Source organism: Elephas maximus, chromosome Y (assembly GCF_024166365.1).
Source record: "Elephas maximus indicus isolate mEleMax1 chromosome Y, mEleMax1 primary haplotype, whole genome shotgun sequence".
NCBI classification, from domain to species: domain Eukaryota; kingdom Metazoa; phylum Chordata; class Mammalia; order Proboscidea; family Elephantidae; genus Elephas; species Elephas maximus.
Window position 1 is genome coordinate 3,884,819 of NC_064847.1, and position 72,089 is coordinate 3,956,907.

The following is a 72,089-nucleotide window of genomic DNA, read 5'->3' on the forward strand; positions in this document are numbered from 1 at the left end:
TACTGTCACCAGGCCTTCCTTCCGAGCTACCTCTGGGTACAGGCACCAGCCATTGCTTCCGAAGTAACTCTGGGTACAGTCACCAGGCCTTGTATCCAAGGTAACTCTGGGTACAGTCAGCGGTACTTCCTTCCGAGGTACTTCTTGGTATAGTCAGTAGGCCTGCCTTCTGAGGTACCTCTGGGTAATGTCTCCTGGGCTTCCTTCTCCAGTACCTTTGGGTACAGTCACCAGGCCTTCATTCTCAGGTACCTCGGGGTACAGTCACCAGGCCTTCGTTCTGAGGTACCTCTGAGTAGAGTCAGCAGGCGTGCCTTCTCAGATGACTCTGGGTACTATCACCAGGCCTTTCTTCCGAGGTAACTCTGGGTACGGATAATCAGACCTTTCTTCTGAGATACCTCTTGGTAGAGTGACCAGGCCTTCCTTCCGAGGTACCTCTGGGTACAGTCAGTCGGCCTTCCTTCTGAGGTACATCTGGGTGATGTCACCAGGCCTTCCTTCCGAGGTACCTCTGGGTACACTTACCAGGTCTTCATTCCCAAGCACCTCTGGGTACAGTCACCAGGCCTTCCTTCTCAGGTACTGTGGGCACAGTCAGCAGGCCTTCCTTCCGAGGTACCTCTGGGTATAGTTACCAGGCCTTCCTTCTCAGGTATATCTGCGTACAGTCAGCAGACCTTCCTTCCGAGTTACCTCTGGATACTGTCACCAGGCCTTCCTTTGGAGGCACCTCTGGGTACAGTCACCAGGCCTTCCCTTCACGGTTACTCTGGCTACACTCACAAGGCCTTCCTTCCGAGGTACCCCAGGGTACAGACACCAAACGTTTCTTCCATGGTAACTCTGGGTACAGTCACCAGACCTGCCTTCTGAGGTACCTCTGTTTACTGTCACCTGTCCTTCCTTCCGAGGTAAGTCTAGGTACAGTCACCAGGATTTCCTTCCGAGGTACCTCTGGGTTAGTCACCAGGCCTTCCTTCCGAGGTACGTCTGGGTACAGTCACCAGGCCTTCCTACTGAGGTACCTCTGGTACAGTCACCAGGCCTTCCTTCTGAGATACCAGTGGATACAGTCACCAGACCCTCCTTCTCAGGTTCCTTTGGCTGCAGTCACCAGGCCTTTTTTCCGAGTACCTCTGAGCACAGTCATCAGCCCTTTCTCCCGAAGTACCTCTGAAAATAGTCACCAGGCCTTCCTTCTGAGGTACCTCTGGGTACAGTCAGCAGGCCTTCCTTCTCAGATACCTCTGGGTACAGTCACCAGGCCTTCTGTCTGAGGTACCTCTGGGTACAGTTACCAGGCCTTCCTTCCAAGGTAAATTTGGGTACAGTCACCAAGCCTTCCTTCCGAGGTACCTCTGGGTATAGACACCAAGCCTTCCTTCTGAGGTACCTCTGGGTACAGTCTCTAAGCCTTCCTTCCAAGGTTTGTCTGGGTACAGTTTCCAGGCCTTCCTTCCGAGGTACCTCTGGGTACAGTCACCAGGCCTTTCTTCTTACGTACCTCTGGGTATAGTTACCAGGCCTTCCTTCTCACGTACGCCTGGGTACTGTCACCAGGCCTCCCTTCCGAAGTATCTCTGGGTACTGTCACCAGGCCTTCCTTCCGAGGTACCTCTGGGTACAGGCACCAGGCTTTGCTTCCGAGGTACCTCTGGGTACAGTTACCAGGCCTTCCTTCTCAGGCACCTCTGGGTACAGTCACCAGGCCTTCCTTCTGTGGTAGCTCTGGGTACAGTCACCAAGCCTTCCTTCCCAGTTACGACTGGGTACTGTCACCAGGCCTACCTTCCGAGGTACCTCAGGGTACAGGCACCAGGCCTCGTATCCAAGGTACCTCTGGGTACAGTCAGCAGGACTTCCTTCCGAGGTACCTCTTGGTATAGTCAGTAGGCCTGCGTTCTGAGGTACCTCTGGGTAATGTCTCCTGGACTTCCTTCTCCAGTACCTCTGGGTACAGTCACCAGGCCTTCATTCTCAGGTACCTCGGGGTACAGTCACCAGGCTTTCATTCTCACGTACCTCTGGGTACAGTCACCAGGCCTTCGTTCTGAGGTACCTCTGAGTAGAGTCAGGAGGCCTGCCTTCTCAGATACCTCTGGGTACAGTCACCAGGCTTTCCTTCTGACGTATTTCTGGGTACGGTCACCAGGCCTTCGTTCCGAGGTACCTCTGGGTATAGTCAGTAGGCCTTCCTTCCGAGGTCCCTCTGGGTATTGTCTCCAGGCCTTCCGTCTGAGGTAACTCTGGGTACAGTTACTGGACCTTTCTTCCGAGGTACCTCTGGGTACTGTCACCAGGCCTTCCTTCCGAGGTAACTCTGGGTACAGGCACCAGGCTTTGCTTCCGAGGTACTCTGTGTACAGTTACCAGGCCTTCCTTCTCAGGCACCTCTAGGTACAGTCACCAGGCCTTCTTTCTGAGGTAGCTCTGGGTACAGTCACCAAGCCTTCCTTCCCAGTTACGACTGGGTACTGTCACCAGGCCTACCTTCCGAGGTACCTCAGGGTACAGGCACCAGGCCTCGTATCCAAGGTACCTCTGGGTACAGTCACCAGGCCTTCCTTCCGAGGTACCTCTGGGTACAGTTACCAGGCCTTCATTCTCAGGCACCTCTGGGTACAGTCACCAGGCCTTCCTTCTGAGGTAGCTCTGGGTACAGTCACCAAGCCTTCCTTCCCAGTTACGACTGGGTACTGTCACCAGGCCTACCTTCCGAGGTACCTCAGGGTACAGGCACCAGGCCTCGTATCCAAGGTACCTCTGGGTACAGTCAGCAGAACTTCCTTCCGAGGTACCTCTTGGTATAGTCAGTAGGCCTGCCTTCTGAAGTACCTCTGGGTAATGTCTCCTGGACTTCCTTCTCCAGTACCTCTGGGTACAGTCACCAGGCCTTCATTCTCAGGTACCTCTGGGTACAGTCACCAGGCCTTCGTTCTGAGGTACCTCTGAGTAGAGTCAGCAGGCCTGCCTTCTCAGATACCTCTGGGTACAGTCACCAGGCTTTCCTTCTGACGTATTTCTGGGTACAGTGACCAGGCCTTCCTTCCGAGGTAACTCTGGGTACAGATAATCAGACCTTTCTTCCGAGATACCTCTTGGTAGAGTGACCAGGCCTTCCTTCCGAGGTACCTCTGGGTACAGTCAGTAGGCCTTCCTTCTGAGGTACATCTGGATAATGTCACGAGGCCTTCCCTCCGAGGTACCTCTGGGAACAGTTACCAGGCCTTCATTCTCAGGCACGTCTGGGTACAGCCACGAGGACTTCCTTCCGAGGCACCTCTGGTTACAGTCATCAGGCCTTCCTTCTGAGGTATGTATGGGTGCAGTCACGAGGCCTTTCTTCCGAGGTACCTCTGGGTACAGTCACCAAGCCTTCCTTCTCAGGTACGCCTGGGTACTGTCACCAGGCCTTCCTTCCGAGGTATCTCTGGGTACTGTCACCAGGCCTTCCTTCCGAGGTTCCTCAGGGTACAGGCACCAGGCATTGCTTTCGAAGTACCTCTGGGTACGGTCACCAGGCTTCGTATCCAAGGTACTTCCGGGTACAGTCACCAGGACATCCTTCCGTGGTACCTCTTGGTATAGTCAGTAGGCCTGCCTTCTGAGGTACCTCTGGGTAATGTCTCCTGGGCTTCCTTCTCCAGTACCTCTGGGTACAGTCACCAGGCCTTCATTCTCAGGTATCTCGGGGTACAGTCACCAGGCTTTCATTCTCAGGTACCTCTGGGTACAGTCACCAGGCCTTCCTTCTGAGGTACCTCTGAGTAGAGTCAGCAGGCCTGCCTCTCAGATACCTCTGGGTACAGTCATCAGGCTTTCCTTCTGACGTAGTTCTGGGTACAGTCACCAGACCTTCCTTCTGAGGTATCTCTGGGTACAGTCACCCAGCCTTCCTTCTGAGGTACCTGTGTGTATGTCACCAGGTCTTCCTTCCGATTCACCTCTGGGTACAGTCACCAGGTCTTCCTTCCGAGGTACCTCTGGGTACAGCCAGCAGCTTTTCTGTCTGAGGTACCTCAGGGTACAGTAATCAGGCCTTCCTGCCAAGGCATCTCTGGGTACAGTCACCATGTCTTCCTTCTGAAGTACATCTGAGTACAGTCACCAGGCCTTCGTTCCGAGGTACCTCTGGGAACAGTCAGTAGGCCTTCCTTCCGAGGTCCCTCTGGGTACTGTCACCAGGCCTTCCTTCTGAGGTAACTCTGGGTACAGTCACCAGGCCTTCCTTCCGAGGTATGTCTGGGTACAGTTACCAGGCCTTCCTTCTCAGGTTCCTCTGGGTACAGTCACCAGGCCTTCCTTCCGAGCTACCTCTGGGTACTGTCACCAGGCCTTCCTTCGGAGATATCTCTGGGTACAGTCACCAGGCCTTCCCTCCAGGGTTACTCTGGGTACAGTCACAAGACCTTCCTTCCGATGTACCCCTGGGTACAGACGCCAGACGTTTATTCCGAGGTAACTCTGTGTACAGTCACCAGGCCTTCCTTCTGAGGTACCTCTGGGTACAGTCACCAGTCCTTCCTTCTGAGGTACCTCTGTGTACAGTCACCAGGCGTTCCTTTTGAGGTACCTCTGGGTACAGTCATCAGGCCTTTCTTCTTAGATACCTGTGGTTACAGTCATCAGGCCTTCCTTCTCAGGAACCTATGAGTACACTCACCAGGTCTTTTTTCCGAGTACCTCTGAGCACAGTCATCAGGCCTTTCTCCTGAAGTACCTCTGGGTACAGTCACCAGGCCATCCTTCTGAGGTACGTGTGGGTACAGTCACCAGGCCTTCCTTCCGAGGTACCTCTGGGTACTGTCACCAGGTCTTACTTCCGAGGTACCTCTGGGTACAGGTACCAGCCATTGCTTCCGAAGTACCTCTGCGTACAGTCACCAGGCCTTGCATCCAAGGTAACTCTGGGTACAGTCAGCAGGATTTCCTTCCGAGGTACTTCTTGGTATAGTCAGTAGGCCTGCCTTCTGAGGTACCTCTGGGTAATGTCTCCTGAGCTTCCTTCTCCAGTACCTCTGGGTACAGTCACCAGGCCTTCATTCTCAAGGTACCTCGGGGTACTGTCACCAGGCCTTCGTTCTGAGGTACCTCTGAGTAGAGTCAGCAGGCGTGCCTTCTCAGATGCCTCTGGGTACTATCACCAGGCCTTCCTTCCGAGGGAACTCTGGGTACAGATAATCAGACCTTTCTTCCGAGATACCTCTCGGTAGAGTGATCAGGCCTTCCTTCCGAGGTACCTCTGGGTACAGTCAGTAGGCCTTCCTTCTGAGGTACATCTGGGGAATGTCACCAGGCCTTCCTTCCGAGGTACCTCTGGGTAAAGTTACCAGGCCTTCATTCTCAGTTACTGTGGGTACAGTCCGCAGGCTTTCCTTCCGAGGTACCTCAGGGTACAGTTACCAGGCCTTCCTTCTCAGGTACATCTGGGTACAGTCAGCACGCCTTCCTTCCGAGTTACCTCTGGGTACTGTCACCAGGCCTTCCTTCGGAGGCACCTCTGGGTACAGTCACCAGGTCTTCCGTTCACGGTTACTCTGAGTACACTCACAAGGCCTTCCTTCCAAGGTACCCCAGGGTACAAACACCAAACGTTTCTTTCATGGTAACTCTGGGTACAGTCACCAGACCTGCCTTCCGAGGTACCTCTGTTTACTGTCACCAGTCCTTCCTGCCGAGGTAACTCTGGGTACAGTCACCAGGATTTCCTTCCTAGGTACCTCTGGGTTAGTCACCAAGCCTTCCTTCCGAGGTACGTCTGGCTACAGTCTCCAGGCCTTTATTCTGAGGTACCTCTGGGTACAGTCACCAGGCCTTCCTTCTGAGGTACCTCTGTGTACAGTCACCAGGCCTTCCTTCTGAGGTACCTCTGGGTACAGTCACCAGGCCTTCCTTCTGAGATACCTGTGGTTACAGTCACCAGACCTTCCTTCTCAGGTTCCTCTGGGTGCAGTCACCAGGCCTTTTTTCCGAGTACCTCTGAGCACAGTCATCAGCCCTTTCTCCCGAAGTACCTCTGGGTACAGTCACCATGCCCTCCTTCCGAGGTACCGCTGCGTTCAGTCACCAGTCCTTCCTTCCGAGGAACCTCTGGGTACAGGCACCAGGCCTTCTTTCCGAAGTACCTCTGGGAATAGTCACCAGGCTTTCCTTCTGAGGTACCTCTGGGTACTGTCACCAGGCCTTCCTTCTGAGGTAAGTCTGGGTACAGTCAGTAGGCCTTCCTTCTGAGGTACCTCTGGGTATAGTCTCAAGGCCTTCCTTCTCAGATACCTGTGGGTACAGTCACAAGGCCTTCTTTCCGAGGTACCTCTTGGTAGAGTCACTAGGCCTTCCTTCCGATATACCTCTGGGTACCATCACTAGGCCTTCCTTCCAGGTACCTCTGGGTACAGTCACCAGGCTTTCCTTCTGAGGTACCTCTGAGTACAGTCAGCAGGCCTGCGTTCTCAGATACCTCTGGGTACTGTCACCAGACCTTCCTTCTGAGGTAGCTCTGGGTACAGACACCAAGGCTCCTTCGAAGGTACCTGTGGGTACAGTCATCAGGGCTTCCTTCCGAGGTATTTATGGGTACAGTCACCAGGCCTTTCTTCTTAGGTACCTCTCGGTATAGTTTCCAGGCCTTCCTTCTCACGTACGCCTGGGTACTGTCACCAGGGCTCCCTTCCGAGTTATCTCTGGGTACTGTCACCAGGCCTTCCTTCCGAGGTAACTCTGGGTACAGGCACCAGGCTTTGCTTCCGAGATACCTCTGGGTACAGTTACCAGGCCTTCCTTCTGAGGAAGCTCTGGGTACAGTCACCAAGCCTTCCTTCCCAGTTACGACTGGGTACTGTCACCAGGCCTTCCTTCCGAGGTACCTCAGGGTACAGGCACCAGGCCTCGTATCCAAGGTACCTCTGGGTACAGTCACCAGGCCTTCCTTCCGAGGCACCTCTGGGTACAGTTACCAGGCCTTCATTCTCAGGCACGTCTGGGTACAGTCACCAGGCCTGCCTTTTGAGGTAGGTCTGGGTACAGTCACCAAGCCTTCCTTCCCAGTTACGACTGGGTACTGTCACCAGGCCTACCTTCCGAGCTACCTCAGGGTACAGGCACCAGGTCTCGTATCCAAGGTACCTCTGGGTACAGTCACCAGGACTTCCTTCCGAGGTACCTCTTGGTATAGTCAGTAGGCCTGCCTGCTGAGGTACCTCTGGGTAATGTCTCCTGGACTTCCTTCTCCAGTACCTCTGGGTACAGTCAGCAGGCCTTCATTCTCAGGTACCTCGGGGTATAGTCACCAGGCTTTCATTCTCAGGTACCTCTGGGTACAGTCACCAGGCCTTCGTTCTGAGGTACCTCTGAGTAGAGTCAGCAGGCCTGCCTTCTCAGATACCTCTGGGTACAGTCACCAGGCTTTCCTTCTGACGTATTTCTGGGTACAGTCACCAGGACATCCTTCCGTGGTACCTCTTGGTATAGTCAGTAGGCCTGCCTTCTGAGGTACGTCTGGGTAATGTCTCCTGGGCTTCCTTCTCCAGTACCTCTGGGTACAGTCACCAGGCCTTCATTCTCAGGTATCTCGGGGTACAGTCACCAGGCTTTCATTCTCAGGTACCTCTGGGTACAGTCACCAGGCCTTCCTTCTGAGGTACCTCTGAGTAGAGTCAGCAGGCCTGCCTCTCAGATACCTCTGGGTACAGTCATCAGGCTTTCCTTCTGACGTAGTTCTGGGTACAGTCACCAGACCTTCCTTCTGAGGTATCTCTGGGTACAGTCACCCAGCCTTCCTTCTGAGGTACCTGTGTGTATGTCACCAGGTCTTCCTTCCGATTCACCTCTGGGTACAGTCACCAGGTCTTCCTTCCGAGGTACCTCTGGGTACAGCCAGCAGCTTTTCTGTCTGAGGTACCTCAGGGTACAGTAATCAGGCCTTCCTGCCAAGGCATCTCTGGGTACAGTCACCATGTCTTCCTTCTGAAGTACATCTGAGTACAGTCACCAGGCCTTCGTTCCGAGGTACCTCTGGGAACAGTCAGTAGGCCTTCCTTCCGAGGTCCCTCTGGGTACTGTCACCAGGCCTTCCTTCTGAGGTAACTCTGGGTACAGTCACCAGGCCTTCCTTCCGAGGTACGTCTGGGTACAGTTACCAGGCCTTCCTTCTCAGGTTCCTCTGGGTACAGTCACCAGGCCTTCCTTCCGAGCTACCTCTGGGTACTGTCACCAGGCCTTCCTTCGGAGATATCTCTGGGTACAGTCACCAGGCCTTCCCTCCAGGGTTACTCTGGGTACAGTCACAAGACCTTCCTTCCGATGTACCCCTGGGTACAGACGCCAGACGTTTATTCCGAGGTAACTCTGTGTACAGTCACCAGGCCTTCCTTCTGAGGTACCTCTGGGTACAGTCACCAGTCCTTCCTTCTGAGGTACCTCTGTGTACAGTCACCAGGCGTTCCTTTTGAGGTACCTCTGGGTACAGTCATCAGGCCTTTCTTCTTAGATACCTGTGGTTACAGTCATCAGGCCTTCCTTCTCAGGAACCTATGAGTACACTCACCAGGTCTTTTTTCCGAGTACCTCTGAGCACAGTCATCAGGCCTTTCTCCTGAAGTACCTCTGGGTACAGTCACCAGGCCATCCTTCTGAGGTACGTGTGGGTACAGTCACCAGGCCTTCCTTCCGAGGTACCTCTGGGTACTGTCACCAGGCCTTACTTCCGAGGTACCTCTGGGTACAGGTACCAGCCATTGCTTCCGAAGTACCTCTGCGTACAGTCACCAGGCCTTGCATCCAAGGTAACTCTGGGTACAGTCAGCAGGATTTCCTTCCGAGGTACTTCTTGGTATAGTCAGTAGGCCTGCCTTCTGAGGTACCTCTGGGTAATGTCTCCTGAGCTTCCTTCTCCAGTACCTCTGGGTACAGTCACCAGGCCTTCATTCTCAAGGTACCTCGGGGTACTGTCACCAGGCCTTCGTTCTGAGGTACCTCTGAGTAGAGTCAGCAGGCGTGCCTTCTCAGATGCCTCTGGGTACTATCACCAGGCCTTCCTTCCGAGGGAACTCTGGGTACAGATAATCAGACCTTTCTTCCGAGATACCTCTCGGTAGAGTGATCAGGCCTTCCTTCCGAGGTACCTCTGGGTACAGTCAGTAGGCCTTCCTTCTGAGGTACATCTGGGGAATGTCACCAGGCCTTCCTTCCGAGGTACCTCTGGGTAAAGTTACCAGGCCTTCATTCTCAGTTACTGTGGGTACAGTCCGCAGGCTTTCCTTCCGAGGTACCTCAGGGTACAGTTACCAGGCCTTCCTTCTCAGGTACATCTGGGTACAGTCAGCACGCCTTCCTTCCGAGTTACCTCTGGGTACTGTCACCAGGCCTTCCTTCGGAGGCACCTCTGGGTACAGTCACCAGGTCTTCCGTTCACGGTTACTCTGAGTACACTCACAAGGCCTTCCTTCCAAGGTACCCCAGGGTACAAACACCAAACGTTTCTTTCATGGTAACTCTGGGTACAGTCACCAGACCTGCCTTCCGAGGTACCTCTGTTTACTGTCACCAGTCCTTCCTGCCGAGGTAACTCTGGGTACAGTCACCAGGATTTCCTTCCTAGGTACCTCTGGGTTAGTCACCAAGCCTTCCTTCCGAGGTACGTCTGGCTACAGTCTCCAGGCCTTTATTCTGAGGTACCTCTGGGTACAGTCACCAGGCCTTCCTTCTGAGGTACCTCTGTGTACAGTCACCAGGCCTTCCTTCTGAGGTACCTCTGGGTACAGTCACCAGGCCTTCCTTCTGAGATACCTGTGGTTACAGTCACCAGACCTTCCTTCTCAGGTTCCTCTGGGTGCAGTCACCAGGCCTTTTTTCCGAGTACCTCTGAGCACAGTCATCAGCCCTTTCTCCCGAAGTACCTCTGGGTACAGTCACCATGCCCTCCTTCCGAGGTACCGCTGCGTTCAGTCACCAGTCCTTCCTTCCGAGGAACCTCTGGGTACAGGCACCAGGCCTTCTTTCCGAAGTACCTCTGGGAATAGTCACCAGGCTTTCCTTCTGAGGTACCTCTGGGTACTGTCACCAGGCCTTCCTTCTGAGGTAAGTCTGGGTACAGTCAGTAGGCCTTCCTTCTGAGGTACCTCTGGGTATAGTCTCAAGGCCTTCCTTCTCAGATACCTGTGGGTACAGTCACAAGGCCTTCTTTCCGAGGTACCTCTTGGTAGAGTCACTAGGCCTTCCTTCCGATATACCTCTGGGTACCATCACTAGGCCTTCCTTCCAGGTACCTCTGGGTACAGTCACCAGGCTTTCCTTCTGAGGTACCTCTGAGTACAGTCAGCAGGCCTGCGTTCTCAGATACCTCTGGGTACTGTCACCAGACCTTCCTTCTGAGGTAGCTCTGGGTACAGACACCAAGGCTCCTTCGAAGGTACCTGTGGGTACAGTCATCAGGGCTTCCTTCCGAGGTATTTATGGGTACAGTCACCAGGCCTTTCTTCTTAGGTACCTCTCGGTATAGTTTCCAGGCCTTCCTTCTCACGTACGCCTGGGTACTGTCACCAGGGCTCCCTTCCGAGTTATCTCTGGGTACTGTCACCAGGCCTTCCTTCCGAGGTAACTCTGGGTACAGGCACCAGGCTTTGCTTCCGAGATACCTCTGGGTACAGTTACCAGGCCTTCCTTCTGAGGAAGCTCTGGGTACAGTCACCAAGCCTTCCTTCCCAGTTACGACTGGGTACTGTCACCAGGCCTTCCTTCCGAGGTACCTCAGGGTACAGGCACCAGGCCTCGTATCCAAGGTACCTCTGGGTACAGTCACCAGGCCTTCCTTCCGAGGCACCTCTGGGTACAGTTACCAGGCCTTCATTCTCAGGCACGTCTGGGTACAGTCACCAGGCCTGCCTTTTGAGGTAGGTCTGGGTACAGTCACCAAGCCTTCCTTCCCAGTTACGACTGGGTACTGTCACCAGGCCTACCTTCCGAGCTACCTCAGGGTACAGGCACCAGGTCTCGTATCCAAGGTACCTCTGGGTACAGTCACCAGGACTTCCTTCCGAGGTACCTCTTGGTATAGTCAGTAGGCCTGCCTGCTGAGGTACCTCTGGGTAATGTCTCCTGGACTTCCTTCTCCAGTACCTCTGGGTACAGTCAGCAGGCCTTCATTCTCAGGTACCTCGGGGTATAGTCACCAGGCTTTCATTCTCAGGTACCTCTGGGTACAGTCACCAGGCCTTCGTTCTGAGGTACCTCTGAGTAGAGTCAGCAGGCCTGCCTTCTCAGATACCTCTGGGTACAGTCACCAGGCTTTCCTTCTGACGTATTTCTGGGTACAGTGACCAGGCCTTCGTTCCGAGGTACCTCTGGGTACAGTCAGTAGGCCTTCCTTCCGAGGTCCCTCTGGGTACTGTAACCAGGCCTTTCTTCTGAGGTACCTCTGGGTACAGTGAGGAGGCCTGCCTTCTCAGATACCTGTGGGTACAGTGACCAGGCCTTCTGTCTGAGGTAACTCTGGGTACAGTCACCAGGGCTTCCTTCCGAGGTACCTCTGGGTACAGTCATCAGGCTTTCCTTCCAAGGTATGTATGGGTACAGTCACCAGGACTTCCTTCCGAGGTATCTCTGGGTTAATCACCAGGCTTTCCTTCCGAGGTACCTGTGGGTACAGTCACCAGGCCCTTATTGTGAGGTACCTCTGGGTACAGTCACCAGGCCTTCCTTCTGAGGTATGTCTGTGTACAGTCACCAGGCGTTCCTTTTGAGGTACCTCTGGGTACAGTCACCAGGATTTCCTTTCGTGGTATCTCTGGGTACAGTCACCAGGCCTTTCTTCTTAGATACCTGTGGTTACAGTTACCAGGCCTTCCTTCTCAGGTTCCTGTGTTTACAGTCACCAGGCCGTTTTTCCGAGTACCTCTGAGCACAGTCATGAGGCCTTTCTCCCGAAGTACCTCTGGATACTGTCACCAGGCCATCCTTCAGAGGTACGTGTGGGTACAGTCACCACGCCTTCCTTCCGAGGTAGCTCTGTGTACAGTCACCAGGCCTTCCTTCCGAGGTACGTCCGGGTACAGTCATCAGGCTTTCGTTCTGAGGTACCTCTGGGTACACTCACCAGGCCTTCCTTCCGAGGCACCTGTAGGTACAGTCTCTAGGCCTTCCTTCCGAGGTATGTCTGGGTACTGTCATCAGGCCTTCGTTCCAAGGTATCTCTAGGTACAGTCACCAGGCCTTCTTTCCGAGGTATGTCTGGGTACAGGCACCAGGCCTTCCTTCTGAGGTACCATTGGGAACAGTCATCAGGGATTCCTTCTTAGGTATCTCTGGGTTTAGTCACCAGGCCGTCCTTCCAAGGTACATCTGGGTAATGTCACCAGGCCTTCCTTCGGAGGAACCTCTGGGTACAGTCACCAGGGCTTCCTTCTGATGTACCTCTGGGTATAGTCACCAGGCCTTCCTTTTGAGGTACCTCTGGGTACAGTGAGCAGGCCTGCCTTCTCAGATACCTCTGGGTACAATCACCAGGCCTTCTGTCTTAGGTGACTCTGGGTAAAGTCACCAGGGCTTCCTTCCGAGGTACCTCTGGGTACAGTTACCAGGCCTTCCTTCCAAGGTACCTCAGGGTACAGTCATCAGGCCTTCCTCCAAGGTACCTCTGGGTACAGTCACCAGGCCTTCCTTCCGAGGTAAATTTGGGTACCGTCACCAGGCCTTCCTTCCGAGGTACCTCTGGGTACCGTCACCAGGCCTTCCTTCCGAGGTAAATTTGGGTACAGTCACCAAGCCTTCCTTCCGAGGTACCTCTTGGTATAGACACCAAGCCTTCCTTCTGAGGTACCTCTGGGTACAGTCTCTAAGCCTTCCTTCCAAGGTTTGTCTGGGTACAGTTTCCAGGCCTTCCTTCTGAGGTACCTCTGGGTACAGTCACCACGCCTTCCTTCTTAGGTACCTCTGGGTATAGTTACCAGGCCTTCCTTCTCACGTACGCCTGGGTACTGTCACCAGGCCTCCATTCCGAGATACCTCTGGGTACTGTCACCAGGCCTTCCTTCCGAGCTACCTCTGGGTACAGGCACCAGCCATTGCTTCCGAAGTACCTCTGGGTAGGGTCACCAGGCCTTGTATCCAAGGTAACTCTGGGTACAGTCAGCGGGACTTCCTTCCGAGGTACTTCTTGGTATAGTCAGTAGGCCTGCCTTCTGAGGTACCTCTGGGTAATGTCTCCTGGGCTTCCTTCTCCAGTACCTTTGGGTACAGTCACCAGGCCTTCCTTCTCAGTTACCTTTGGGTACACTTACCAGGTCTTCCTTCTGAGGTACCTCAGTGGACTGTCACCAGGCCTTCCTTGCAAGCTACCTCTGGGTATAGTCACCAGTCCTTCCTTCCGAGGTAACTCTGGGTACAGTCATCAGACCTTTTTTCCGAGGTAACTGTGGGTACAATCATCAGACCTTTCTTCCGAGATACCTCTGGGTAGATTGACCAGGCCTTCCTTCCGAGGTACCTCTGGGTACAGTCAGTCGGCCTTCCTTCTGAGGTACATCTGGGTGATGTCACCAGGCCTTCCTTCCGAGGTACCTCTGGGTACAGTCAGTCGGCCTTCCTTCTGAGGTACATCTGGGTGATGTCACCAGGCCTTCCTTCCGAGGTACCTCTGGGTACAGTTACCAGGTCTTCATTCCCAAGCACCTCTGGGTACAGTCACCAGGCCTTCCTTCTCAGGTACTGTGGGCACAGTCAGCAGGCCTTCCTTCCGAGGTACCTCTGGGTATAGTTACCAGGCCTTCCTTCTCAGGTATATCTGCGTACAGTCAGCAGACCTTCCTTCCGAGTTACCTCTGGATACTGTCACCAGGCCTTCCTTTGGAGGCACCTCTGGGTACAGTCACCAGGCCTTCCCTTCACGGTTACTCTGGCTACACTCACAAGGCCTTCCTTCCGAGGTACCCCAGGGTACAGACACCAAACGTTTCTTCCATGGTAACTCTGGGTACAGTCACCAGACCTGCCTTCTGAGGAACCTCTGTTTACTGTCACCTGACCTTCCTTCCGAGGTAAGTCTGGGTACAGTCACCAGGATTTCCTTCCGAGGTACCTCTGGGTTAGTCACCAGGCCTTCGTTCCGAGGTACGTCTGGGTACAGTCACCAGGCCTTTATTCTGAGGTACCTCTGGGTACAGTCACCAGGCCTTCCTTCTGAGGTACCTCTGGTACAGTCACCAGGCCTTCCTACTGAGGTACCTCTGGTACAGTCACCAGGCCTTCCTTCTGAGATACCAGTGGATACAGTCACCAGACCCTCCTTCTCAGGTTCCTTTGGCTGCAGTCACCAGGCCTTTTTTCCGAGTACCTCTGAGCACAGTCATCAGCCCTTTCTCCTGAAGTACCTCTGGGAATAGTCACCAGGCCTTCCTTCTGAGGTACCTCTGGGTACAGTCAGCAGGCCTTCCTTCTCAGATACCTCTGGGTACAGTCACCAGGCCTTCTGTCTGAGGTAACTCTGGGTAAAGTCACCAGGGCTTCCTTCCGAGGTACCTCTGGGTACAGTTACCAGGCCTTCCTTCCAAGGTAAATTTGGGTACAGTCACCAAGCCTTCCTTCCGAGGTACCTCTTGGTATAGACACCAAGCCTTCCTTCTGAGGTACCTCTGGGTACAGTCTCTAAGCCTTCCTTCCAAGGTTTGTCTGGGTACAGTTTCCAGGCCTTCCTTCTGAGGTACCTCTGGGTACAGTCACCACGCCTTCCTTCTTAGGTACCTCTGGGTATAGTTCCCAGGCCTTCCTTCTCACGTACGCCTGGGTACTGTCACCAGGCCTCCCTTCCGAGGTACCTCTGGGTACTGTCACCAGGCCTTCCTTCCGAGCTACCTCTGGGTACAGGCACCAGCCATTGCTTCCGAAGTACCTCTGGGTACAGTCACCAGGCCTTGTATCCAAGGTAACTCTGGGTACAGTCAGCGGTACTTCCTTCCGAGGTACTTCTTGGTATAGTCAGTAGGCCTGCCTTCTGAGGTACCTCTGGGTAATGTCTCCTGGGCTTCCTTCTCCAGTACCTTTGGGTACAGTCACCAGGCCTTCATTCTCAGGTACCTCGGGGTACAGTCACCAGGCCTTCGTTCTGAGGTACCTCTGAGTAGAGTCAGCAGGCGTGCCTTCTCAGATGACTCTGGGTACTATCACCAGGCCTTTCTTCCGAGGTAACTCTGGGTACGGATAATCAGACCTTTCTTCTGAGATACCTCTTGGTAGAGTGACCAGGCCTTCCTTCCGAGGTACCTCTGGGTACAGTCAGTCGGCCTTCCTTCTGAGGTACATCTGGGTGATGTCACCAGGCCTTCCTTCCGAGGTACCTCTGGGTACACTTACCAGGTCTTCATTCCCAAGCACCTCTGGGTACAGTCACCAGGCCTTCCTTCTCAGGTACTGTGGGCACAGTCAGCAGGCCTTCCTTCCGAGGTACCTCTGGGTATAGTTACCAGGCCTTCCTTCTCAGGTATATCTGCGTACAGTCAGCAGACCTTCCTTCCGAGTTACCTCTGGATACTGTCACCAGGCCTTCCTTTGGAGGCACCTCTGGGTACAGTCACCAGGCCTTCCCTTCACGGTTACTCTGGCTACACTCACAAGGCCTTCCTTCCGAGGTACCCCAGGGTACAGACACCAAACGTTTCTTCCATGGTAACTCTGGGTACAGTCACCAGACCTGCCTTCTGAGGTACCTCTGTTTACTGTCACCTGTCCTTACTTCCGAGGTAAGTCTAGGTACAGTCACCAGGATTTCCTTCCGAGGTACCTCTGGGTTAGTCACCAGGCCTTCCTTCCGAGGTACGTCTGGGTACAGTCACCAGGCCTTTATTCTGAGGTACCTCTGGGTACATTCACCAGGCCTTCCTTCTGAGGTACCTCTGGTACAGTCACCAGGCCTTCCTACTGAGGTACCTCTGGTACAGTCACCAGGCCTTCCTTCTGAGATACCAGTGGATACAGTCACCAGACCCTCCTTCTCAGGTTCCTTTGGCTGCAGTCACCAGGCCTTTTTTCCGAGTACCTCTGAGCACAGTCATCAGCCCTTTCTCCCGAAGTACCTCTGGGAATAGTCACCAGGCCTTCCTTCTGAGGTACCTCTGGGTACAGTCAGCAGGCCTTCCTTCTCAGATACCTCTGGGTACAGTCACCAGGCCTTCTGTCTGAGGTACCTCTGGGTACAGTTACCAGGCCTTCCTTCCCAGTTACGACTGGGTACTGTCACCAGGCCTACCTTCCGAGGTACCTCAGGGTACAGGCACCAGGCCTCGTATCCAAGGTACCTCTGGGTACAGTCAGCAGGACTTCCTTCCGAGGTACCTCTTGGTATAGTCAGTAGGCCTGCGTTCTGAGGTACCTCTGGGTAATGTCTCCTGGACTTCCTTCTCCAGTACCTCTGGGTACAGTCACCAGGCCTTCATTCTCAGGTACCTCGGGGTACAGTCACCAGGCTTTCATTCTCACGTACCTCTGGGTACAGTCACCAGGCCTTCGTTCTGAGGTACCTCTGAGTAGAGTCAGGAGGCCTGCCTTCTCAGATACCTCTGGGTACAGTCACCAGGCTTTCCTTCTGACGTATTTCTGGGTACGGTCACCAGGCCTTCGTTCCGAGGTACCTCTGGGTATAGTCAGTAGGCCTTCCTTCCGAGGTCCCTCTGGGTATTGTCTCCAGGCCTTCCGTCTGAGGTAACTCTGGGTACAGTCACTGGACCTTTCTTCCGAGGTACCTCTGGGTACTGTCACCAGGCCTTCCTTCCGAGGTAACTCTGGGTACAGGCACCAGGCTTTGCTTCCGAGGTACCTCTGTGTACAGTTACCAGGCCTTCCTTCTCAGGCACCTCTAGGTACAGTCACCAGGCCTTCTTTCTGAGGTAGCTCTGGGTACAGTCACCAAGCCTTCCTTCCCAGTTACGACTGGGTACTGTCACCAGGCCTACCTTCCGAGGTACCTCAGGGTACAGGCACCAGGCCTCGTATCCAAGGTACCTCTGGGTACAGTCACCAGGCCTTCCTTCCGAGGTACCTCTGGGTACAGTTACCAGGCCTTCATTCTCAGGCACCTCTGGGTACAGTCACCAGGCCTTCCTTCTGAGGTAGCTCTGGGTACAGTCACCAAGCCTTCCTTCCCAGTTACGACTGGGTACTGTCACCAGGCCTACCTTCCGAGGTACCTCAGGGTACAGGCACCAGGCCTCGTATCCAAGGTACCTCTGGGTACAGTCAGCAGAACTTCCTTCCGAGGTACCTCTTGGTATAGTCAGTAGGCCTGCCTTCTGAAGTACCTCTGGGTAATGTCTCCTGGACTTCCTTCTCCAGTACCTCTGGGTACAGTCACCAGGCCTTCATTCTCAGGTACCTCTGGGTACAGTCACCAGGCCTTCGTTCTGAGGTACCTCTGAGTAGAGTCAGCAGGCCTGCCTTCTCAGATACCTCTGGGTACAGTCACCAGGCTTTCCTTCTGACGTATTTCTGGGTACAGTGACCAGGCCTTCCTTCCGAGGTAACTCTGGGTACAGATAATCAGACCTTTCTTCCGAGATACCTCTTGGTAGAGTGACCAGGCCTTCCTTCCGAGGTACCTCTGGGTACAGTCAGTAGGCCTTCCTTCTGAGGTACATCTGGATAATGTCACGAGGCCTTCCCTCCGAGGTACCTCTGGGAACAGTTACCAGGCCTTCATTCTCAGGCACGTCTGGGTACAGCCACGAGGACTTCCTTCCGAGGCACCTCTGGTTACAGTCATCAGGCCTTCCTTCTGAGGTATGTATGGGTGCAGTCACGAGGCCTTTCTTCCGAGGTACCTCTGGGTACAGTCACCAAGCCTTCCTTCTCAGGTACGCCTGGGTACTGTCACCAGGCCTTCCTTCCGAGGTATCTCTGGGTACTGTCACCAGGCCTTCCTTCCGAGGTTCCTCAGGGTACAGGCACCAGGCATTGCTTTCGAAGTACCTCTGGGTACGGTCACCAGGCTTCGTATCCAAGGTACTTCCGGGTACAGTCACCAGGACATCCTTCCGTGGTACCTCTTGGTATAGTCAGTAGGCCTGCCTTCTGAGGTACGTCTGGGTAATGTCTCCTGGGCTTCCTTCTCCAGTACCTCTGGGTACAGTCACCAGGCCTTCATTCTCAGGTATCTCGGGGTACAGTCACCAGGCTTTCATTCTCAGGTACCTCTGGGTACAGTCACCAGGCCTTCCTTCTGAGGTACCTCTGAGTAGAGTCAGCAGGCCTGCCTCTCAGATACCTCTGGGTACAGTCATCAGGCTTTCCTTCTGACGTAGTTCTGGGTACAGTCACCAGACCTTCCTTCTGAGGTATCTCTGGGTACAGTCACCCAGCCTTCCTTCTGAGGTACCTGTGTGTATGTCACCAGGTCTTCCTTCCGATTCACCTCTGGGTACAGTCACCAGGTCTTCCTTCCGAGGTACCTCTGGGTACAGCCAGGAGCTTTTCTGTCTGAGGTACCTCAGGGTACAGTAATCAGGCCTTCCTGCCAAGGCATCTCTGGGTACAGTCACCATGTCTTCCTTCTGAAGTACATCTGAGTACAGTCACCAGGCCTTCGTTCCGAGGTACCTCTGGGAACAGTCAGTAGGCCTTCCTTCCGAGGTCCCTCTGGGTACTGTCACCAGGCCTTCCTTCTGAGGTAACTCTGGGTACAGTCACCAGGCCTTCCTTCCGAGGTACGTCTGGGTACAGTTACCAGGCCTTCCTTCTCAGGTTCCTCTGGGTACAGTCACCAGGCCTTCCTTCCGAGCTACCTCTGGGTACTGTCACCAGGCCTTCCTTCGGAGATATCTCTGGGTACAGTCACCAGGCCTTCCCTCCAGGGTTACTCTGGGTACAGTCACAAGACCTTCCTTCCGATGTACCCCTGGGTACAGACGCCAGACGTTTATTCCGAGGTAACTCTGTGTACAGTCACCAGGCCTTCCTTTCGATATACCTCTGGATACTGTCACCAGGCCGTCCTGCCAAGGTACCTCTGGGTACAGTCACCAGGCCTTCATTCTGAGGGACCTCTGGGTACAGTCACGAGGACTTCCTTCCCAGGTATCTCTGGGTTAATCACCAGGCTTTCCTTCCGAGGTACCTCTGGGTACAGTCTCCAGGCCTTTATTTTGAGGTACCTCTGGGTACAGTCACCAGTCCTTCCTTCTGAGGTACCTCTGTGTACAGTCACCAGGCGTTCCTTTTGAGGTACCTCTGGGTACAGTCACCAGCCCTTTCTTCTTAGATACCTGTGGTTACAGTCATCAGGCCTTCCTTCTCAGGAACCTATGAGTACACTCACCAGGTCTTTTTTCCGAGTACCTCTGAGCACAGTCATCAGGCCTTTCTCCTGAAGTACCTCTGGGTACAGTCACCAGGCCATCCTTCTGAGGTACGTGTGGGTACAGTCACCAGGCCTTCCTTCCGAGGTACCTCTGGGTACTGTCACCAGGCCTTACTTCCGAGGTACCTCTGGGTACAGGCACAAGGCATTGCTTCCGAAGTACCTCTGCGTACAGTCACCAGGCCTTGTATCCAAGGTAACTCTGGGTACAGTCAGCAGGATTTCCTTCCGAGGTACTTCTTGGTATAGTCAGTAGGCCTGCCTTCTGAGGTACCTCTGTGTAATGTCTCCTGAGCTTCCTTCTCCAGTACCTCTGGGTACAGTCACCAGGCCTTCATTCTCAAGGTACCTCGGGGTACTGTCACCAGGCCTTCGTTCTGAGGTACCTCTGAGGAGAGTCAGCAGGCGTGCCTTCTCAGATGCCTCTGGGTACTATCACCAGGCCTTCCTTCCGAGGGAACTCTGGGTACAGATAATCAGACCTTTCTTCCGTGATACCTCTCGGTAGAGTGACCAGGCCTTCCTTCCGAGGTACCTCTGGGTACAGTCAGTAGGCCTTCCTTCTGAGGTACATCTGGGGAATGTCACCAGGCCTTCCTTCCGAGGTACCTCTGGGTACAGTTACCAGGCCTTCATTCTCAGGTACTGTGGGTACAGTCAGCAGGCCTTCCTTCCGAGGTACCTCAGGGTACAGTTACCAGGCCTTCCTTCTCAGGTATATCTGGGTACAGTCAGCACGCCTTCCTTCTGAGTTACCTCTGGGTACTGTCACCAGGCCTTACTTCGGAGGCACCTCTGGGTACAGTCACCAGGTCTTCCCTTCACGGTTACTCTGAGTACACTCACAAGGCCTTCCTTCCAAGGTACCCCAGGGTACAGACACCAAACGTTTCTTTCATGGTAACTCTGGGTACAGTCATCAGACCTGCCTTCCGAGGTACCTCTGTTTACTGTCACCAGTCCTTCCTGCCGAGGTAACTCTGGGTACAGTCACCAGGATTTCCTTCCTAGGTACCTCTGGGTTAGTCACCAAGCCTTCCTTCCGGGGTACGTCTGGCTACAGTCTCCAGGCCTTTATTCTGAGGTACCTCTGGGTACAGTCACCAGGCCTTCCTTCTGAGGTACCTCTGTGTACAGTCACCAGGCCTTCCTTCTGAGGTACCTCTGGGTACAGTCACCAGGCCTTCCTTCTGAGATACCTGTGGTTACAGTCACCAGACCTTCCTTCTCAGGTTCCTCTGGGTGCAGTCAGCAGGCCTTTTTTCCGAGTACCTCTGAGCACAATCATCAGCCCTTTCTCCCGAAGTACCTCTGGGTACAGTCACCAGGCCCTCCTTCCGAGGTACCGCTGCGTTCAGTCACCCTTCCTTCCTTACGAGGAACCTCTGGGTACAGGCACCAGGCCTTCTTTCCGAAGTACCTCTGGGAATAGTCACCAGGCCTTCCTTCTGAGGTACCTCTGGGTACAGTCAGCAGGCTTTCCTTCTCAGATACCTCTTTTCACAGTCACCAGTGCTTCCTTCTTAGGTACCTCTGAGTGCAGTCACCAGCCTTCCTTCTGAGGTACCTTTTGGTACACTTACCAGGTCTTCCTTTTGAGGTACCTCTGTGGACTGTCACCAGGCCTTCCTGCTGAGGCACCTCTGGGTACACTCATCAGACACTGCTATTTAGGTACCTCTGGGTATAGTCACCAGGCCTTCCTTCCAAGGTACCTTTGGGTATATTCACCAGTCCTTCCTTCCGAGGTACTTCTGGGTACTGTCACCAGGCCTTCCTTCTGAGGTAACTCTGGGTACAGTCAGTAGGCCTTCCTTCTGAGGAACATCTGGGAAATGTCACTAGGCCTTCCTTCCGAGGTATCTCTGGGTTCAGTTACCAGGCCTTCATTCTCAGGCACCTCTGGGTACAGTCACCAGGCCTTCCTTCTGAGGTAGCTCTGGGTACAGTCACCAGGCCTTCCTTCTGAGGTACCTCTGGGTACAGTCACCAGGGCTTCCTTCCGAGGTACCTCTGGGTACAGTCACCAGGGCTTCCTTCCGAAGTACGACAGTGTACAGTCACCAGGCCTTCCTTCCGAGGTACGTCAGTGTGCAGTCACCAGGCCGTCCTTCCCAGGTACCTCTGGGTACAGTCACCAGGACTTCCTTCCAAAGAACCTCTGGGTACTGTCTCCAGGTCTTCCGTCTGAGGTAACTCTGGGTACCGTCACCAGGCCTTCCTTCCGAGGTAAATTTTTGTACTGTCACCAGGCCTTCCTTCCGAGGTACCTCTGGGTACAGTCACCAGGCCTTCTTTCTGAGGTACCTCTGGGTACAGTCACAAGGCCTTCCTTCTCAGATACCTGTGGGTACAGTCACCAGGCCTTCTTTCCAAGGTACCTGTGGGTACAGTCACTAGGCCTTCCTTCCGATATACCTCTGGGTACCGTTACTAGGCCTTCCTTCCAGGTACCTCTTGGTACAGTCACCAGGCCTTCCTTCTTAGGTACCTCTGAGTACAGTCAGCAGGTCTGCCTTCTCAGATACCTCTGGGTACTGTCACCAGACCTTCCTTCTGAGGTAGCTCTGGGTACAGACACCAGGGCTTCCTTCCGAGATACCTCTGGGTAAAGTCGCCAGATCTTCTTTCCGAGGTAACTCTGGGTACAGTCACCAGGCCTTCCTTCCGAGGTACCTCTGGGTACAGTCAGCAGGCCTTCTTTCTCAGATACCTCTGGGTACAATCACCATGTCTTCCTTCCGAGGTACCTCTGGGTACAGTCACTAGGCCTTGTACCCGAGGTACCTCTGGGTACAGTCACCAGGCCTTCCTTCCTAGGTACCTCTGGGTAATGTCTCCAGGGCTTCCTTGTCTGGTACCTCTGGGTAGAGTCACTAGGCCTTCATTCTCAGATACCTCTGGGTACAGTCACGAGGTCTTCATTCTCATTTACCTCTGGGTACAGTCACCAGGCCTTCGTTCTGAGGTACCTCTGGGTACAGTCACCAGGCCTTCCTTCTGAGGTACCTCTGAGTAGAGTCAGCAGGCCTGCCTTCTCTGATACCTCTGGGTATAGTCACCAGGCTTTCCTTCTGAGGTACTTCTGGGTAGAGTCACCAGGCCTTCCTTTTGAGGTATCTCTGGGTACAGTCACCCGGCCTTCCTGCAGAGGTACCTGTGTGTAGAGTCACCAGGCCTTCCTTCCGATGTACCTCTGGGTACAGTCACCAGTCCTTCCTTCAGAGGTACCTCTGGGTACAGTCACCAGGCCTTCCTTCCGAGGTACGTCTGGGTACAGTCATCAGGCCTTCCTTCCGAGGTATGTCTGGGTAGAGTCACCATACCTTCCTTGCGAGCTACCTCTGGGTACAGTCCGCAGGCCTTTCTTCTCAGATACATCTGGGTACAGTCACCAGGCCTTCCTTCCGAGGTACCTCTGGGTGCAGTCACCAGTCCTTCTTTCCGAGGTACCTCTGGGTACTGTCATTAGGCCTTCCTTCCGAGTCACCTTTGGATACAGTCACCAGGCTTTCCTTCTGAGGTACCTCTGGGTACAGTTTCCAGGCCTTCCTTCTGAGGTACCTCTGGGTACAGTCACCGGGCTTTCTTTCTGAGGTACCTCTGGGTACAGTCACCAGCCCTTCCTTCCGAGGTTCCTCTGAGTAGACACGAACCTTCGACCTATCCAGTAGCAGCTGGTGAGATTAATTGTTGGCATCATGTAGGGGCTTCCTGTTTGAAAAAACTAGGAACCGATGTTTTCATAATGGCTATTTTGTGGGTAGATGTGGTATAACAGGATAGCGATAGAATCTGGAATCAGATAATAGTGGATTTCACCCCTCTTCCACAGCTAGGTAAATCTGTGGCTTTGGAAAAATTATCTGGGCTCTCTGAGATTTGATCTGAGCACCTACAAAATGGAGGATAATAGGTTATTTGGTAACAAACTCCTCCGTGGTATAAAACCTCAACTCACGGGGACTCCCTGTGTGTCAGAGTAGAACTGTGTTCCATAGGCTTTTCAGAGGCTGATTTTTCAGTAGCTCAGCAGGCCTTTCTTCTGAGGTACCTCTGGGTGGACTGAAATTTCCAGCCCTTTCAGTTTGGACCCAAGGATGTTAATCTTTTGCACTACCTAGGGACTCCAAACCTGCTATTCAAAACTCTGTTGCTGTCAAGTCAATTCCAACTCTCGCAGACCCTGTAGGACAGAGTAGAACTGTCCCATAGGGTTTTCTAGGCTGTAATCTTTACAGAAGCAGAGTGTCACATCTTTCTCCCTTGGAGCCACTGGGCTGGTTTGAACTGCCAACCTTTTGGTTAGCAGCCTAGTCTTTTAATCATTTCACCACAAGTGGTCCTTAAACCAGCCATAGATGATACATAAACAAATGGGTGAGGCTGCATTACAATAAACCTTTATTTGTGGACACTGACTGGTATTTGAAGTGTGTATCATTTTCATGTCACAAACTACTAATCTTTTTTTCATTTTTTCCAACCACTTGAAAATGTAAAAAAGAATCTCACTTCACATGTCATAGAAAACAGGCAGCATGTTGAATCTGGCCCAAGGGCCATACTTTGCAGACCCCAACCTCTACCATGTTGTGATGTGCCACAGAGGCAACTCGTACTCATTGCGACCCCATGCGACAGAGTAGAACTGCCCCATAGGGTTTCCTAGGCTGTAATTTTCATGGAAGTTGTCTCAGTCATCTAGTGCTGCTGTAACAGAAATACCACAAGTGGATGGCGTTAACAAAGAGAAATTTATTTTCTCACAGTCCGGTAGGCTAGAAGTTCAAGTTCAGGCCATTGGCTCCCTGGGGAGGCTTTCTCTCTCTGTTGGCTCTGGAGGAAGGTCCTTGTGATGCATGAGTCTTCCCTTGGTCTGGGATCATCTGAGCACAGGAACCTCAGATCCAAAAGATCTGCTCTCGGCGCCGCTTTCTTGGTGGTGTGAGGTTCTCATGTTTCTCTGCTGGCTTCTCTCTTTTATATCTCAAAAAAGATTGCCTTAAGACACTATCTAATCTTGTACATTTTACCAGTATAACTGCCAATAATCCATCTTACTGGGTCATAGTAATAGGATCTACAACACACAGGGAAATCACATCAGACGACGAAATGGTAGACAATCATACAATACTGGGAATCATGATCTAGCCAAGTTGACAGATATTTTGGGGGGACACAATTCAATCCATGACAGAAGCAGATTGCCAGGTCTTTCTCTCGTGGAGCCCCTGGGTAGGGCTTGGACCACCAGCCATGCCATTAGCAGCGGAACATTTAACCATTTAGCCACCAGGGCTCCTTGAGCTCTACCATATTGTACTGTACATACTTGTTTAAGTATGTTCCCTGTCTGACTAAACCCCTCAAGGGTAAGCTTCCTCGACTCTTTAGCAGCCTGCCAGAAGACACAACCTTACTTGCTGAAAGTGAAGAGGACTGGACCCACTTACTGATGAAGATCAAAGACCACAGCCTTCAGTATGGGTTACAACTCAACATAAAGAAAACAAAAATCCTCACAACTGGACCAATAACCAACATGATGATAAACAGAAAAGACTGAAATTGTCAAGGATTTCATTTTACTTGGATCCATGATCAACACCCATGGACGCAGAAGTCAAGACATCAAAAGATGCGTTGCATTGGGTACCTTTGCTGCAAAAGTCCTCTTTAAAGTGTTAAAAAGCAAAGATGTCACTTTGAAGACTAAGATGGGACCAACCCAAGCCATGGTGTTTTCGGCCGCCTTATATGCATGCGAAAGCTGGACAATGAATTAGGAAGACAAAAGAAGGATTGACCCCTTTGAATTGTGACACTGGTGAAGAATATTGACTATGCTATGAACTGCCAAAAGAACAAACAAATCTGTCTTGGAGTAAGTACAGCCAGAATGCTCCTTAGAAGTGACGGTGGCGAGACTGCGTCTTACATACTTTGGACATGCTATCAGAAGGGACCATTCCTTGAAGAAGGACATCATGCTTGGTAAGGTAGAATGTCATCGAAAAAGAGAAGACCCTCAATGAGTTGGATTGACACTGTGGCTGCAACAATGGGCTCCAGCATAACGATTGTGAGGATGGTGTAGGACCAGGCAGGGTTTCCTTCTGTTGTTCATAGGGTCGCTATGACAACAACAACAATACCCTTAGCATCATGCAGGACATCATTAGTGAGAGAAGTAAAACATGGCATGGGAACTTGAAGTCATCAGTGGTGCTCTTCGGAAATGACCTTGGAAAGCCATTCATTGCTCCTAGAACAGACTCAAAAAGAGATCCCTGCACCATCATGAGCTGAACATATCTGCTGTGGAATGTAAATGCCTTAAAGGGGTATTTAACATTGAATCTTAGAACTCTGGGAGTGATAAATAAGCTTCCTGAAACATATGTCAATTATGCATTATAAAAACACCAGCGGATCAAAAGCTTTGGTAAAGATTGTCAAAACAAGGCCATCAGAAAGATGCAAGACCGGCTGGATCTTGCTATCCTACTCTGACTTCTGTTTTACAGACCTCTTTGTGGAGATGCATACAAGTTTAGAAAGGAGCACTTTTGAGCTTGGAGGCCTGATTCAAATTAATTAATGAATGCAGCCTGCAAAAAAATATCTATATCAAAGGACTAGTGGCAGAGCAGGAGTAGTCAATGTTTAAAACATGAGTTGCCATCACATTTATTTTTAGAGCCTGGCTTTCCAGAACATAGTCTACGCACTTGTAATTTCTGCTGGTCTGCAGGTTCCTATGAGGATCTTGGTGTTTAAGGCCCAAGCAAACTGAGGAGCTGTGTTTTCTCTTTGCAGGGTGTCAGGAAAACACCAAAGAAGTGTTCAGTAAGGACATGGCTCATCTCATGAGTCCTTGTCAAGCTCTGTCTGTCCCTGGTCTCCTCTCCCCATCCCTGTCTTGCACGCTGCCCATTATCTTGCCCTTGCAAACATTAACAGTCCACCCACTTCATCGTCCCACTTTTTTATTCCCACTTTATGCACAAAAAAGCTAAGATACTGTAGCCAACACTTGGAGAATCAGGCTTGACATCCTTTCTGACCACAGTTCTACCCTGAAACATTTGGGGTCACCATGAGTCAGGATCAACTTGAAGGCAACTTTTTGTTGTTTTTGTTCTTTTTATACCTTTGACCTCAGAATTAATCACCCAAGTCAATGACTTTTAAATAGCATCTCTGTAGGAAGGAAGGAGCCCTGGTGGTGCAAACAATTAAGGGCTGTTAACCAAAAGGTTGGTGTTTCCCAACCAGGAGAGGCTCCTCAGGGGAAAGACTTGGTGATCTGCATCTGGCAAGATTACAGCCAAGAAAATCCCTTGGGGCAGTTCTACCCTTTGACATGGGGTCTCCACAAGTCAGAAGTGACTGAAAGGCACACATCTGCAAAAGAGGAAGGAGGGAGCCCTCCTGGCAAAGTGGTTAAGCACTCAGCTGCTCACCTGAAGGTTGGCAGGTTGAGCGCACCAGTGAAAGAAAAGGCCTGCCAATCTCCTCCTGTAAACATTACAGCCTGGAGAACCTTATGGGACAGCTCTACTCTGTCACGCGGGGCTGCTATGAGTCGGAATCGACTTGATGGCAAGCAGCGACAACAAAGGAAGGGAAGAACCCTGGTGGAGCAAATGGTCAAGTGCCCTTCTCCTAACAGAAGGGTCTGTGATTTGAACCCACCCAACAGCTCCATGGGAGAAAGATCTGGCGATCTGCTCCCGTAAAGATTACAGCCCGGACAAAGGATGTGAACACGCGTTTCACTAAAGAAGATATTCAGGCAGCTAACAGATACATGAGAAAATGCTCTTGATCATTAGCCATTAGAGAAATGCAAATTAAAACTACGATGAGATTCCACCTCACCCCAACAAGGCTGGCATTAGTCCAAAAAACAGAAAATAATAAATGTTGGAGAGGCTGCAGAGAGATTGGAACCCTTATACACTGCTGGTGGGAATGTCAAATGGTACAACCACTTTGGAAATCCATCTGGTGTTTTCTTAAAAAGTTAGAAATAGAACTACCATACAGCCCAGAAATCCCACTCCTGAGAATATACCCTAGAGAAATAAGTGCCTTCCCATGAACAGATATATGCACACCCATGTTTATTGCAGCTCTGTTTACAATAGCAAAAAGCTGGAAGCAACCAAGGTGTCCATCAACGGATGAATGGTTAAATAAATTGTGGTATATTCACAAAATGGAATACTACTCATGGATTAAGAACAGTGACCAATCTGTGAAACATTTCATGACATGGAGGAACCTGGAAGGCATTATGCTGAGTGAAATTAGTCAGAGGCAAAAGGACAAATACTGTATAAGACCACTATTATAAGATCTCGAGAAATAGTATAAACTGAGAAGAACACATACTTTTGTGGTTACGAGGCGGGAAGGGAGGGAGGGTGGGAGAGGGTTATTTACTGATTAGTTAGTAGATAAAAACTAGTTTAGGTGAAGGGAAGGACAATACTCAGTACATGGAATGTCAGCTCAACTGGACTGGACCAAAACCAAAGAAGTTTCCGGGATAAAATGAATGCTTCGAAGGTCAGTGGAGCAAGGGCGTGGGTTTGGGGACTATGGCTTAAGGGGACTTCTAAGTCACTTGGCAAAATAATTCTATTATGAAAACATTCTGTGTCCCACTTTGAAGTGTGGCGTCTGGGGTGTTAAATGCTAACAAGCGGCCATCTAAGATGCATCAATTGATCTCAACGCACCTGGATCAAAGGAGAATGAAGAACACCAAGGTCACACAATAACTATGAGCCCAGGAGACAGAAGGGGCCACATGAACCGGAGACTTAAATCATCCTGAGACCAGAAGACCCAGATGGTACCCGGACACAACCGATGACTGCCCTGACAGGGAGCACAACAGAGAACCCCTGAGGGAGCAGGAGAACAGTGGGATGCAGACCCCAAATTCTCATAAAAAGACCAGACTTAATGGTCTGACTGAGACTAGAAAAATCCTGGCAGTCATGGTCCCCAAACCTTCTGTTCGCCCAGGACAGGAACCATTCCTGAAGACAACTCATCAGACATGAAAGGGATTGGACAATGGGTTGGAGAGAGATGCTGATGAAGAGTGAGCTACTTGTATCAGGTGGACACTTGAGACTGTGTTGGCCTCTCCTGTCTGGAGGGGAGATAGGAAGGTAGAGAGGGTTAGAAACTGGCAAAATCGTCACGAAAAGAGAGACTGGAAGGAAGGAGCAGGCTGACTCATTAGGGGGAGAGTAAGTGGGAGTATGGAGTAAGATGTATATAAGCTTTTATGTGACAGACTGACTTGATTTGTAAACTTTTACTTAAAGCACAATGAAAATTATTAAAAAAAAAAAAAGATTAAAGCCTGGAAAACCCTAGAGGGCAGTTCTGTCACATAGTGACTATGAATCAAAATTCACTCTATGGCACCTAACAACAACGACTTGTGAAGAAAGGCTGGGTGATGTATTCTTGAAAAATCGGCCAGTGGAAACCCTGTGGATCACAATGCACACAGGGCCGTCATGAGTTGGGGGCAAGTTGACAGCAGCTGACAACATTGAGTTTGCAACCCAATTTATCTCTCTGGTCGTGCCTCTTACCAAGTAAACAATACCATGTATTTAACCCCAATCTGATAGTCAATATTTAAAATATTTATAGCCAGTACCATGCACCATGAGTCTCACAAGCACTTTTTGAATCACCTGGTTCACATCAGCCATGGAAAGTTCGCGTCTTCTTTCATTCCCACTTCTCATGTGAAGAAACAGACACCATTAGATTCTTGCCAAGTTCACACAGCACTTAACCAAAAAAAATCAAACCATGCAGTTGAGTCTGGTCCTGGTGACCCCATGTATGTCCAAGAAACTGTGCTCTGTAGATTTCCAGTAGCTGGTTTTTCAGAAGTAGTGCACCAGGCCGTTCTTCCAAGGTGCCTCTGGGTAGACTCAAACCTCCAACCTTCTGGTTATCAGCCCAGCATGTTAACCTTTTGCACCACACAGGACTGCATTTCAATATTGGCCACTGTTAACTACCCGGCAGTGTTGTGCGATGTCTTCCTCATTTGTGTTCCTGACTCAACAACTCAGTAGTTCCATTGGCCCACTCTATAGTGACCCTAAAGGACAGAGTAGAACTGCCCCATAGGGTTTCCGAGGAGTGCCTGGTGGATTCGAACTGCCAACCTTCTAGATTTAGGAGGAAGGCTCCACCTCTCTACGCCTCATTTTATAGCCTTGTGAAGTGGAGATATTGATCGTATCCACTTTATAATGTTGTTCCGGAAGTTAGATACCTGGAACATACCAAGGTCATGGTAAGTACTTTAGTGGTTGTTATTGTTGTTGTTACAACAACTTGCAGGATATTAATAATGATTGTTAATAGTAATCACCATGGTAGTACTCATTATGGAATTTTTTTAGAGTCCTGTGTGCAATGAAAATGAACTATCTGTGGAGGCTAAAGAGCCCTGGTGGTATAGCGATCAAGAGCTGTGGTTGCTTACCAAAAGGTTGTCAGTTCAGATCCACCAGCCACTCCTTTGAAACCATATGGGGCAGTTCTACTGTGTCTTATAGGGTCGATATGAGTTGGAATTGACTAGGTGGAAACTTTTTTTTTTTTTAATGGAGGCAGAAACACTCTGGAGTCAGTCTTGATTCATCAGGATAATCACAGAAATTTGCAAGCAGAGCTCCACACTCCTTTCTCGGGGCTGGGGAATTCTGTGGAGCTGAGGATGGATCAGACAGCGTATCACGGAAATTAAAGAACCAAATGGGAGGGGAGTGCCGAGAGGGGGGCTGAGACCACTTAGAAAGAGCTGTGAGGCCCACCTTGTCAGAGGAGACCAGAAGGTTGCTGAGCGGAGAGGGCTGAAGTACATTGAAGAAAGAGCAAGCCAGGGGAAGCCACTGTGAGAAAGGCCTGGGGCAGCAAGTTTAGAATGAGCAGACAGAGGTCCTGGCCACAGGCCTGGAAAGGATGGCGGTGGCTGGCCAGACTGAGTACGTGGAGTTTAACCATCTGGTGCAGCAACTGGGGGAAACTGTAGGGCCTACCTGTGGTCAAGTAAATTCCACACCGGAAGTAAACTTTAAGGGGAGACCCAGAGTCTTCCTTATTGCTGTTAGGCGCTGTCAATTTGGCGATGACTCATAGCAATTGTATGCATAACAGAACAAAACTCTGCCTGGTTCTGCACCAGACTCACAATCATTGCTATGTTTGAGCCCATTATTGTGGCCACTGTGTCAATCCATTTCACTGAGGATCTTCCTATTTTTCACTGACCCCCTACTTCCTTTGTCATGGTCGCACTTTCACACGCATATTAGGTGACTGAAAATACCATGGCTTGAGTCAGGTGTACCTTAGTCATCAGAGTGACATCTTTGCTTTTTTAGGATTTTAAAGAGGTCTTTTGCAGCACATGCAATGTACCATGTGATTTCTTGACTGCTGCTTCCATGGGCCAGCTGTGGTGTTGGTGAAGAATATTGAATATACTGTGGACTTCCTGCCCGAAGAACAAGCAAACCAGTCTTAGAAGAAACGCAACCAGAATACCCCTTAGACATTAATATGGTGTGACTTCTTCTCACTTACTTTGGACTGGGCATCAGGAAAGACCGTTACTAGAAAAGAATATTGTAGTTGGTAAAATTTTTGTTGTTTAGTGCTACTGTGTTGGTTCCAGCTCATCCTGACCCTATAGGACAGAGTAAAATCGCCGCATAGGGTTTCCTAGGCTGTAATCTTCACAGGAACGTATTTCCAGGTGTTTTCTCTTTGGAAACCCTGTGGGGCAGTCCTACTCTGTCCTGTAAGGTTGCTATAAGTTGGAATCAACTCGACAGCAATGGGTTTGGTTTGGGGTTTTTCTCCTGTGGAGCTGCTGGATGGGTTCAAACCGCTAGCCTTTTGGTTAACAGCTGATTTCTTAACCATTGCACCACCCGGACTCCTTTGGTAAAGCAGACGGTCAGCAAAAATGACAGAAATCCTCCATGAGATGGGCTGACACAGCAGCCTCAACAGTGGGCTCAAACTTACCAATGATTGTGAAGATGGGACGGGACCAGGCAAGGAGGGATTCCTTCTGTTAAACATAAGGTTGTCACGAGTCAGAGCTGACTAAGTGGCAGCAAACAGCAATGGCAAAGACCGTTCAATGCCAAAGGCATCTATTAAATGCAGACGTGGAAGCATACCGCCCTTTGAGGTGAAAAGGGAAGATTCTTACATGTGTATACATTCTTATACATCTTACACATTCTTAGACTCTTTATGTAAGTGCCCCAGGAGGGAGGCTCAGACCTGTCTGCAAACCTGCGATCTGCTTGAAATGTGCCTGAACATATGGGCAGAGCTCGCGTCCTGTAAATACATTTGCCAAGCATGCAGACACACAGATATTTATCAGGCCACGGGCTGCCAGTGTTACATAGATCAGTGCAAACGATCTCTCCACCACAGCTCCCTCCTCTGCTTCTATTCAAGTAACTGTCATTTCTAGATGTCCGTGGAGAATCCAAAGGGGCCCTGGTGGTGCAACGGTTAAGTCCTCAATTGCTAACAAAAAGGTCAAAGTTTGAACTCACCAGAGACTCCATGGGAGAAAGGCCTGGGCATCTGCTCCTGTAACGGTTTCCTCCTGGGAAACTCTATGGGGCAGGTCTACTCTGTAACACATAGAGTCACTCTGAGTTGGTAATGACTGGATGTACACAGCAACAGCAAGAATCCATATAATGTCACCATAAATCATCACTGGGACTTACACAAATATGTCACTTGCTTCAAAGACCTTCCAAATTTAGAAACTGTTCTAGAGCCTTGCTTGGGTTAAATGTACTGAAACAATTAATTGTATCTGTAAATAAATTAACATGTAGGGTTTTATAGAGTCTCTAGGAGCCCTGGGGATGCCGCGGTTAAGCACTTAGTTACTAACCGATACGTTGGAGGTTTGAGCCTACCAGTGGCTACACAGGAGAAAAGTCCTGGAGATCCGGTTCCGTAACAAAAAAAAAAAAAATTGCCTTCAAGGCAAGTCAATTCCGACTCGTAGTGATCCTACAGGACAAAATAGAACTGCCCCATAGAGTTTCCAAGGGGCAGCTGGTAGATTCAAACTGCTGACCTTTTAGTTAGCAACCAAGCTGTTAACCACTGCACCACCAGGGCTCCTCCGTAAAGACTACAGCCTAGAAAACCCAATGGGGCAGCACTACTCTGTCACATGGTGTCACTATAAGTCTGAGTCAACAGCAGTAAGTTTTATAGGGTCTCACATCTTTTTTTAATCTGGCAAATACATCCAAGCCCAAGGCTATGGTAATAAACTCCAAATTATAGGTTTTGTGTATTTTTATGTAAAAGCAGTGACTGTATCCATGTCAGGAGTTAATTTTCACAGTTTGCGAACTTTTATTTGAACTTTGTTTTGAAGAAAGAATGGGTTGTGGGAACAATGAACTGGAAGCCGAGTTGGACAGCCCACTGGGTATAATCCACCAGGAAGGGATGAAAGTGAGCATTGCGTTTCTGGAACCCTGTCACCGCGCTGAACCGAATGCACTAAGCAGACACATATATAGTCTAGCAATTTCCTTGTTCCTTGACATCCTCAATATAAATGGAGGTCTTCATTTCTTTAGCCATGTGTTTAATAGATAATTATTCCTTTATAAATAAACTATCATGAATATCACTGTATTAAGAATCAGCATCCATATTATAGTACCATTTATCAGGTTACATGATCTCAAGGGAGTTCCATCATGGAAAAATCGTAAGATTACTGTCTAGACTGGTGCTGTCTGATAGAACATCCTGGAATGTTGGAAGTGTTCTGTACCTGTGCTGTCCAATATCAAAACCACTTGGCACATATGGCTGTTGAACTTGGGAAAGGTGGCTAGTATACCTGAGGAGCTGAATTTTAAGTTTTATTTAATTTTAACAAATCTAAATTTAAGCTCAGACAGATACATGTAGCTAAATGTATCAGGCAGTATATGGGGTCTCTACCAGTTGGCATTGACTTGGTTAATAAACGGGCATGAATCTAGTTAAGGAAAGGCAAACTCCACTGACACTGTTGCAGAAAAATGCAATGCTACCGTAAAACCATCTGCAAGGAAAAACTCAAAAAGGGCAGGCTGAAGTTTTGTCACAATCTCACAGAAACACAACTGATCAGTGACCCATAAATCACATCAAGATCCCTGGCTTTAATGTGGTTCTATCTTCCTAGTCTCTGCAGTAGGAAAGGTCAAATGGAGGTTGAGTGCCAGTCTCCCACACAGACCACAATCCTCCCATCCTCAACAGATGACATTACTTCTGTCTTCACAAAGTAGAAACCATCACATGAGAGAACTCCCTTGATCACCTGCCACCAAACCTAAGAACGAACCTGTATCTACACTGTTGTATCTTGTTATTATAAGACATATTTTTTTCCTTTTATGTAAAATTAATTCCTTTTTTTTCCAGGCAAAATTTTTAGCTTGTTTTTTTTACTCCAGGACCACATTCGATATGCTATCAACTCTCCTTCTTACCTCAGCATTTCCATTTGCTAATGTTTCTCCTGTAATTACAAGTTTTTCCCTGACACCATGTCCTCTTCTAGCTATTTCCATATTTGTCTCCTTCTTTTCACAGACAAATCACATTAAAGGATTGTACATGACACCATTCTGTAGTTTCTTACCTAAAAATCTTTTCTCTTTCTACTCTCTTCTGACTTCTCACTCATTATTTCACTGAAACTGCTATTTCCAATGTTTTAAATAACTATATGAACTACTTAGGCCTTAATTTTGTTGATCTCTTTAAAATATCTGCTAATGTGTGGTCTCCTTTATATAAGTGTATCCTTTCTTTTGGTTTTAATTGCAATCTACTTGTATAATGGAAATTTTTAGATCAATATCTCCACCCCAGATTTTCCCAAATTAAGGAGATGGGGAAGCAACACATCTAGGTAACTTTGGAAGACAGTATTTTAATTGTATGTTATAATGTTAAAGGTGAAACTAAGTGCCCACCAACAGTGTCCTCTAATTAATAAATTTGTTTCTAAGTTATCTGAACTGAATATCATCCTTAATATTGCACAAAATCCTAAAACTTACTATATCCAAATCTGCTTTTTCAACTGTCTCATTGGATGAGCCAAAAATCTGAGTAACCATTCCTTCCTCTAGCATAACCAATATCTAACCAATCACAGGGTACCAACAATCATGCTTCCCAAATATTTCCCAAATCTGTAACTTTTTCACCACTCTGAAGATCACCTCTCTCTTCCATGACGGTAACATTGGATCCATAGATTCCAGTTCAGTTCCAGCTTGGCTTCCCATCTAACTTCTATCTTTTTAATCTATAGGGATTTTTCTAAAATTCAAATGAGAGCCTGACATTTTTCTACTCTTTCATTGCCTCCCAATGATTTCATCTGAAAGCAAAACTCAAATTTGTTAAGAATGGTTTACCATAGCCTAGATAGTCTTCCTCATCTTACATCTTCAGACTCATCTCTCTCCTCACCCCACGTCCTAACCCAATCTGTATTCCAGACATACCTGTGGACTTTTAATTTTTCACATACACTGTATTTTATTTTGCTTCTGTTGCTTTGCATTTGTTCTTCCATCTACCACTGTGTAATTCCTTCATACTCACCCCTCAGGCCACTCCTGAGTTGAGGAGGTCAAAGAGGTATAATACCTCTTCAAGGGAAAAAAATCACAAAGACAAAACCCAAAACATTTATAGACCAATAATGGAACAGTAATCAAATATGCAGTTTGATTATAATTTTGTGAAAATAAATTTAGAACATAACCCTAACATCTTCAACCTTCAAATTTCTTCTTCCTTTAAGTTCACATGTCATCCCAAGATGTCCTTTTTAAGATATGCTATTGTTTTAGCAAAATTCTTTCCATTTAAAATTAAAGAAAAAAATTGCTTAAATATAAACATCTGTTGTATGTACCATTCCAATTTCAGAAATGGCAAAAAAGTTTTAAAATGCCCTAGACATCTATAAGAATTCTTTTGTATAGTGCTGACTTATAAAACCATGCAATGTTTCACTTCACTAAAAATGAATAATTAAAATCAACCTGGATGCAGGATGTTGGGGGAACCCAAAATATAATGCAAAGAGTAACACATAAACCTCACTGCATTACAAGTGAATACTACAAGTGAAGAGACAGGAAAGAAGAGGTAAAACAAAACAAAAAACCCCAAGCTCATTGCCATCAACTTGATTCGGACTCACAGTGACCCTACAGGACAGAGTAGAACTGCCCCCTAGGGTTTCCACTTTTACCTTTTTGATATATGCCCAGTGAAAGTTTCTTTTTGCTTTACTAAACCTTGTGGTGTTTTTCACCCTACAACACCCTATACTACAGAGCAGAACTACCCCTGAGGGTTTCCAAGGAGCAGCTGGTGAATTTGAACTGCCTATCTTTTGGTTAGCAGCCAAGCTATCACCAGGGTTCCAAACTTAAGTAATTTTGGAAAACACAATTTTGGTGGTATACTGTAAGGTTAAAGACAAAATGAATTGTACACTGATGCTGTATTCTACTTAATAAATTTGTTCCTCAAATGGTTATGGCTTACTAATTCTGACAATATATCAGATGTATACGGGGATTTGCAAGTAAGTAAATATGTTGAGGATAATGAGAAATGGGTTTCTCATTGTCAGAGAAAGGAGCTATAAATAAGGAAAGGGGGAATGCCAGAAATAACCCGTGGGTTTGGATTAGAATTGGAAGTATCAGTATGAGCTCACGGTTTTAATATGTATGGATATATACAGAAATAAACACATGTGTATGAGTGTGTTAGTACACGTACATATGTTTCTTAGCTCTGACTGATGACAGAACCTAGAAGGAATGACACCAGAACACATGAGTGCACTCAATGCCCAGTATTTTGGTTGTATGCTGTAATATTGAAGACAAAACTAACTGCACACTGATATGGCATTTTAATTAATTGATTTATAGCTAATAAATTTCTACATGCTGTTCTAGACTCTTTAGATAAATATCTAACCACACTGAGGGCCAGGGCAATGAAAATACAAGATGAGGCTGGAATATCTTGTGGTTAGTAAGTAATGCTAAAAAATGATACTAAAGAAATAATGGCAGATCTCCAAAGGACCTAGAGGCCAGCTTGAAGGAGCTCACATTGCCAAATACAGAACAATTTGAGCAAAAAATAAATAAAAACAACATTAAATTAAAACCTACAGAATAAAACAAAGGTCTGTAAGTCACAGTAATATAAAAAAGTAGATTGATAAACAAACTGGGAGAAAATACAGCTCCTCCTTCTAATAGAAGCAATTAATAAATGTAGTAGGAAGAAAAGAGATATAAAATCACCATTATGTAAACACCGTAGTAATAATTATAATAACTGATGGATGCTCAGAATGGTAAGAGACAGGATATCTGCACAACCTATAAGTATCTCCTCATAAGATGCTTACTCATTGCAAATGACGTTACCATGAAGAAATAAGGCAGATGCCACCATAACCAAGTAATCCAACATCACTTCATCAATAATGAGACCTGTAAACCTGTACCACCAATGTGATGCAATAAGAAGGGTGCACAGCATCATTTCTGTGTTATTCTTGTCAAAAATCAACATCAACCTAGCCTAAGAAGATATCAGAAATCAAAAACAAAAACCTATTGCCGTCTAGTTAATTCTGACTCATAGCAACCCTATAGGACAGAGAACTGTCCCATAGGGTTTCCAAGGAGCACCTGGTGAATTTGAACTGCTGACCTTTTGGTTAGCAGCCTTAGCTCTTAACCACTATGCCAGCAGGGCAAACCCAAATCAAGGTACATTCTGTAAAATAATTAGCCATTTTTCTTCAGAAGTATCAAGGTCATAAAAGACAAGGACTAAGGGACTGTCATAGATGGGAAAGGCTAAGGTGAAAGCTAAATATAAAATGGGCTTATAGACTGTATCCTAGACCTGAAAAAAAAGGACATCAGAGGAAAAACCGGTGAAATAAAGTAAATAAATAATATTATAGCAACATTGATTTTCTTGTCTTAAAAATTATATTATGTTTATGTAAAATATTAACTTTGGAGAAGCTGGGTAAAGAGTTTACAGGAACTCTGTGTATTGTTTTTGAAAGTTTTCTATAAAATTGTTATTAGATGCCATCAAGTCAGTTCTGACTCATAGTGACCCCTTGTATAGCAGAACAAAACACTGCCCAGTCCTGCACCATCCTCACAACCCTTGCTATGTTTGAGTCCATTGTTGACCACTGGCTCAATCCATATCCTTAAGGGTCTTCCTTATAGTGGTTAAGAGCTTGGCTGCTAACCAAAAGGTTGGCAGTTTGAATCTATAGCCACTCCTTGGAAACACTATGTGGTAGTTCTACTCTGTCCTATATGGTCATTATGAGTTGAAATCAACTTGAAAGCATCAGCTTTGGTTTTGGGTCTACTTTACCAAGCGTGATGTCCTTCTCTGGGGACTGGTTCATCGTGATAACATGTGCAAGGCACCTGAGACAAAGTCTCTCCATCTTCCCTTCTAAAGAGCATTCTGGCTGTACTTCTTCCAAGACAGATTCATTTGTTCTGGCAGTCCATTGTATATTCAATATTCTTCACCAACACCATAATTCAAAGGTATCAATTCTCCTTCAGTCTTCCTTATTCATTGTCTAGCTTGTGCACGCATATACCAAAAAATCAAACCCACTGACGTCAAGTCGATTCTGACTCATAGCGACCCTATAGGACAGAGTAGAACTGCCACACAGAGTTTCCAAGGAGTGCCTCGCGGATTTGAACTGCCAACCTCTTGGTTTGCAGCCATAGCACTTAACCACTACGCCACCAGGGTTTTCTGCATGCATATAAAGTGAATGAAAATACCATGGACAGGGTCGGGTGTATCTTAGCCCTCAAAGTGACATTTTGCTTTTTAACACTTTAAAGAGGTCTTTTGCATCAGATTTGCTCAATGCAATGTGTCAATGCAATGCAATGTGAATGTTGAATGTGGATCCAAGCAAGATGAAATCATTGATTAGAATGGAGAAAATACCTTATTTCTGAATTTCCCTAAGAAATACTTTCATTCCATACATATATATGGAAACCCTGGTGGCATAGTGGTTAAGAGCTACGGCTGCTAACCAAAAGGTTAACAGTTTGAATCCACCAGACATTCCTTGGAAACCTTATGGGGCAGTTCTACTCTGTCCTACAGGGTTGCTATAAGTCACAATCAATTCAATGGCAATAGATATGTATCTATATATAGTTTCATATAATTTATTAGGTTTTTTTTTTTCTTCTTTGTTTTTTCTGTTATAAAAATGGGAAGGGTAAAGATCAACAAAAGAGCCAACAGAATGGGCTTTGAATAATCAGGTGTCTCTCATCTGTAGTAACCACCTCTCCCATTAGCTCTGCTCATTCAGCAGTAGATTGAGTCTCATAAGGATCAGAGTATTTAAAGGAAAGGAAAGACCTATTCATGGTGATTCTCTTGTAGTAGTTTATGTCTGTGGTACAATGAATCACTTTTATATGGCCATTCTCATCATGGTCTTGTAACTCTCATCCAAGTGATTGGCTTGGAATATGCAGATAAGGTAATTGTGGCCCACCAAGGGGATTGAATAGCAGGTAAATAAAATGCATGGCACCTGTGTGAAGATGGGGTCATGCAGATAAGGAAATATATGGAACTCTAACAAGGGATTGGTCAGTTCTGACCTCCAGCTAGTCTTAAAATGAACCATCCCAGAGGCAGAGGGGAGGATTTCACCACCACCAAGAAAGAAGAGCCAGAAGCCTAGTGTGTCCTTTGGACCCAGATTCATGCACTTAAAAACTCCTGGAACCAGGAGACTGAGAGAGGGACAGGGAGAGAGAGAGTACTCTAACACTGAAAACAAAGAGAAGAGGTGGCAGAGAAACGGTGGCAGGAGACTGACAGGAGACAGCGCAGTAGGCTTCCCAGCTTGTGGAGTGAGAAAGTTAAGTGCCTTTGGGTAGAGGCTTGCTGGCAGAGTGGGCTGCCTTTGGGCACTTATCAGCAGAGGTAAAAGAGCTTTGTAACATTTGCCCAAGCAGGGCAGAGGCCGGGCCAAAGGGCTGATGGCCAGAGAGAGAACTACCTGCAGGCACAGCTGAGAATATGCTGTCCTGTTCAAAGAACAGTATCTTGGGTATTCCTGAACCAGAACCTGTAACATTTTACTTCGCTAATAAACCCCATAACTGTGAATATGGTCTCTGAGTTCTGTGTTTTTCATCAGAAAAAAGAAAAAAAAATCTAATATAACTCAATCTTGTATATATAAAAGGGAGAAGTAGGAAGAAAATAGTATTCGAAAAACGTACTCAAGAATATCTAGCAATGCCAATCATGCTGTATGTCTGAAAAAAGGAAAATTTCATTTATTTGGATTTAAAGCTGAACCAAACTCAGAAATGAAAGAATACTCTCTGACCCAGTGCAGGTTTATAGCTCTATAAGAAGATACCACTCTAGCTATTTTAAAGCAATACTTTCCTGAATTAAAAATAGAGAATGCCCTTGATATACAGCGCTCTCCAGAGTTTTTCCTATATAGCTCTTAAGAATAAGCTATTCGTGCTTTTTAGGGCATGAATGGGAAAAGGAAGAGTCTCTTCATTTCTAAAATATTTTACCTAATCCTCCTCCTCATAAAAAATTAGTCTAAGCTTGTCAAAAGAAAGAAAAGTGGTCAAACTACTATTTTTTAAAGTTATCTTACAAATTCATGAATTTTCTGTTAATAATATCTAAAAAAAAATGTTTTACCACTAACAAAAGCTGTGACTTAAGCCGTGATATTCTAGGTGTATTGAAGAAAAAGAGAAGCCAGCTTTACTCAGATATCAACTCCTGGCCTCTTGTGGTCTTTTGGACATGATTATTTTCCATCCAATGCTCTAACACTCTGTGGTAAATTATTTGCAAAGATGGCTGCCATGGCTTCTCCCATCTTTGAAATGTGATTTTCCTGTTCTCATCAGAAGATGAAATCTATTTTATTTCCCTTCCCTTTGAGCTTGGATTGGTTTTGTTAGTTGTTTTTCCCAGCAGAAAATGGCAAAAGTAATGCTGTACAATTTGCAGAGTCTAAGCTGCAAGTGGCTTTGCAGCTTCTGTTTTGACAGCATTAGAAAGCTTAGACTGCCATGAAAGCCTTTCCAAGCCTGTCAGACAATGAAAAACCATTGAGCCCAAGCAAGGTGCCCAAGCAAACAGCCAACAACTAACTACCAGAGATGCAAGTGAAGGATCTTGGGCCATTCGGCAACAATCAAGCAGCCAAATGGCTACAGTTGCATCAGTGACTCCAGGCAAGGCCAACAGAAGAATCTCCCAGCTGATCCTAGCCCGTTTTGGTGATCCACAGAATTGTAAGAAAATAAAATTGTTGTTGTTTTATGCCACTAAGTTTTGGGTGGCTTGCTGTGCAGTAACAGATAATTGTTTTAATATTTGACCTCTGAATACAATTATCTTCACTAATTTTATATGTAGGGTAGAGGCCAGATGTACCTATGAATTCCACTTGGGTCTATGGGCGTTTGGGTATATAACTCATTGCTGTCAAGTAGATTCCATCTCATAGTGACCCTATATGATATGATGGCCTTGCTACTATATCCCAGTTTATTTTAACCACATAATCAATCCTCCAAATAGGGATAATTTTAGATTAAAGGGAAGAACTAAAATAACAAAATTTTTAAATATATATAAAGAAATCTCAAAACTTAAAATACATGAACAAGTAAATAAATAAAACTTTATTTTGGGCAAAAGATTCAGGTCAATGAGCACTCAAAAAAACTGCTCAACCTAGTTACCCGTTAGCAAAACACAAAACCACAAAGAGTTTTTACTATGTACTTATTACAAAAGCTTTTGTGTAAAAAATATGCTGCTTTGCTGCTAAGTAGCTTTTTCATACCACTTTCTGCCCGCAAAATATTGGGAAATTTGTGAGTCCTTTGAATTATCAGCCCATTTTCATTTTTAATAGAAATTAATGGTGTTTCTCCTGGTCTAATTTTCTTAACATTTTTATGTACTTCCTATGAACTTTTTAGAGGTTCACTCTGCACACACAGAGCTCTTCAAGACTGGCCTTCTCCACACTGGCTGAACGTAAAGTTTCTGTGGACAATGACCTTAAGATTCTTAGATGCCTTTTAACCAAGTTGAAAAAATTCATGAAGCAGATCTTCAATCTTTCGGAAATATTAATAAGGGTTTCAAGTAACTCCCTTGAGAAGATATTTACCTTAAGCCCATAAAAAAATACATAAATAAAATGGTATTTTCAATATTTTTCCTGGAAATCTCTTTAGCCAAATGCAACAGTTTTTTACAAAGTGGGACTTCTCTTTTAAATTTTCAACCTCTACCAGATCATTAGCTATATTTTTTATTTTCCACGTTACTGAGTTGTCACACGTTCTGCCACCATAAAACAAAGGTGCATTTTTTTCCCATCCTCTAATAACAACTTCCTACTGATCCTTTTAGCTTTCACAACAGTCTCTTCAAATTCCTTCAAGCTTGTACCCACTGTCTGGTTCCAAACTCAATGCCATATGCTTTAAGGGTTTTTTGTTTGTTTTTCTTAAAATGGCACCCACTTTCAGTTACCTAATTTCATTCCAGTTATTATTTCTGAGTAGCCAACTGCCCCAAAACTTAGTGGCTTATAAAAACTACCATTTTATTATATTTCATGATTTTGTGGATGATAGATTTGGGCAATGCTCTGCTAGGCAATTTTTCCTTTTTGCACGGCATCAGCACTGGTCACTCAATGGTATTCTACTGGCGGATGGGAGAAAATGATATACTAGCCTAAAAGAGACTTTGCCTTTGAGATAAGATAACTTGTAGTAAGCAGTATATTGTATATCATCCTGAATTACTTAATTCCCTCAAGGCCCAAATGAAAATTAGAGATATCTGTTTCTGGCCTTGTCCTATAATATGGCATTGGCAAAGACATTTCATTTACTCCATCTGTTCTTATCAGTTAATGTGTTTTCCTGTCCTGAAAATATTCAAGTATAAATAGCAAACTAATTTCATGAGAAAAAGAATATCTCAATAGATTCAGAAGTGGGCCAGGACAAAGTACAATGTGGAAATGAAATAACCATATTTAAGTATTTCTAAAATTTCAGCTCACACATTGTGTTAAACTTTCCATAAGATTTGCATTTAATAAAATATGCATGTCCCCAAGTTTATATACTCAAAAGATCACACCCAGAGGTTACTAAATGTTTGAATGAAAAGTGAAAAATACACCTAGGTATGGCTATTTATCTTTGGTCTAGAAGATACTATACACCTGAATACTTTTAAATATGTATGCATAATTACAAATATCTGTAAATATAACCACTCAGAATCTGTAAATAAAGAAATGTTAAAATGTATTGTCTACTCAAGAATTAAAATATATAATAATTGATTGCATTTGATTTTAATTCTGATTCGATGGGTGGCATATGTATTATTTAGGTAATTATGCTATGAGTAAATTATAAATTTTTAAAGTGGTTATTTGTTTTGATGCTGAAGAAGCAAAAGTTTCATCTGTTGCTCTCAATAATTATCCCAAATGAGGCTGCAATATTTAATAAGAGTTCCCCCCAAAAGTTAATTCCTCTATGGTTTTCAGTGCAACTAATTGGTTTCACACAGCTTCTTGACCAGGTTCCAAATCAATAAACAGCTAAATCAAGAATTATCTAGATTGCTCAGAAGAAAACAGCTTTCCAAGTATAATTTAATTTTGTCTTGGACAGGGAATACTTTACTCCCTAACACTTTTCCATAGTGGGACTTTTCTTTTTAAATTTTCTGCCTCTAGAATTTGATAGTTGATGATACACAATATAAGCCCCAATGAATTAAGATTATTCCCAAGAGACATATCAAAAAGAAAAAAGAAAGACCTTGCCTTCAAGTCAATTCTGATTCATAGCGACACTGTAGGACATAGTAGAACTGCCTCAATAGGGTTTTGAAGAAGTGGCTGGTGGATTTCTATATTAAAATATACATTAAGTTTTAAAATGTAATAGCGTGCCTCAGTGTAGAGAAAATTTTGAAAATACTAAAAAGAACTATTAGAGTAATTTATATGAGGACAAATATAACAACAAACAAAACAAAGATCCTTTGCTAGTAATATATATTCCTTTGTTATTCTTTACTAAACAATATCTTTCCCCCAAACACCAAGCTGCTAAGTATTAGTTACTAAAATTGTGAAGAAAACTGTGAATACACCTAAGTAATAAGTTATATTTAAAAAAAAGTAGGTATATAATTAAAAATCTAGATATCTTTAATTAAAACACTCGAGGCAGAGATTGCTGCCAGATCTTTTGTTTACTTTGGTGATGTTTGAATTATGTAGGCTCCAAATAATTCCTCTTTCCTTTGTTAATCCTATAACATTACTCCTAAATTACATACAATATTAAAATAAGACCTGATTACAAGGAAGTAATAGATATACTCTGACAGTGTCAGAAATCAAAATCGTGAAAAGTATATTTAATGTTAAGTAAAGCTGTTAGACCTACAAAAGAATATGTTCTTGAAAAGTAACATGCAAGATAAATTTTAATTAATAAATTTTAATTTTTTTTTAACATTGCAAATTCAAAGTATCTACTTTTATGCTTGAAAGAAAAGAATAATTACTCTTCAATTAAGAGTAGCATTTTCAACAATTCCACTCCTAGGTATATACCCAAAACGCTAGAAAGCAGAGACACAGAGACTTGTATACCTATGTTTGTTGTAATACTATTCACAATAGCCAAAATGTGGAAACACCCAAAATTCCCATCAACAGATGAATGGATAAACAAAATGTGATACATACTGTCAGAGATTGAATTGTGTCCCCCAAACATACATGTCAACTTGGTTAGGCCATGATTCCCAGTATTGCTCAGTTGTCCTCCATTTTGTGATTTTCTTATGTGTTATAAATCATAATCTCTGCCTGTGGTTAAAGAGGATTAGGGTAGGATGGAACACCCTTGCTCGGGTCACATCCCCAATCCAATGTAAAGGGAGTTTCCTTGGGGTGTGGCCTGCACTTCGTTTCATCTTACAAGAGATGAAAGGGAAGCAAGCAGAGCATGGGGGACCTCATACCACTAAGAAAGCACTTCTGGGAGGAGAGCACGTCCTTTGGACCTGGGATTCCTGCACAGAGAAGCTCCTAGTTCAGGGGAAGATTGATGAAAAGGACCTTCCTATAGCCCACAAAGAGAGGAAATTCTACCCCTGGAGCTGATGCCCTGAATTTGTACTTCTAGCCTACCAGACTGTGAGAAAATAAATTTCTCTTTGTTAAAGTAGTCCTTTTCTGGCATTTCTGTTATAGCAGTGCTAGATGACTAAGACACATATGTACAATAGAATACTACACAGCAATAGGAGAAATGAAGTCTTGATACATGGTACAATGTGGATGAAGCTGGAAGACATTACGCTGAATGAAATAAGTCAATCACAAAAGGACAAATATTGTATGACCTCAAGTATATAAAAAGACAAATGTATACAGAAAAACTTTATTAGTGGTTACTAGTGGTGGGAGGGAGGAGAAATGGGGGTGGGGGGGTTAGCAGAGAGGGAAATATCACTTTGATTAGGGCTGGGGTTGCACAACTGATTATTGTAATTTCTGTCAGTAAGTTGTACACCTGTACAACTTGAACTGGCAAAAGTTGTGTGATAGATATGTTTATGACAACAACAACGAAAACAATAACTGTTGAGTGTGCTTATGTACAACCAAACACCTCATAGAATATGATTTTTTTGTTTGTAGGTTTAGGGTCATGGTTGCATGGGACTTTCCAGTTAAGTGGGCTAACAACATGTTTAGTGCCTCTGTTCTACCTCCTAATTCGATGCATAGTTGTCTGGGATCTTAAACAATTGCAATTAACAGTCCAATTCAAAACAATTGGTCTTTATTCATCTGGAACAACACAGGAAGAAGGACAATCAGGAACAAAGGAGGATATGGAGCTAATAGCCTCCACAAACAACTGCTTCCTTTACCATGAGACCAGAACTGGATGGTGCCCAGCTACCATTACTGAACATTTTGATCAAAGATTCCACAGAAGAATTCTGATCAAAAGGGGGAAAATGTAGGACAAAATTTCAAATTCCCATGGACTCCAGACATCCTAAACCCTTGAAGGTAGGATGAACCCCTGAAGCTATTGCCCTGAGATAGTACTTAAACCTTAAACCATAAATATTCCCTGAATTCTTCTTAAAATCAAACAATAATTTTGGCTAACTAGTTAAAAACGTCTGCCTTGAGCATTATGCTCTTTTAGTAAATATATGGAATCAAATTGACAACAGCAGCTCTAAAGATTAGATAGGAACCTTGTGGGGCAGTGAATTTATGTTAATGGGGAGGAACAATTCAGAAAAGAAGGATAAGAATGATTACACAACTTGAAGAATGTAATTAATGTCACTAAGCAGCTAATGTAGAAACTATTAAATTGGTGTGTTTTGCTACGTATATTCCCAACAACAAAATAATAGATAAAATTATACTAACAAAGAGTATAACTTTTTGTTACTAATGATGACTGTGGATTGTGATGGGAGTATATTATACGTATATATTATATATAAAATCAAAACCAAACTAAACCTACTGCCATTGAGTCGATTCTGACTCATAGCGACCCTATAGGACAGAGTAGAACTGCCCCATAGAGTTTCCAAGGAGTGCCTGGCAGATTCGAACTGCCGACCGTTTGGTTAGCAGCTGTAGCACTAAACCACAACGCCATGAGGGTAGTGTCAGTTATATGTGTGTGTGTGTGTGTGCGTAGGGCCCTGGGGGCACGGTGGTTAAGTGTTTGGCCCCTAAAAAAAGGTTGGCAGTTTGAATGTGCCAACTGCTCCTTTGTAACTCTATGGGACAGTTCTATTGTGTCCTATAAGGTCACTATGAGTGGAAATCAACTCAAAGGTGAAAGGATTGGTTTTATTTCAAATATGTTATTGTCAGGTGCTATCAATTCAATTTCAACTCATAGTGGCCCCCGTGTGACAGAGTAGAGCTGCCCAGTAGGGTTTTCTTGGCTGTAATCTAGTAATCTTTATGGAAACAGACCATCAGGTCTTCCACACACAGAGTGGCTGGCTGGATTTGAACAGCCAACCTTTCAGTTAGCAGGCAATCATTTAATCGTTACGCCACCATGGCTCTCTCACTCTCTCTGTCTCTTACTATATATATAATTTCCTTTGATATTTTATATATATATAAATCCATTGCCATTCAATCGATTCTGACTCAAAATGACCCTGTAGGGCAGAGTAGAACTGATTCATGGTGTTTCCAAGGAGTGTGTGGTGGATTCAAACTGCCAGCCTTTGTGGTCAGCAGCCAAACTCTTAAATGCTGTGCCATCAGGGCTCCAAAAATATCCAGAGCCAAGAGAGGAGAGCGAACTGAAGATGAGGCTTGAATCCAGGCTGTCTGATTCCAGAGCCTATTAGCTTAACCACCAAAAACATCACCTTGCCTATATAATTTGCTCCATGGGACCCTTCAAGTTTCTGTAAATTAAACAGATGGTTTCTACATTTTAAATACATTTCAAAACACACGTATAATGAACCTTGAAAATCTTTCCGAACTAGCAAAATTGAGTGTGTAAATAAATGCTAAGTGAAAGAAGCCAGGCACAAAAGGTCGTGTATCGTAAGATTCTACTTATATGAAATTTCCAGAGTAAGTAAGTCCAGAGACAGAAAGCACCATTTATCTGTCAGTTTCTCCTACTGTGATCGCTTGCATGTTGTTTTGATGCTGGAAGCTATGCAGTTGGTATTTCAAATACCAGCAGTGTTATTCATAGAGGACAGGTTTCAATGAAGCTTCCAAACTAAGACAGACTAGGAAGAAGGACCTGGTGATCTACTTCTAAAAAAATTGGCCAGTGAAACTTTTGAATAGCAGTACAACATTGTCTGATATAGTGCTGGAAGATGAGGCACTCAAAATACAACTGGGGAAGTGCTGCCTTCTCAAAGAGTGGACCTTAATCATGTGGATGGAGTAAAGCTTTTGGGACCTTCATTTTCTAATGTGCTGTGACTCAAAATAAGAAGAAATAGCTACAAACATCCATTTGTAATCAGAACGTGGAATGTAAGAAGTATGAATCTAGGAAAATTAGAAGTTGTCAAAATGAAATGGAACACTTTAAGATAAATATCCCGGGTGTTAGCTAAAATGGACTGGTATTGACCGTTTTGAATCAGACAATCATATGGTCTACGATGATGGCAATGACATAATATTGAAGAGGAACAGTGTTGCATTCATTGTTGAAAAGAACATGTCAAGATCTACCCTGAAGAACAACGCTGCCAACGATAGAACAATATCCATACACCTAAAAGGAAGATCAGTTAATACGACTGTTATCCAAATTCACGCACCAGCCAGTAATGCCAAAGATGAAGAAACTGAAGATTTCTATCAATTTCTGCGGTCTAAAATTGATCAAACGTGTAATTTTATATGCATTGATAATCACCAGTGACTAGAATGTGAAAACTGGAAATAAAGATAAACAATCTGTAGTTGGAAAATATGGTCTTGGTGATAAAAAGGACACTGGAGATTGCATGATAGAATTTTACAAGAGAAACTATTACCTATTCATTGGAAATAGATTTTTTTCAACAACTAAAGTGGCAACTATACATGTGGACCTCACCAGATGGAATACACAGGAATCAAACTAACTGTATCTGAAGAAAGAGGCAATGGAGAAGCTCAATATCATCTGTCAGAACAAGGCCAAGGGCTAACTGCAGAAAAGACCACCAACTGCTGATGTGTAAGTTTAAGCTGAAGCTGCAGAAGATTAAAACTAGTCCAGGAGAATAAAACATGAGCTTTAGGATACACCAACTCAATTAGAGACCATCTCAGGAATAGATTTGACTCATTGAACACTAAAGACTGAATATCAGATGTGTTATGAGACGAAATCAAGGATATCATAAATGAAGAAAGCTAAAGGTCATTAAAAAGATAGGAAAGAAAGAAAGGACCAAAATGGATGTCAGAAGAGGCTCTGAAACTTGTTGAAATATCTCAGTTGAAAAAGGTGTTTACCTGTATTTTATCAGCTAGCCAAAGGCAGTACACTGTGTGGATTATAACAAATTATGGATAGTATTGGGAGGAATGGGAATTCCAGGACACTTAATTGTGCTCATGTGGAACCTATACATAGATCAAGAGGCAGTTGTTCCAACAGAACAGGGGGATACTGAATGGTTTAAAGTCAGGAAAGTCGTGCGTCAGGGTTGTATCCCTTGACCACACTTAATCTGTATGCTGAGCAAATAATCCAAAAAGCTGGACTGTATGAAGAAAAACAGGGCATCCGAATTGGAGGAAGACTCATTAACAACCTGCGTTATGCGGGTGACACAACCTTGCTTGCAGAAGATGAAGAGGACTTAAGGTACTTACTGATGAAGATCAGAGACTACAGCGTTCAGTATGGATAACAACATAAAGAAAATACGAATTCTCACAACTGGCCCAATAAGCAACATCATGATAAATGAAGATTGAAGCTGTCAAGGATTTTGTTTTACTTGGATCCACGATCAACGAGTATGGAAGCAAAACCAAAAAACCAAACCCGTTGCCATCGAGTGGATTCCGAGTCATAGCAACCATATAGGACAGAGAAGAACTGCCCCATAGAGTTTCTAAGGAGCACCTGACAGTTTCCAACTACCAACGTTTTGGTTAGAAGCCATAGCTCTTAACCACTATGCCACCAGAGTTTCCAAAGCAGTATTAAGAAAATCAAATGACATATTGCAGTGGGCGAATCTGCTGCTGCAAAAAAAAAAAAAAAACACCTCTTTAAATGATTAAAAATCAAAGATGTCACTTTGATGACTAACATGGGTCTGACCAAAGCCACGTTATTTTCAATATCCTCACATGCATGCGAAAGCTGGACAATGAATAAGGAAGATCAAAGAACTGATTCTTTTGACTTACTGTGTTGGCAAAGAATACTGAATGTACCATGGACTGCCACAAAAACAAATATGTCTTGGAGGAAGTACAGCCCGAATGCACCTTAGAAGCGAGGATGGAGAGACTTTGTCTTGTGTACTAAGGACATATTATCAGGTGGGACCAGTCTCTGGACATTATGCTTGGTAAAGTAAAGGATCAGTGAAAAAGGGGAAGACCCTCAATGAGATGGATTGATACAGTGGCTACAACAACGGGTTCAAACACAGCAAAGGTGTGAGGATGGCACAGGACCAGGCAGTGTTCTGTTGTGAGGTACGTAGGGTTGCTATGAGTCAGGATCTACTCAATGGCACCTAACAACAACAAGGGGCTGGAGAAGGGGAGAATGGGACTTTCTTTTTGGGTGATCTGGAGATAGTGAAAATTTTTGCACAATATTGTGCATGTACAAAGTGTCACTAATGGTAAATTTTATGTTATATGTGTTGTTCCACTTTTAAGGAATTAAAATACACACATACACAGACACCTAATAAAATATAATACCGTTTACACCAGACATTCAAGGAAACACACTAGCTGGAGAATCTTCAAAAACTGTTATTTTATGAAGCTATTACTCATTCTCTAAGCATGAAATGCTTGCTTGATTGAAGAGCATCTGTAGTGTTGATTGACAACAGGGTGTTCTAAAGTCTATTTCATACCTAATTTCCTTCAAGATTCAGTTTCTTGTGATCCAAGTCGTATATTCCAGTAGTGATACAACAATTGCTTAATGAAAGACAAAAAAAAAAAGAAAAAAAATCATTGTACCAGTACCAGTACAAGGCTGATTTGATTACAATAATCATGTAATAGGTTCTGAGATCAGGTAGTAGGAGGCCTTCCACTTTGTTCCTTTTCTTTAGTAATGCTTTACTTCTCCTGGGGCTCTTTACTTTCCGTATAAAGTTAATTCTAGTTTTTCCATTTCGTGACATGAGAGACCTGCTTCACAGTTAAATCATGTATGTAAGACTAATGGGCACGCCAACCCAAAAGCAAAGATGAGAACCAGGAAGGGACTCAAAAACTGGATGAATGGAAACAGGGAACCTGGGGTAGAGAAGGGAAGAGTGTTGACACATTGCAGTGTTGGCTACCAATGTTGCTAAACAATTTGTGTATTAACTGCTTAATTTGGAACTATTTGCTAAGCAAAGTTTCACCTAAATGATAATAATAAAAAAAAATTATGCTGCAGGCCACATATCGTTAAATATATAAATTGTAACTTAATGCCTGTGAGTAACTGGTCATGACTATTTAATTTCGAGATACAAATTATGTGACTAGCATTTAAATAGAAATAAAAGCAAACTTCTAAGCATATTCAATGTTGGAGTAACTGGGTTTTTGATGTACATTTTTGGTCATGAATGAAGTAGTAGTGATAGGATTTCCATGTCTATGTTGCATAAGCCAGGAGGAACATGTAAACTTCCTCTTCTACTCAGTGTAGTACAAAAGGGAATGAATAAAGGTTTAGAACTAACAAGTGGGCAGAAAAATGAGGAAGGGGAGAGTGTGCCTTTTTTTTCTTTTTTCCCTATCTGCCTGTTGGCTGGGGAGTTCCTGGGCCGTGCAAATGGTTAACAAGTTTGAATGCTCATCAAAAGGTTGAAAGTTCGAGTCCACCCAAAGATGCCTCAGAAGAAATGCCTGGTGACCTACTTCCAAAAGTTCTGTGATTGAAAACCATATGGAGCACAATTTTACTCATTCAGACATAGGGAAGCTGTGAGTCAGAGTCATTCAACAGCAACTGGTAACTAGTTTACATGTTTGTTGGCTCAACTTGCAGTGAAGGAGAGATAGCATCTACCCGGCTGTCTATCCCAAATTGTGAGAAGGGTCACAATTAAGTATATACTGTTTACAGAAAAAAATAGTGGGAGGGAGGCAGGTCGACTCCACTAGCCACTGCTCGGAAACCCTATGAGACAGTTCTATTCTGTCCTATAGGGTTGCTATGAGTTGAAATCTACTGGACGGCAAGGGGTTTGGTTTTGGATTTTGCTAGAAGTGAGCGGAGAAGACAGAAGAGAATGGCTACATAAATGGGGTCCTGTGGAGCACTGCTATGAAGTACATTGAGGCAGATAATAGCTTGTTACCTTACAACCAAAGAACAACATAAATCACTATTTATGCAGCTACTGGAAATATTACCTCTGTACAGGTGCTTACCCTTAAAGTCATGCATACGCGAACTGAATGAGCTGATTAGTGGAAATAAATTTTTCGGTTTAAGGGAGAAGGTTCCCAAGGACTAATTTTATGTCTCCAGGAATTCTTACATCGGAGCGTAACCGTTGGGTAGTGTTTGGTTAGAATATACGGCTTTTTTTTTTTCCCCAGTATTTTATCTTTCAAGCTTATGTTTAAATAGGAATTACTGAATGAGACCTGAACAATGTTGTTTTATTGATTTAACACACGTTATGTTCTAATCAATAGTGACAAATCTCATGAATTGTTATAATTCACATGAATTATAATAACTAATATGTCCTTCAAATAATACTGTTATAGCAAAATATTAATAATAATAATTCAATTCCTGAAAAACAGGATGGATTTTGTTTATGAGATCATTTTCTACTTATTCTTAAAAGTCTACTTTAATCCTTGGGAATGTTTAATTTTGTGTTTTGAGAATTGGAATACACAATTTTTTTAACCTTTTTTAAATTTTAAAATAATTCTGTACCTTTCTGGGACAATAATTAAAGATGTGGATAATGCAGACTTCAGGAAGAGATTAGAAATAATCTTTCTGAGTCTCTCAACAGTTCTTACAAAATGGCTTTCTTCCCTGTTGGTTTAGTAACTGAAAATTGTAAGACACTTTCCCAAAGGGCCATTATTACTAAAACAGTGGCCCCAGATGGCCACCCACCTTATGGCAGGGCTGGTTCATAGAGCAGATGGTGCAGGCGGCATGGGATGTTATGGAGATGACATTAGGGGCAGTTATTCCACCACTGAGCATTAGTGTTCTGTGCTTGGTGATACATGGACACCTCTGTTGTGCAGAACTTCAGGATTAGAAAGTGTTATAAAATTAAACCAGTGAGACAGCTGTAAGGGAGTTTAGACTTTGTCCTTTCTTTGAGAAAAATAAACTACTTTCTGACCATTTTGAAATGTACCAGCATCTCTAATTATGACTCCCTAAGCAGAAACGGATTCCCAGAGTGGTTCAAATAGTTAAGCCTTGGACTTCTGGCTGAAAAGTTGGAGGTTCAAACACACCCAGAGGCACCTTGGAACACAGACTTGGAAATCTACTTTTAATAGGTCACAGTACACACTTTGAAAACTCTATTCAGACATATATGGGGCTGTCTCAAGTCAGAATTGACTCTATTGCAACTAACCACAACAACAAAGCGGAAGGATTCGGAGTCATTCACATTTGGTATGAATCCAGCGATTTTGCCTTAAATGTTCTGCCTTCTCCAGTGACTGGCAAAAAATCTATTGTTCTAGAAACTTCTTCAAAAACCTAAATTTAGAAAATATGTATTAGTTGGCACTACTGCTATAACAACAGATTTAGTGACTTAATACATCACAAATTTATTATCTTATCATTCTGGAGGTAAGGAGCTCAAAATAGGCCTCATCTGCTAAAATAAAGGTTTCAGCAGAGCTGGAGGCTTTTAGGGAAAAATCCATTCCACTGCCTTTTCCAGACTCCAGGGTCTGCCCACTTCCCTTGGCTCATCCTCCATCTTCACAGCCAGCAATGGCTGACCAAGTCTTCCTCACATCACAAAACCCTAACACTGACTCTTCTACCCCCTACCTGCATTTAAAAGGACCTTTGTGATTACATTTGACCACCTGGGTAATTTCAGCTCAAGATACTCAACTTACTCACATCTATAAAGCCTCTTTGCCATGGAAGATAATATATTCACAGTTCTGGGGATTAGAATGTGATATCTTTGGGGGCTGTTATTTAACCTACCACAGCATCATATAGGATCTGCTAATGATAACGTGTTGAAAATTACAAAATATATTACAAAAGGTATATGCATGACGAAACACTACAGTGTATAGGGTATTTTCAGTAACCATTATTCATTTCATATTTGGTATTAATATTTTGGCATGTTGTTGTTGTTATGTGCCATCAAGTTGGTTCTGACTCATAGTGACCTTATGCACTACAGGATGAAACACTGCCTAGTCCTGTGCCACTCTTACAGTGGTTGTTATGCTTGAGTCCACTGTTGCAGGCACTGTGTCAATCCACCTCGTGGAGGGTCTTCCTCTTTTCTGCTGACCCTGTACTTTGCCAAGCATGATGTCCTTCTCCAGGGACTGATCCCTCCAGACAACTTGTCCAAAATATGTAAGACGTCCTCTCGCCATCCTTACTTCTAAGGAGCATTCTGATTGTACTTCTTCCAAGACAGATTTGCTCATTCTTTTGGCAGTCGATGGTATGTTCAATATTCTTTGCCAACATTACAGTTCAAAGGTGTCAATTCTTCTTCTGTCTTCTGTATTTATTGTCCAGTTCTCACATGCATATGATGCAATTGAAAATACCATGGCTTGGGTCAGGCACACCTTAGTGTTCAAAGTGTCATATTTGCTCTTCAACACTTTGAAATGGTCCTTTGCAGCCGGTTTGCCTAATGCAATACGTCTTTTGATTTCTTGACTGTGGCTTCCATGGGTGTTGATTATGGATCCAAGTAAAATAAAATCCTTGACAACTTCAATCTTTTCTCCATTTATCATGACATTGCTTATTGGTCCAGTTGTGAGGATTTTTGTTTTCTTTATGTTGAGGTGTAATCCATACTGAAGGCTGTGGTCTTTGATCTTCAATAGTAAGTGCTTCAAGGCCTCTTTGCTTTCAGTAAGCAAGGTTGTGTCATCTGCATAACACAGGTTGTTAAAGAGTCTTCCTCCAATCCTTATGCCCCATTCTTCTTCATATAGTCCAGCTTCTCAGATTATTTTCCAAGCCTACAGATTTAATAGATATAGTGAGAGGATACAACCCTACTATGCTCGTTCCCTCAGTTTAAACCACACAGTACCCCCTTGTCCTGTTCAAAGGTCTATGTACAGGTTCTGCATGAGCACAATTAAGTCTTCAGGAGTTTCCATTCTTCTCAATGTTATTCATAATTTGCTATGATTCACACAGTTGAATTAATTTGCATAGTCAACAAAACACAGGTAAGCTTCTTTCTAGTATTCTCTGCTTTCATCCAAGATACATCTGACATCAGTAATGGTATCTCTTGTCCTCATCTGAATTCACCTTGAATTTTTGGTAGTTTCCTGTTGATGTACTGCTGCAACTGCTTTTGAATAATCTTCACCAAATTTTACTTGAGTGTGATATTAATGATATTGTTTGATAATTCCTGCATTTGGTTGGATCATCTTTCTTTGGAATGAGGACAACTATGGATCTCTTCCAGTCAGTTGGCTAGTAAACTGTCTTCCAATTTTCTTGACATAAAAAAGTGAGCACCTCCAGAGCTGCATCCGTTTGTAGAAACGTCTCAATTGTATTTTGTCAATTCCTGAAACCTAGTGTTTTTATCATTCCTTTCAGTGTAGCTTGGACTTATTCCTTCAGTACCATCAGTCCTTGATCATATGCTGCCTCCTGAAATGAATGAACATCAATCAATTCTTTTTGGTACAGTGACTCTGTATGTTCCTTCCTTCACTTCTGATGCTTCCTGTGTTGTTCAATATTTTTGCCATTAAACCCTTCAATACTGCGACTCGAGGCTTGAATTTTTTCTTTAGTCCTTTCAGCTTGAGAAATGCCAATTCTCTTCTTCCCTTTTGGTATTCTAACTCAGGTCTTTGTACACTTCATTATAATACTTTACTTTATCTTCTTGAGTAGCCCTTTGAAATCTTATGTTTGGCTGTTTTACTTCATCATTTCTTATATTTGCTTTAGCTACTGTACTTTCAAGAGCAAGTTTCGGAGTCTCTTCTTTGTGCTTTCTTCATGTATGATGTCTTTGATGTCTTCCCACAACTCTGTCTGGTCTGTGGTCATTAGTGTTCAATGTGTCAAATCTATTCTTTAGATAGTCTCTAAATTCGGGTGGAATATACTCAAGGTTGTATTTTGGCTTGCATGGAGTTGCTCTAATTTTCTCTTGGCTCAACTTGTACTTACATATGAGCAATTACTGTCTGTCTCACGGTTGGCCCCTGGCCTTTGTTCTGACTGATGATATCGAGCTTCTCCATCATCTCTTTCCACAAATGTCAATTTGATTCCTGTTTTCCAGCTAGTGAGGTCCATGTGTATGGTCACTGTTTATGTTGTTGAAAAAGGTATTTGCAATGAAGAAGTAATTGATCTTGCAAAACTCTATCATGTGATCTCTGGAATCATTCTTATCACCAAGACCATATTTTCCAACTACCAATCCTTCTTCTCTGTTTCCAACTTTCACATTCCAATCACCAGAAATTATCAATGTGTCTTGATTGCATGTTTGATCAACTTTAGACTGCAGAAGTTAGAAAAATCATCAGTTTTCTCATCTTTGGCATTAGTGGTTGGTACATAAACTTCTATAAGAGTTGTATTAACTGGTCTTCCTTGTAGGTGTATGAATATTATCTTGTCACTGTCAGAATTGTACTTCAACATAGATCTTGAAATGTCCTTTTTAATGATAAATGTGTCACCATTCCTCTTCAATTTGTCATTCCCAGCATGGTAGACCACATGATTGCCTGATTCAAAATGACCGACACCAGCCGATTTAATCTCAATAATTCCTAGAATATTGATCTTTATGTGATCCATTTCATTTCTGATGACTTCGAATTTTCCTAGATTCATAATTCGTACATTCCAGGTTCTCTGATTATTAATGGATGTTTGCAACAGTTTTCATTTTGAGTTGTTCCACATCAGCAAATGATGGTCCCTAAAGCTTTATTCCTTCTGCCTCATTAAGATCAACTCTACTTTGAGGAGGCAGCTCTTCCCCTGTTGTATTTTGAGTGCCTTCTGAGCTGAGGGCCTCATCTTCTAGCACTATATCAAACAATGTTTCACTGCCATTCATAAGATTTTTACTGTCCAATTTTTTCAGGAGTAGACTGCCAGGCCCTTCTTCCTAGTCTGTCTTAGTCTGGAAGCTCAGCTGAAACCTGTCCACCATGGGTAACCCTGCTGGTATTTGAAATACCAATGGCATAGATTTCAACATCACAGCAACTCACAAACCAACACAGTATGACAATCTCAGGTACGTGGGGGATCAAACATGCAACATTTTAAATTTTCTAATTTGGCTTTAGAAAAATTAAGTAACTTTCCCAAGGTCACACAGCTAAGAAGTAAACTGAACAAATTCCCATTAATTAATACTTAATATTTTACCTTTGTCTCAGTTAAATGTCATCTTGTTAGGTTTAATCCATAATTCTACCATTGTAATCCTTCTCCCTCCTAGTTCATCATCCAGAAAATTGAATTATGCTATTAGGTTCTCCCCAAAAGGCAGGCCCAAGAAAATTCTTCAACAATGCACTAAAGTTATTCTTCCTGATAAAGTATTACTGAAGAAAATCAACAATTGCTCTTTCAATAAGTTATAAATCACTTAAACGTATTATCATCAATACTCATTTTGAAATAGTCTTGTTCATAAAGATAATGTTGTTGTTGTTGTGTGCCATCAAATCCATTCCAACTCATAGCACCCTTATAGGACAAAGTGGAATTACCCCATAGGGTTTTCTAGGCTGTAATCTTTATGGGATAAAATCTCTCGTGGAGTGGTTGGTGAGTTAAAATTGCTATTCTTTCAGTTAGCAGCCAAGTTAATCAACCATTGTTCCGCAAGGGCATTAGAATTTGTTGAATATCTTGCTAAAAACAAAACTACCTCTAGCAACTCTCAGAGCTCTGGTGGCTCAGTGGTTAAGAGTTATGGCTGCTAACCAAAAAGATTGGCAGTTCAAATCCATCAGCCACTTCTTAGGAACCCTATAGGGCAGTTCTACTCTGTCCTATACGGTCTCTATGAGTTGAAATCAACTCAATGGCAACAGGTTTTTTAGTATCCCTTAGAGTAAACTTGAATATATTCTCAGCTTCAGTCTCTTAACAGCTTTTCAAGAACTTTCTCTTCTATCTGAGATTTTATACAGCCTCAGCAATATAATCTGACAAGTCTTTCTGTGCCCTAATATGGATAAAATTGTAGGTATGTTCTCAATGCATCGAGCATTGTTTTTGATATTTATATTTGATTTGTAATTTATCTCCTTTACTTCATTGCATTTTACTGCATTTTTTCAAAGAAGCTTAAGAAAGATGTTTGCTATCAAATGATATGTCTCTTACAATGACATTGTAACCACAAAGCCTAGTTCCTTCTACCTAAAATGTGTTTCCTGCAGATCTACACATAGATTGACCCTTTGCATCATTCCAGGAAGATATTCCTGACCACTCCTTCTCAAGTAGCTCTCTACTCCCCAATTGTTTCCTGCCCTATTACATTATAACATTTCCATGAAATAGTTTTTTTTTTTTAATTTCTTTGTTTACTTTCTATTGCGTCCTCCCCATTGCATGCGCGTTATTTATAGCAAAGCTAACACGGCTTAAATATGGGTTAAATAATCATGCTTATCCCAAGGACTCATTAAAAAGAACATCAAATCTCCTGCTGGAAACAGCTTCCGTCTTTACTACCAGTACGTGGGAAGACTCCTTGAGGCTTATGGGCATCGTATTTCCCCAGGCCCTAGTTTCATCTCCTGCCATGATACCACCAAGAGCTTCCTTTATTCAGTCCCTCCTCCTGACTTTCAGTAGTCCATTTACTGAACACCCCAAATCACCCGTCATTTAAAGCATTACAATCCTTTCTCTGTGATGCTGCCATTTGCTATTCTTTACTGCTCAGAGCAGCCCCATTTTCTTTCTTCTTTAATTAAGGCCCCAAATTAACCCAGTTCCCTAAACCCTCATATTTTCTACTTAAACCAAATGGCCTTTCCATACACTTTCGTAAGTAGGATAGCACCTTTCCGAGAGATAGTCCCAGTGTGCATTCTCAATAATTCTTTAAGCTATGCAATTCATTAACAGCTCCATATATAAGAGAAGGAATTCAGGAAAATGGGTGCTTACTTTTAATCTTTCATTAAGAAGCTATATAAATCCATCAACTTTTTACAGGCTCACTTTTCTCTTCTGTAAGATAACTAACTGGGCTACATTAGATGACAGCAAAAGTTCCCTCAACTCTAGAATTCTATAAACTCTTTAAAAATACAAAATCATAAATCTGACATGAAAAATGAAAAACATAGCATCCAGAAACCAAAGGGTATCAGTAAGAATGATCAAGAGGAAAACAAAAACCTGACAAGTAAACAAAAGCAGCGAGGATCAAGAGGAAAACTAGCCAAACTAGAAAACAAGAAAATGAACATTTATAAAAAAGAAAAAATACATAATGAAAGTTAGTAGACTATATCTATTTTTTAAAAGGCACACGAGAATGTCATCAAGAAGTTTACATTAATGAATTGGTGTGGAGGGTTTAGAAGAGTTTTAATACAGTACTGAGATCAAAACCTGAGAACCGTGAGTGATGGCAATGGCAACAGCTACCAAGTTTATACGTTTTCCACTGGGCTAGGCATGTTCACAGATTCCTACCTATGGACTCTATTGCTTATGTAATATATATCTTTTCCAGATTCCAGACTTTGAAGTCTCTGAGGCCCTCCTTGGAAACTGTGTGGGGTAATTCTACTCTGCTCTAAAGGGCCGCTGTGAGTCGGAATAGACTCGACGGCAATGGGTTTGGGTATGGGAGATATTTAGAGAAGATCTAGACAAGTATCCTGGGTCTCAGAAGTTCCAAATGACCTGAACCTTCACAGCCCACCCCACTTGTAGTCGCTAGTTTCTAACAATGCATTGACTTTTCTGAGTTCTGAGAAAAGAAAGGAAAAGAAAATTCAGGTGCAAATCTTTAAAATATCCTGCCAGATAGTTAGTATGTTGCAGGAATGAGGATTCAGGCCATTTCCCATCTCTGGCCCTGCTAAAGAACTGTTGATTAAACTTGATAATCATAAATTATGACTCAGCAAATATGAGGGTTTTTTTTAATAATATGCCCTTTATGTATTAATATGATACAAATACACCATCAGTAAGATTTCTAGGATAGTGATTTTTATCGCATGTCACAAATAGTGCCACTACATTTTCTTTACTTAAGCTGTTAGATTACATTAATATTTTTGCTATTCTACAATGACATTCTCCAAATGTGTCTAAAAATATGAATCTGAAGTGGGGCTTAGGTTCTTGATAATACCATGTAAGGCTCCTCTCTCTGGATTAACCTAGTTTTTTGTCCTTGTAAATATGTAATGTGACTAAAATATTAGGCACCAAAAACCAGTCAAAAGAGTATTATAGTGCCTTCCTCTGCTCCACTCAAAGCTTTGTTACAGAACTTTTCAAAAAAAAACCCAAACCCACTGACACCCAGTTTATTCCGACCCGTAGCAGCCCTATGGAAAAGAGTAGAGCTGCCCCATAAGGTTTCCAATGAGTGGCTGGTGGATTCAAACTGCTGACCTTTTGGTTAGCAAGCTGAGCTCTTAACTACTGTGCCACCAGGGCTCCACACGAGTTTTAGACAATGCCAAGTTGATTTTAGCTCCCAGTGTCTGTTTTTTTTAGTTCTGGGCCTGTGGAATGAATAGATTATTTCATAGATTTGGGCAGATCTGAACCTTCAGCCTTTTAGTAGGCAGGTACAGAATGTTCTCCCACACCCGTGCAAAGAGGCAGGCAGGCAGGTTGAGCCTCTTATAACATTTCCTGGGGCAGAAATCCATCCAATGAGAATCCCTTTTCCTCATTTAAGATGGGTTTAGGGTTAAGACCTTTTCTTATTTTAGTTCAGATTTCTCACAAAAACTTTATAATGTTATATGTTCATCATGTGGTCATTTTGTGAATTTTTGAAAAATGTGAACAGTTATTGGTGTGATCGTTACTTAAGAACACCATTTAGGAGCCCCAAATGCTATCTCCAACTTTACCTTAAAAGAAGGAAGGGAAAAGGATTAAACTCGTGGTAAATACGAAGGTGCTCAGGTCCCCAAAAAGAAATTTAACCACAGTAAGCGTGGGATAATTGTTATGGTTTAGTTATACCAGAGAATTTCAGAGAAAGAGTCATCATGAAAAAGATTTGATTTAATTACTAAAAATATATAAGGCTTATAATTTAAACAAAACCACATGTGACAACACATGGTAAGAGTTTTATATATTCAAATTAAATGCACAAGATACAAATAAAAATGTTTTAGTTAAATACATTTGACAAAGCAGTTGTTCCTTGTCAGGTCGATGAAATTTGCTTGAGTAATGTTTCTCTTGGCAATAGCCTGTATGCTCCAGGGGTGAGTGTTTTTCTGTCTTTTGTTTTTACACTCCAACTGCCAGTTAAGAACACAAGCATGTACAAAATGGGTCAAACCAAGAAGTCCCAATCTCTCACAGATATACATACACATATATATATATATGTGTATGTGTGTGCGTGTGTGTGTATACATATATGTTTATCCACCAGGCACTCCTTGGAAACTCAATAGGCCAGTTCTCCTCCTTCCTGTACAGTCACTATGAGCAGGAATCGACTCAATGGCCATGGGTTTTTTTATATATATGTTTATGTACATATTATAAAGTCATAAGATAGCCAACATAAAAATACAGGAAATAAAAATAATTTTGTATCGAACTTATGTTAACATTGCCGTTTTCCTTTACATCAAGCTTTTCTTCTATTCTGATGGATGTGGAAATATATATCATTGTATTTTCTTCTCCCTGACTGAAAACTTTTTTTCATACATACTTACTGTTTTAATCATGGCTTTCCACACAGAGAGAGAGATTTTAAGGAACTGGTTGGCTCATGTCATTGTGGGGGCTGACAAGTCCGAATTCCATAGTTAAACTAAAATAAATAAATAAAACCCTTTGCCGTCAAGTCAATTACAACTCAGAGCAACAATATAGGTCATAGAAGAACTGTTCCAAGGGGTTTCTGAGTCTGTAATCTTCATGGAAGCAGACTGCCACATCTTTCTCCTTCAGAGCTGCTGGTGGGTTTGAACCTTCGACCTTTCAGTTTGCAACTGAACACCACTTAACCACTGCACCACCAACAAAAATCCAAACCAAAGCCATTGCCATCAAGTGGATTCTGACTCAAAGTGACCCTACAGGACAGAGTAGAGCTGTACCATAGGGTTTCCTTGGAGAGGCTGGATTCAAACTGAGAACCTTTGGCTAGGAGTTGAGCTCTTAACCACTGAACCACCAGGGCTTCCATTGTGCCACCAGAAAAAACCAAACCCATTGCTGTCAAATGAATTCTAACTCATAACAACCCCCAAACTGCCTCATAGAGTTTCTAAGGAGAGGCTGGTGGATTTGAACTGCCGACCTTTTGGTTAGCAGTGAAACGCTTAATCAGTGTACCACCAGGGCTTCTTATTTCTGTGGTACAGGCAGAATTCCTTCTCTCTGTGAAACCTCACTGTTTGCCCTTAAATCCTTCAGCCGACTGGGTGAAGCCTACCGACATTAATGAGAGTAACCTCCTTTAGTTACAGTCAACTGACAGTAGATATTAATCACATATATAAAATACCTTCACAGCAACTGTTAGACTAGTGTTGGACCAAACAACTTGGCACCATAGCCTAGCCAAGTTAACACACAGAATTAATCATCATACGTACTAATCAGTACTGTTTCTTCTGTAAATTGCCTGTTTACCTTTGTGCGTTACTATATTGGATTATATTTTTATTTATATTGTTGTTCATATATGTTACTTGACATTTTGGCTTGCTTTCATAGTACAGAAATTTTATATATATATATATATAATTAAATTTGTTTGTTTTTATTTGTATACTTTGTCCTCTGTTAGGCAGGACCATTTCTTTTTTTGTTGTTTTTAATTTTTCAAAGCTGTCTTTGCTAGATACACACATTTAAAATTCAGATTAATTTCTATTTGGAAATCTCATAAAAATTATCATTTCAAATGCATTGAAATTATAAATCCATTCTGAAAGACTGACACTTCACAGTAACGAGTCCTCCCATCCAAGATCAGGAGCCCCTGGATGCCACAAACAGTTAAGTGCTCGACTACTAGCCGAAAGGTTGTCAGTTTGAACTCACTCAGAAGTGCCTTGGAATATAGATCTGCTTCCGAAAGGCCACAGCCTTGAAAACCCTATGGAACAGTTCTATTCCGCACACATGGGGTCACTGTGAGTCGGAATCAACTCGACTGCAACTAACAACAATATCTAAGGTCAGAAGTTCCTGGATAGCTATAACAGTTAAGTGTTCAGCTGCTAACTGTAAGGTTGGAGGTTCTAATTCACTCAGAGGCACCTTGGAAGAAGGGCCTGGCAATCTACTTCAGAAAGATCACAGCCATTGAAAACCCTATGGAGCACAGTTCTACTTTGACGCATGGAGTCACCATGAGTCAGAATCGATTCAATGGCAATTGGTTTGGTTTTTTTAATCCAAGATCATAACGTGGCTCTGTTTACCCAGTCTTCTTTTCTGTCTTAAAATACTGATTAGTTACTTAATTTTTATGTTTTCTATAAGTCATTCCTATACATATTATAATTTTTACTGCTACTGAGAATTTAATTTTATTTATATTAATCTTCAATGGTACAATAATATTTAAAATATGTTTTCTAATAGACATTATATTGAAAAAGATTTTACCTTGTGCCTCAGAGATGCGAAAAGCTGGAACAGCCTAAAGCAGAGAAAGTTACAGGGCAGCAAAGACAGCAAATAGATTATATGAGAGAATTCCCAGTGACAATATTAGGAAATAAATGTTCTTCTAATGCAAGATATTTACAGGAGGCAGAGGAGGAAAAAGAGTCCGAGGGCCTTGGGACCCATTATACCCACCTCTTTGAGATTTAATGAAGTGGGAGGACTTCAGAGAAGTTAGAAAGTTTTGGAAAATGGAGGTGACTTGGGCCTCATTTCCCTTCAGGAGTTCTGAGAGGGAGCCACCTTGCAGTATGGCCCCAGCCAACATAAACTCATTGCCACCATGTCAATTCTGACTCATATCAACTCTATAGGACAGAGTAAAACTGCGCCATAGGGTTTCCAAAACCGTAATGTTATGGAAGCAGACTGACACGTCTTTCTTCCACAGAGCAGCTGGTAGGTTCAGTCCGCTGACCTGTTAGTTAGCACTTGAGCATGTTCAGGACTTGGACACCAGGGATTCTCCCAGCCAGCAAGGCAATCACAAAAAAACAAAATAATATTAATGTAGTACATTTAGATAGATAGGTAGATAGATGACATGTAATAGATTAGATAGATGAGAGAGAAAGAGAAAGAGGAAGGGAGGAAGAGAGGGAAGGAAGATAGAAAGATGTAGAGACAGATAATAGGCTAAACCAACACTGTTTTCATGGCTGTTATATGACTCGCAAGAGGCCTAGAGGTTCCCATATACTGGCATGAGCATCAATCCCAATTTCCAGCTGACTCACCATGGGGCTGACAATAAAAGAGCTTCCATATCCTACCAGTTGAGGAGGACAAAAAGATCTCAGAGCAAAGGCTGAAGGCTACTTAAGTGGGCTAGTTAGGGAGTATGGCTGGAATTCAGAGGAGGGTCTGCTTTATTACTGATATGCCTTCACTGGCACAAAAGAAAACATCAAAGCCCGAAGAGGCTGAGGCAACCGATAGAGAATTTTACCAGCCTCAGACTTCACTACTGCCCTTAGACCCAAGGCAAATATCCCACAGCACAAAGGAGCCAAACACCATGCATCTGAGTGGCTTTCACTCATATCTCCTCATTTTTATGAGGGCACTTAAGCGGCTTTTTATAATCAGGGTGACCATATAATTTATTGTCAAAATGATGACATTTTTTGAAAGAAAAAGGAAGGTACTGCAGACACTTAAATTAATATATATTTGAAATATTTATTTATTAACAGAGTTTTTTTAGTAGATGTATAAAAATAGTACTAAACTATATTTTTAAAACAATCCTTTTGAAAGAAATATTCAAGTGCATAAATGCAAAACAAAATAAAGCTTTTTAAATTGATTATGTAAAATAAAATAATCATTTTTAATTCGTAACCACATACTCTAATACTATATCAAGGGAAACTTTACAGAAAAAAGGGTTTTATACCAACAGTCTTATATTTTTTCATAAATATAAAACTCCCTGAAAGCATCTTTTAAGTTGTAATTTTTGCTTCTAAATTTGAAATTGTTGACACCTTCAATGTCCTTGCTCTGTAGACCACACTATTTTAATGATTAGAATATTTTCTATGTTATTATTCCATACTCTATATTCTGTAGACTATATTATTCTATGTAGTTGCTAAGATTCTTGGTGATTTCAGAGGATGATTTTACTTTCTTGTATGTCAACAGGTAGCTATTTCAGCCCCCATGTCTTTACAGCTATTGTCTTTTTGTCTTGATTTAGAGTGAATTTTACCAACAAATACGTTTATCAAGCAAAACTCGGTCAAATTAACTGGTTGCTGCTGAGTTGATTTCGACTCATAGAGACACTATAGGACAGAATAGAACTGCTTGCGTAGAGTTGCAAGGACTGGCTGGTGGCTTCGAAGTGCTAACCTTTTGGTTAACAGCCAATCTCTTAGCCACTGCACTAGCAGAGCTCCAGCTGTCCATAAAGTTTCCAAGGAGTAGCTGGTAGATTCGAACTGCCGACCCTTTGGTTAACAGCCAATCTCTTAGCTACTGTACAACAAGGGCTCCAGCTGCCCCTATTTATAAATCCTTTGAAATCTTTGCCCAATTTAACTGCTGCAAAATATGCCTTATAAATTCCATTTGATTTTAATACAAATATTTTATCCAATTAAAAACAAGCACTCCATCAATATAATTTTCCCTTAAACTGAGATATTCCCAAGCACACTTATCAAATTTCAAAATAAATAAGCAAATAAATATTGTGATCCTTTGAACTGTCATTGTTTCTCCATTCTATTATAGGGGCTAATTTCAATGTGTTCCTGTTTATAGGTTTGCTATGAGCTGGAATTGACTCGACAGCAATGGGTGAATACCTGTTTAGAACTGTTTTCATAATTACTATTTGCTAAAAAACCTCAAAAACTAAAATTTTAGCACTTCCTTCATAAAATAAGATGATTAAATAGTCCCAAATGATTTTGAACAAAAGAACTAAGATTTAGTGAACCCACTGAAGAACATGTAAGTTGATTTACAAAAAACTTTGAAGTAGGAGCCCTAATACAAGGTATAAACAGAATACAAAACATTACCAAAAATGATGAAGAGAAACCCGATAACTGGGAGCTCCTAAAAATCAAACACCTATGCTCATCTAAAGACTTCACCAAAAGAGTAAAAAGACCACCTACAGATTGGGAAAGAATTTTCAGCTATGACATCTCCGACCAGCGCCTGATCTCTAAAATCTACATGATTCTGTCAAAACTCAACCACAAAAAGACAAACAACCCAATCAAGAAGTGGGCAAAGGATATGAACACACATTTCTCTAAAGAAGATATTCAGGCAGCCAACAGATACATGAGAAAATGCTCTCGATCATTAGCCATTAGAGAAATGCAAATTAAAACTACGATGAGATTCCATCTCACACCAGCAAGGCTGGCATTAATCCAAAAAACACAAAATAATAAATGTTGGAGAGGCTGCGGAGAGATTGGAACTCTCATACACTGCTGGTGGGAATGTAAAATGGTACAACCACTTTGGAAATCTATCTGGCGTTATCTTAAACAGTTAGAAATAGAACTACCATACAACCCAGAAATCCCACTCCTCGGAATATACCCTAGAGATACAAGAGCCTTCATACAAACAGATATATGCACACCCATGTTTATTGCAGCTCTGTTTACAATAGCAAAAAGTTGGAAGCAACCAAGGTGTCCATCAACGGATGAATGGTTAAATAAATTGTGGTATATTCACACAATGGAATACTACGCATCGATAAAGAACAGTGACGAATCTCTGAAACATTTCATAACATGGAGGAACCTGGAAGGCATTATGCTGAGCAAAATGAGTCAGAGGCAAAAGGACAAATACTGTATAAGACCACTATTATAAGATCTTGAGAAATAGTAAACCTGAGAAGAACACATACTTTTGTGGTTACGAGGGGGGGAGGGAGGGAGGGTGGGAGAGGGTTTTTTTATTGATTAATCAGTAGATAAGAACTGCTTTAGGTGAAGGGAAAGACAACACTCAATACATGGAAGGTCAGCTCAATTGGACTGGACCAAAAGCAAAGAAGTTTCCGGGATAAAATGAATGCTTCAAAGCTCAGCGGAGCAAGCGCGGGGGTCTGGGGAACATGGTTTGCGGGGACTTCTAAGTCAATTGGCAAAATAATTCTATTATGAAATCATTCTGCATCCCACTTTGAAATGTGGCGTCTGGGGTCTTAAATGCTAACAAGCAGCCATCTAAGATGCAGCAATTGGTCTCAACCCACCTGGAGCAAAGGAAAATGAAGAACACCAAGCCCACATGACAACTAAGAGCCCAAGAGACAGAAAGGGCCACATGAACAAGAGACCTACATCATCCTGAGACCAGAAGAACTAGTTGGTGCCCGGCCACAATCGATGACTGCCCTGACAGGGAGCTCAGCAGAGGACCCCTGAGGGAGCAGGAGAGCAGTGGGATGCAGACCCCAAATTCTCATAAGAAGACCAAACTTAATGGTCTGACTGAGACTGGAGGAATCCCGGCGGCCATGCTCTCCAGACCTTCTGTTGACACAGGACAGGAACCATCCCTGAAGACAACTCATCAGACATGAAAGGGACTGGTCAGCGGGTGGGAGAGAGACGCTGATGAAGAGTGAGCTAATTATATCAGGTGTACACTTGAGATTGTGTTGGCAACTCTTGTCTGGAGGGGGGATGGGAGGATAGAGAGAGAGGGAAGCCGGCAAAATTGTCAAGAAAGGAGAGACTGAAAGGGCTGACTCAAGACGGGGAGAGTAAGTGGGAGTAGGGAGTGAGATGTATGTAAACTTATATGTGACAGACTGATTGGATTTGTAAACGTTCACTTGAAGCTTAATAAAAGTTATTATAAAAAAAAAAAAAAAAACTTTGAAGAAAGTTTCAAACGTATTAAAAACTTAACTGATTACAAGCAGAAAATAAAGCATATTTTGCTGTGATGAAATTACTACTTTTAATTCAACATCAGCTTTGTCACACTCACACACACACACACAAAATTGTTGTTTAGTTACTTTAACTGTATACATACTTAAAAAGTCACAAAATCTGGCAACTACAGCTTCCCTTCAGTTCATAGAGTTTAACAGATTTTATGCATGTAAAATAAATTATATATGCACCACAACTAATTCTAAAAAATTGAAGCTCCACAACTTTTTTAAATTTAGTAAAGACATTGTTTTTTATCACAATAATGAGTTACACCAAAATTTATATTCAGATGTGTCATAAACAAGTGTGGTTTATTTTCAATGTTGAACTTTTTAAACAAATTTAAGACAAAATTTAAAATTATATCAGATAGTACACCTTCACTAAAATGTTATTCCAAAAGCTTTACCATATTTACAGAATTAGATTTGAACATTAAACTATTTTAGGATTAATTTAACCAGTTTTCTCCTTGAAGTGGAACATGACAGTGAAAAAAGCCTGATATCAGGAAATTAGTGTTTCCTGATTTCCGGTTACACACTCTTCTAAGAAACCTTGGAATTAAAAGAAAAAAAAGAGATATATCCAAATGGAGCCCTGGTGGTGCAGTGGTTATGATCTCAACTGCTAACCAAAAGGTGGGTAGTTTGAATCCACCAGTTGCTCCTTGGAAAACCTAGGGAGCAGTTCTGCTCTGGCCTGTAGGGTCACTATGATTCTGAATCAACTTGAGGGCAATAAGGTTTATATCCAAAAAAACCCCATCTGATCTAAATGAAAACTCTTTTTCTCATAGAGTGATATGCACATGTTTTCCCTACAACTGCATATGTTAAGTGATCATTTTTGATAGACTTCTTAAAAGGACTTTAGTTTTGAAATACATGCTAATTCATTTCAGTTGATTTTTGTCTTGTGGGTTTTATGTGGACAGCAATATCCCCGTGGCCCTCTTGTTGTACAGTAAACATCGACAAACGTTTTGTGCAAGTTTCACATGCATCATCAACCTTGTTGTGGAATGGAAATACGATGCTTCATTTTTTGTTAAATATTGACCTTTCTTTTAGCCCATCGCTACTAGAAGAGTTTATTGCAAAATATGAAGGCATTGTCATTAAATAAAATTAATAAACAGTTGCAGATTTAAAAACATTCAGATTGGTTGTAAGAGGTGGAGCCAAGATGGCGGAATAGACAGATGTTCGATGACCCCTCTTCACAACAAAGATCTGAAAAAAAAACAAGTCAAATATTTATGACAAGCTAGGAGCCCTGAGCATCAAAGACAACCTTAGAAAATGAACCGAGGGGCAGGAGGAGAAAGAGACGGTTCAGAAGCAGAGAGTAGTTACCAGACCTGAATCACGGGGAGCCCTCCGGCACCATTCCCAGAGTGGCGATTCGGCCGCAGTTTCCTCACAGAGAAGCAGCCAGCCACACTGCCTACTTGCACCTCTGGAACCAGAGAAGAGCGGTCCTCTGGGCAAAAGCTAATTACTTGCGTATATTTTAACGTGCCCCCCCCACCCCCAAGCCAGCTTCAGTGGCTGCATTCCCTGGGCCTGAGATGGGCACTGCTGACTGCCTACAGCCATCCTCCCAGCCTTGAAGAAGGAAAAAATTTGCAGATGGGGGGAAATATAATTTGCCAGCTGCACTAGCCAGGGGAGCTCAGGACAGAAGCGGCTCCTATCCGGGCATAAACGGCCTGTGGACTTTGCACACCTTTCCCCTTTGCATGGACCTGTGTGGGCCTATTTCAGGAGAATAGGCCCTTGTTGGCAGACTCAAACGTTTCACCTGTGCAGTGGAGAGGTGGGTGTTTGATCTTTGACATTGCTTTGCCTATTAAATAGAGGCCTCACCTACCCACATCAGGGGCCTAAGGACTGGTAGATCCACTCAGGCCACCCAGCCACCCATGACAGGGGTCCAAAGATAACTGGTACCTCCCAGACCTTACAACCAAGAACATTGGGTGCCCATGGCCCCTTCTGCAGAACCCACCCACCTGCACGTTCTAGGGAACAGGGACATACTTGCCTCAGAGACACTCAGGGGTCAGTTCTCAACCCCCTGCCTTGTTCAGAGTGTAAACCCCTGCTACAACCAGATACCAGTACCTACACCAATCACCCCTGCCCCTCTAAGACTGTAGGATAGAGCCTGTACCACATACTTTATGATCAGCTACTTAGACACCTGAGCTGAATTCATACAAGAAAACTGAATGGACTCCTAGACTGATATACCTGATAACAGTTCTAGCCTTCTGGGGACAGGATGTCAGAGCTCCAAAGGTAAAAATAATCAAGCTAGTTCACTCAAGCAACCCATAGGGGTATATCAAAACAAAACAAAGCAAGACACTACGACATAGTAAGCAAACATAAACTAACACAATAACTTATAGATGGCTCGGAGACAATAGTCAATATCAAGTCATATAAAGAAACAGACCATGATCACCTCAACAAGCTCTCAAACCAAAGAATCCAGGGATCTTGTATATAAAAGTGTTTTCCTGGAATTACCAGAGGCAGAATACAAAAGTTTAACACACAGAAACCTTCAAGACATCAGGAAGGAAATGAGGCAATATGCTGAAAAAGCCAAGGAACACACAGATAAAGCAATTGAAGAAATTAGAAAGATTTTTCAGGAACATAATGAAAAATTGAAAAAGCTGCAAAAATCCACAGACGGACAGCAATCAGAAATTCAGAAGATTAACAATAAAATTACAAAAGTAAACAACTCAATAGAAAGTCAGAGGAGCAGAACTGAGCAAGTAGAAGCCAGAATTTCTGAACTTGAAGATAAATCACTTGGCACTAATACATTTGAATAAAAATAAAATAAAATAATTAAAAAAAAATGAAGGAACCTTAAGTATCGTGTGGGATTCTATCAAGAGAAATAACCTACGAGTGATTGGAGTACCAGAACAGGGAGGGATAAGAGAAAATAGAGAGAATTGTTGAAGATTTGTTGGCAGAAAACTTCTCTGATATCATGAAAGGTGAAAAGTTATCTATCCAAGATGCTCATTGAACTCCAGAAAGGCAGACGTTAAAAGAAAGCCACTGAGACATATTACAATCAAACTTGCCAAAACTGAAGATAAAGAGAGAATTTTAAAAGCAGCTAGGGATAAACAAAAAGTCACTTACAAAAGAGAACCAATAAGCATAAGCTCGGACTATATGGCAGAAACCATGCAGGCAAGAAGGCAATGGGATGACCTATTTAAAAAATTGAAGCAAAAAAAAATTGCCAGCCAAGAATCATATATCCATCAAAACGGTCTCTTAAATATGAAGGTGAAATTAGGACATTTCCAGATAAACAGAACTTAAGGGAATATGTAAAAACCAAACCAAAACTACAGGAAATACTAAAGGGAGTTACTTGGTTAGAAAATCAATAATATCAGGTATCAACCCAAGACTAGAAGACTGGGCAGAGCAATCGGAAGTCAATCCAGACAGAGAAAAAAAAAAAAAAAAGCAAGATTTAAAAAAAATGCTCAAAACAGGGTAAGAACAATGTTATTATGTAAAAGAAGACAACATTAAAACAATAAAGACGGGCTAAGAAATGTAGTCATAGGTCTTCACATGTATGCTGATACAAAGAAATAAAAGATAGGTTTAAATTTAGAAAAATAGGGGTAAATAATAAGGTAATAACAAAGGAGACAAACTAACCTACTCATCAAAATACAATACAAGGGAAAAATACAGACTCAGCAGAAACAAGATCAACAACATCGAACGTGAGGAAAGGACAATATATAAAGATAATCTACTCCACACATAAAATTAAGTGGGAAAAAGAAACTGTCAACAACACACACAAAAAAAGACATCAAAATGATAACACTAAATTCATACCTATCCATGATTATGCTGAATATAAATATACTAAATGCACCAATACAGAGACAGAGAGTCACAGAATGGATTAAAAAACACGATCTGTCTATATGCTGCCTACGAGAGACACACCTTAGAGTTAGAGACACAAACTAAAACTCAAAGGATGGAGAAAAATATATCAAGCAAACAATAATCAAAAAAGGGCAGAAGTGGCAATATTAAT